General features: G+C 41.5%; 1 protein-coding gene across 1 annotated transcript; it reads right to left on the reverse strand.

Annotated features, from left to right (window-relative positions):
* Positions 1–10,274: 10,274 nt before the first annotated feature.
* LOC132378687 (deleted in malignant brain tumors 1 protein-like) lies at positions 10,275–49,960 on the reverse strand. Its single transcript, XM_059946174.1, has 14 exons — positions 49,735–49,960; positions 46,114–46,425; positions 42,852–43,166; positions 33,685–33,999; positions 32,124–32,438; positions 28,450–28,764; positions 23,405–23,722; positions 23,243–23,317; positions 22,843–23,154; positions 17,883–17,987; positions 16,828–16,935; positions 11,775–11,882; positions 11,308–11,424; positions 10,275–10,652 (listed from the first exon to the last, which is right to left on the reverse strand). Exons 1-14 carry the CDS (start codon positions 49,958–49,960, stop codon positions 10,639–10,641), a joined length of 2,955 nt encoding a protein of 984 aa, XP_059802157.1. The 3' UTR covers positions 10,275–10,638.
* Positions 49,961–72,089: the final 22,129 nt, after the last annotated feature.

Genomic DNA, 72,089 nt, shown 5'->3' on the forward strand with positions numbered 1-72,089 from the left:
AAGGACGCCATTGTAACAGGACAGCAGGATCGGGAGCTGCTGTAGACTAGCTCACTCTCTCATTGGCACTAAGTAAAATAAATGTCCCGAAACGAGACGTCGGATGCGAGCATTGTTTTTTTCGGCTGACTAAGTTCAAATTCCACTACAATGGGGAATCAACAAATGAACAATAAATACGTTGCATCGTTCTTTACTGTATAAGACACTAACAGTACGCCACAGGTCTGAGAATGTCAGGGAGCAGGGGTAACTGCCTTCGCTGTTGCAAAGCGAAAGTTGACAGGCAATCTGAAAAAGTATTCAGGTGGATAAGTCACCTGGACCAAATGAACTACATTCAGAAGTTGAGAAAATGATTGGTGAAGATATAGCTGTTGGCTTGGTTATGATCTTTCAAGAATTATTTGATTCTAGAATGATTCTGTCGACTGGAAAATTGCAATTTTCACCCAACGCTTAACACTTTAAGTAGGGAGGATGGGAAAAGAAAGGCAATTTTAGGCCAGTTAGCCCACTATCAGCGGTGGGAAATTGTTCGAATCCATTAATAACGATCATGTTTTTTGGTACTTGGAGAGTAATGATAAAAGTAAACAAATTCAGTATGATATCTGTCAAGAGATTTTTCGCCTGACAAAATGTCCAGAGATTTTCGACGAAGTAACAAGCAGGCAAAGGAGGCAGTGGTTGACATTCACTTGGATTTTCAGAAGGCATTTGGACTGGTGACACGCATCAAGCTGCATAACAAGATAAAATCCCATGGCGTTACAGGAAACACACCAGCCAGAAACTTCGACTATACTTGTTTTTCTCCATGGTGCTGATTAGCCTGCGCAGTTCCTCCACCATTTCCTGTGGGTTGCTTGAATTTCCAGCTACTGCTGATTTTCTCTTGTTTGTGGTGAGAAGAAAATATTTGTTAATGGACAGCGAGATGATTGCCCCCTTGATGCTGGCATACACCCTGTTGGGTGCTGTTTTGCAGATTAATCGTTTTGTGGCTTATTTGCAGCACTGTGACTCAGAAGTACTTGGAAGAGTGCAGCATGCATTCGCAACAGTAATGCTTGAGTAGTTCAGTGATACACTGAGGTTGCAAAGGTAAGCTTGGAAAATACCACGTCAAACTTCCATCGCCCTTCTCTTTGGATGCAATCACAGTTACAAAAACCAGAAGTACACTATGAATGTTAAAGTCCATTTCCAACCTTCAGAGTGAGGAATCGGGTAACAGAAGAATTCTCTCAAATACATAATTATTTTTACTTACACAATTATTCTGCCTTACTTTGAGAATAGGGATCTATTGATTTCAGAAGAATTGGGGCATATTTTAATATAACGTTTATTCAAAAGAGGGAAAACGTAGACCAGACCACGTTGCGAGCTGCTTTCCGAAGTCTTCTACAAGACCCAAAACTGTCTTCTTGTGGTTACCTATGGAACAGCTATATTACCGCATTAACAGACTAGCTACAGATCTTAAAATATATTTTCGGTCATTCTCCAAAACGTGAACATTTGCCAAATGATTGTTTTTAAACTGTGATTGTCTCAGCGTTAGATGTTACAGTGAGTGAGCCTATTACATCAACATGACATGTTTCAGTTAGGCATGCGGGATTTTCGGAAGTCTTACGGAGACTATTGAATTAATTACTCCACTTCTTGGGGTGGTTTATGTTGAGGGTGAATCCGAACATGGTTTACATTCTGAAAAAAAAGTGAATTAAAGATTTGAAACTGCTTGGACAGTTTGTTTGGATAAGAGTTCATAATGGATGTGCACGAATATATGAAACCTCAATGTTAACAGATTTCAAATTCTGCTTTTGGGTTTCATCCACTTACATTTATTCTCTGTTTGGTTATCAAGCCCGTTGCGGAGGGTGGAGGGGTAATTGTCATTATTTTTACCAAATGTTAGAGTTAGTTTTCCCTTTGTTATCCGCACACTTACGCGTATACACTGATTGTCATTGGATCATGTCTGGACAATTTTGTTGAATATCCTCGGGACTCTTTCCAATGTCCCAATAATAACGCAGCAGTAAAATGACATATCTACCGTCGTATAGATGAATAAACACAAAAGATTCTACAATTATTGAAAATCCGGAGCAAATCACACAAACCTCCAGAAGAATTCAGCAGGTCAGACGGAATTTATGGTACTAAGTAAACCGTCAGTAATTCTGTTTTTGACTCTTCTTTAGCAATCAAGAGCAATACGCCAGAATAAGAAGTGTGGGTTTGGGAAGGAAGACCACCTAGACGGTGGCGTGTGAATCCAAGAGATGGGAAAGTTAATAGAGCTAGAGCAGAATCAATCTGAAAAAGGGAAGAAAGAGTGGCACGAAAGAGAGTTTATGGGCAGGTGAGGAGATAGGTCAAGAAGCCAGAGTGAGCAATAGAAGAATAGATAATGGAATAGGAATTAAATACCGTAATACGAAATCGATGATCATGCCATCAGATTCGGGGCAACATAGGCAGAATATGCTCCTCCAACAGAATGTCAATTGATCGTGGCCAAAGAAGAGACAGTTCAATGTATGTAGAGGGAGACGCAGCTAGGACAGCCACTCCGTTGTCCCTATTGCAGAGTGGCGGGGAAACGTGGTCTTGACCTGGACTTCCTGTCAAATGAGCCAGATTTCAGCAACATGGCGAATGACTTAGTCATCACGGATCACTGCACCAGATATGCGTAAGCTTTCCCTGCCAACCATCAGAGGGCATCCATTGCGGCCAAACTGTTAAGGAAGAAGTACTTAATTTGTTATGGCCTCCCAACGTGGGGAGGGGATTTCGAGAGGAGGCTCAGACATGAGTTTCTATCCATGCTTGAGTCCAACATTCGAGGACGACGCCTTATCACCCTTAGGCTGTTCCCCTGCTGGAGAGTTTTAACTGGAACTTGCTGGACATGCTCGGAACTTTGGAAATCAGCAAAAAGAACACGTGGAGTCGACATATAGGACTTCTGGTTCATTGCTACAACGGTACACGAAATGTAGCTACAGCGTATTCGCCATATTTTCTGATAGTGGGCGCGAGGCGACGCTGCCTATTGACATTTTATCTGGATTTGGTGAGGAAAACCTACCACCGAAGACTTATCTGACTTACTTATCTGATGTAGGAAGGTAATTGAAAGAGGGTGATGAAACAGTGGATATCGCGGCTGGCAAGCATTTCAAGGAAATCCGAGAAGGTATGATCAAAATGTTAAGTTCTCCAACTCATGGTGGGAGACCAAGTCCTCCAAAAGAATTTGGGGCTCCCTGGGCAGCATACGTTGGCTGACCGCTGGAGAGTCTGATACAAAGGTACCAGTTTTCTGTGTTAAACCAGAGGATGGGAATGGCTTAACCAGATTGTCCTTCAGAACCATCTTCTGCATCTGGGACAAGAGTTGCTGGTTGGCATGGAGCCCAATCTGGAGGCAGCAGCTACTATGGTAACTCTGTGGCAATGTGGAATGACCGAAGGACAAACGGTCGTTGAATATAGACCGAAGGTGTGTCTGCACCTGAAGAAATAGATGACGGAGTAAAGGTATCTCAAGAAATCAAGAGTGCCCACCTCAAACTTGGCATAATAGATGTAGACATTCAACGTATACACCACAGCCTATTTCAATGCCAGGAACTCCAGCTTGTGCGTGGGATATTTTTTTTTTCCAAGGGCGGCAGACGCAGGCTAACAAACGCAAAAAGCTATCAGCCAGGTGCCCAGGCATCCGTAGGGACTGTATGCAGCACTCGGGGACAGCAAAAGCCAGTATAGGCGCCTGTGGCAACAAATCTTTCGTCGAATACTCTGTTTCTTTATATTTCTCATCCCATCTCGTTCCAAATTGCTCCGGAGGGCTAAGGTACCCTTTGCCCCTCTCTTATTTTTTACAGCTACCTTTCTTTCTGAAATGACGGTAACCACACGGGAGCCCATTTAAAGGGTAGCTCTCCATCACGTAGCCGTTCACGCCCCAACAGAACCAATAAAACCCAAGGAATTATCGCAAAGCGCTCACAGTCTGGGCCCTTGGCCATGTGGTCTCCGCTTCTGTCTTACACGGAATAGTTGCTATCTCATCCCCTAAAACTACGTTCCGAACATCGCTGACAAACGTTTTAGATACATAGAAACATAGGAAACCTACAGCACCATACAGGCACTTCGGCCCACAAAATTGTGCCGATCATCTTCCTACTTCAGAAATTATTAGTATTTCCTATACCCTTTATTTTCCTAACCTCCGTGTATTTATTCCAAAATCTCTTAAAAGAGCCTATCGTATCCGCCTCAACCACCGCTGCCGGCAGCCCATTCCACGCACTAACCACGCTCTGAGTAAAAAACTTATCCCTGCCATCTCCTCTGTACCTACTCCCCAGCACCTCAAACCTGTGTCCTCTTGTGGCAACTATTTCAGCCCCGGGTAAAAGCTTCTGACTAACCACACGATCAATGCCTCTCATCGTCTTATACACCTTTATCAGGTCGCCTCTCATCCTCCGTCGCTCGAAAGAGAAAAAACCGAGTTCACTTAACCAGTTTTCATAAGGCATGCTCCCCATTCAGTCAATCTCCTTGTAAATCTCCTCTGCACCCTTTCTGTGGCTTCCACATCCTTCCTGCAGTGAGGCGACCAGAAATGAGCACAGTACTCCGGGTAGAGTCTGACCAGCGTCCTATAAGTCTGTAACATTACCTCTCGAGTCCTAAATTGAAGTCCATGATTAATGAAGGCCAATACACAATATGCCATCTTAAACGCAGAATCAACTTGGGCAGCTGCTTTGAGCGTCCTGTGGACTCGGACCCCAAGATCCCTCTGATGTCCGCACTGCTAAGAATCTTACCATTAATAAAATATTTTGCCATCATAGTTCAAGAAATAATTCTTGTCCCTGAGATCCGTTGTAGTAGTGTTCCTGATTATCACTGCCATCCTGTTCGCATGTGCAACTGTGGGTTCTGCAGTTCAGTCCTCACCAGAAACGCAGCAACACACCTGACTCCTCCTCGTGGTCGCAGGTGCTTCCACCAAGAGGACCTCGGCCTCAGGTATTCCGAGATATTTCATTTTCCATCACACTCTCTAATTCCCCGGGCGGTAACACGATAGACTTTGACTGCGTGAACCACACAGTCGCTCGTCCAAACTCACGATCCGTTAGAGTGCGGCCACGAATTTCCTCGAAAGCAGTTCGAAACACCGGGTGAACGTGTCATGTCTTCAGAAAGATCTCTCCAACTCTCTCCTTGCAGTCTCCCAGAAGCCTCCTCACAATAGGAGTATTGGTCACCACAAGAAATAAAACTTCGCCACTCTCAACGGATTCCGGACAAAACAGCGCTCATGTATCAAGGACCTCAGTTGCTCCCACAGCTGCCTTCAAAAAGTTGAGCTTCACTGACAAATTACAGTAATACGGACAATCGCACCAACTTGGTCCCCGGCTCTCTACTGCACAGAATGCCGACAATTGTAAATACGTCGAATACTGGTTGTAAAAATAACCTTCCAGGAAAGTGACCTGCGACTTTCTTTCAAGAATGGTTCTGATATAAATACCCTCTACCGATAGCGATACACTAGATCTTGGCCCCACTAAGCCTTCAGGAATAGCGTTTTTTCGCTTTAAGGTGTTCCTTGAAATATGGCTGGGATTGTGTCCAGCACCACTTCCCCCGCCCCCCACCCCAGAGACACTTCACTGCGTATTTTTTTTAAGTTTCCCCAAAGTCTCATCCCTGCTTAGGTACTCGGGGGATCATTCACTGGCGTATTTCCTGCCGTTCACACTGCTGCTCGCAGAGTCCCCCTTTAGCGCAGTATTGTCAGAAAAGATCGGCCGCTCCTCTTCTCGCGGGGCGCCGGCTGTTAGCAGCCGTCTGCATTGTCCGTCCCCTATCAGTTCCATCAGTCAGTGTGTGACCACACCCGCAGTTAACTACCGGGACAAATCATTTCTCAACTCTACTACGATCTTTTTTTTCTTCTCCAAAGGGTCGGCTATCCGTAATCACTTTAACGCAGTCACTGCCGAAGACTGTACCCTGCTGACTGAGACCTGGCGCGCCTCCGACGAATTCTGCTCTTTTCATACTTCTCTGCTCCGCACAGCAAACAAGGAAGCGGGGTGCGAATTACGAAGCATTCGGAGACTCCAAGCGTTCAGGTTCTGGGACTGGGCGCCTTTCACTATTTGGTTCTTTCTTAGTGGAACGACCTCAGCTGACTGAATGCCCTCTCTACGCCGCAAGCAAATTAGCTGCCTCTCCAGCTGAAAAATGTCGGCAGAAAGCTTTTTCCACAGATCCTGAATCATGTTCTGAAACCCCGTCAGGAGGTCTATTGGGCTTCCCGTCGCACCAAACACCTTGCCTGGCGCTTGCATGTTGGCCGCAGTAGTGGCAGGAATCTTCAGTGCCTTTACTATTCTCACTACGTCATGCAGTCCGCGCTCTCAACCTTTCAACCCATCACTGTCGTTATACATCATTAGAACACTGCCACTCATCTAACACCTCAGCGGTCTCGTCCTATTCTTCTACTTTCGTGGTCGGCTTCATTCCTTAGAACAGGCGGAGTACAATAAATGGCTCTCTGAACAGAGCATTCTTCTACTTATTCGCTATGGAGGTAAGGGCCGCCTACAACTCAGATTTTTCATTCCTCGCGGGCGGGCTAATTAGATATTCCAAATCGGACCTCTCTTTCCCTGCCCTTGGCAGAAACCTGAGCATTCCGCCTTTGTAGTCTCAGTCCCCAGATGCGGGAGACTCAACTTGCATTTCGGACCGGTCCCTGCAGTTTCTTCCTCACGGAAAATATTCGCACCCCGCCGACCCATTCTCCTGGATCCCAATAGTTACATCCATTTTCATTACCGTTAATTTAGCGCTAGTCTGTACTAAATCAACGTTAAAGTTTTCCATACTGTTCAACTGAAAGTGCAAATCCATAGACACCAGACAGCTCTGCACTGGATATCGCAGAAAAGGATTACAGATAAATTTTACGAAGTAACAAGATGTTCTTTTGTCAGTGGTCTTGGAATTTGCTCACCTCTGTGGCAGTTTTAATTAAATCGTCATAAGTTAGACATGTCTGTACCAGTGGGAAGTCGTTGAAGCTGAGAGTCGATAGGTTGTGCGATGGTATGCGATTGTGGGTTTTTTATTCATAGATCCGTGGATGACTGGAATGCGCAGTCTGTTATGGTGGTAGGGGCAAATGCATCGGAAGTTTCAATGAGACGTTTGGATAAGTAAGTGAACATAAGGACGATTGAACATATGGACGTTTTGTAGGGTGGGGGTATTACTATTTGATTTCCCTTTTAGCTGGCTCCACAGAATCTTGAACTGTTCCGGTGTTGCACTATCGTATGTTTTATGTTATACTGGACTAGTAACAGTTGCTTTTACATGTAAAGGAAACGTAATTTCCAAGAAATATTTGCTGTTCTAAAACCACAGTGATGAGTATCGGCTTGCCTGGCAATATAATAGGGAACTTCAGTGAGAGAAATGAGCTGAATATTGTTATGTCTTAGATTTAAATGCAGCAGATCATTCATTGGAGATTTGGATGTCATCTCCTCATCTCCATAGGTTTATCCTATGCACACAATGATCCCCCAGTCATTTATTTAAGGACGAGCCAGATAATGAGTCTGCTGGCTTCCGGGCCGCCTTTGGCAGTCCCATGTGTCAACTGAATTCTCAATGATTCAGCCTGATACAGCTAAAAGGCACAGTAGCTTCAACGTCAGTACAGACAACAAAGATGCATTAATGCTTTTAAAAGAACTATTACTGTATAAAACTGGTTGAAACAGTGCTGATTCTGGACTGATTCCTCGGCGGATTCCAATTGGGAAACGTGGATGCAAGTCAAGGATACAAAGGCTTTTAAGGGATGCGGTTTTGAACTCTCAATATCGACTATCTTGCTGGTAAACATGTAGTCTCTGCTGAATAAAATCGATGATCTCAGAGCTGGGGTGCTGAATCAGGAACGCGTGTATCTTTATTTCACCGAATCCTCAAATCTATCTGTCCTCGATGCAGATATACGGATCGACGGGTTTACTATAAACAGTCAGGATAGATCTATAGAGTCTTTCAAAAGCAGACATGAAGGAGTATACCCCTTGATCAATTCTGCTGGGAGCACAGGAATATCAGTGCTGTCCCAATTCTGTTCACCAGACCTGGAATATTTCACATTTAAGTGCTGTGCATTTTATCTACAATGGGAGATTTTCGGGATCATTTTGGTAGCGGTACACATTCCAACTCAGATCAATAATAATCAGGCTTTAGATTATCCGAACAAGCGAATCAACATGCACAAAACTGCGCACCCTAACGCCTTAACGGTCTTTTGAAGGTATTTTAACCAAGCCAATCTGAAAAAAAAAAATCACTACGCAATTACGATAAACAGATCGCCTGTAATGTCAGAGAAAACAACACACTGGACCACTGTTACACCACTGTCTGACGTGCTATTCCATGCTCTCACTTCGGAATGTCTGATGATCTGGCTGTATTTCTGCTCACTGGGAATATGCAGATCCTGAAGCCTGAAGCACCAGCAGTGAGGACTAAGTAGGTAAGGACAAAGGAAATCCAGGAGCTCTTACAGGACTGCTTCGAATCAGTGGACTGACTGTATTCCAGGAATCATATTCGAATTTGAATGAGTATGCTGCTGTTGTTACCGACTTCGTTAATAACTGTGCTGATGACTGTGTGCCTGCAAAGATTTACTGTACATTTCCAAACGAAAAGCGGTGGCTGAACCAGCAGGTGAGTCGTCCGATTAATGTTAGATCTCTGGCATTCAAGTCTGGCCACCTAGTTCGGTACCGGAAATCAAAGTGTGATTTGCAGAGGACTATTTCAACGGCGAAAAGACAATTTTGAATGAGTTCGGAGGAGACATGCGACCTACGACAAGTCTGGCATGGTTTGCAAGATTTTATTCCTACAAAAATAAAGCCCAATAACATTAATAACACAGAGGCTTCACTGCCAGATGAACTCTATGCCTTCAATATCCGCTTGAGAGGCACAAAATAACTACAGCTGTGAAGAACCCTGCTGCAACTAATGACCTGGTGATCTTTGTCTCAGAGGCAGATGCGAGGCTCTCTTTAAAGGGAGTGAATCCTCGCAAGGGTGAAGGTCACGATAGAGTCCCTCGTAAGGCTCTGTAAACCTGTGCCGACAAACTGGCGGGAGTATTCAAGGACATTTTCAAACTCTCATTGCCACGGTCAAAAGTTCCTACCCTCTTCAAAAAGGCAAAAATTTTAACAATGTCTAAGAAGAATAATGTGAGCTGTACTGATGGCTATCGTCCGGTAGCACTCACATTTACAGTGATGAAATGCTTTGAGATGTTGCCCATGAATGAACTGAACATCTATTTCAGGAAATATGAGGACCCTGCCTATCGCCGCAAAAAGGTAACGGCAGATGCAATCAGAATCACTCTTCACTCGGCCTCAGAGCACCTGTGCAATGCAATGCAAACACCCGCGTCGGGATGCTGTTCATTGACCATAGCTCAGCATTTAATACCATCATTGGCACAGTCCTGATTGAGAATTTACAAACCCTGGGCCTCTGTACATACTTCCACAATTAGATTCTCGACATCCTAACCCGAAGACCGCAATCTGTACGGATTGGTGATAACATGTCCTCTTCGCTTACGGTAAACACTGGTACACCTCACTGCTCATTCTCCATTGATCCATCTGCTCCACTCACCGTAGCCATGACAGTGTGAATAGGCGTAGCTCAAATACCATCTATGAATTTGCTGATAAATCTCTCTCTATCCACTCTCTCTCCCTCCCTCTCTCTTTCTCTCTCACTCTTTCTCTCGCTTTCGCTCGCTCACTCATGCACCGTCGCCAGCGTTTATCAGATTTCTAACTTTCACTTATATTTGCCTCAAACTGTTGACTAGAACTTTGTTAAGTAAATCACATTGCTCTGCCAGATCCAAAGTAGTCGCGACATTTGAATCGTCAGTAAATGAGTTTTATAATGTTATGCATCTGTTTCTCAGATTAGAAGTAATCAGAAATCAGCATGTTGATGTCCTGGCATTAGTTTAGGGCAAATTTGAAAACATTAAACACAAGTATGGGAATTACATTACCCATAAAATGATATATTTATTTAATTTCTTTGAAACTTTCATTGAACAAATCAAAATAAATTTGCGGCTGGCAACAGCTACAGGAAAATAAAGGACAATAAAGCCGTAAAACCATACTTCAGAACAGCCTGGGATAATTTTAATAAAATATACGAGATCAAGAGTAAAATAAGGCTCAAGAGTAAAATACTGCTCTTTATTTATTACCAGATTTATTTCTATTCAGCTGAATAAACATGATGTCATGCAAGTTATGTGTCAAGTGAGAAAATAAATGCCTCAAGAGAAGTCAGACTTTCTGCCATTGTTATTTCTCTGTGAGAGGCCAATAACCTGACGATCGACATCTTCATCTTTCTGGAGAGATGAAAGGACAGGCTACTCGGAAGGTTTCCATTCTTCAAGACTCGCTTTAGAAGAGGGGATCGTGGACTTTACACTAATTTACCTGTGAAATAAAACAAAGTTCACACTTTAAGTTGGTTAAATTAAGACTGCAATATTAAATACAAAATTGTGTGTAGATATTATTGTCTTTTTAATTTCAGTGATGAAATTCAAAGGCATAGGGTAATTTCACTGAAATTCTTGGTCTCCTCAACCTGAACAGACAGTAATACGACATGATTGGATATCAACTTAATACAGAGAAAATTATATTTCAGCAAAACCATGTCTCTGACAGTTTTCCCCTGATTTGATTATTTAGATTCAAAATTAAAATATATTTTACACAATACTTTTTACTGTGAAAGAAAGACCTTCAGCAATTGAGCAACTCACTGAACCCCAATCTCAACTGAGTTATTAAGATTATAAATTACAGCGGACAGGACACAAAGAGTGAAAAAAAAACAAATAAATTTATTTCTTACCGGTGAAGGTGTAAACATCCCAACGATCTGTCGATGCGTCTTGGTACAGAAATGGTTGGAAGTTTGAATGCTCAGCGGTGAGATTTATAACTACTGTGAACTACATTCCCAACGTATGTATTTTTAAGAAACCAAATATACTCATCACGTTTAATGCGTCAAGAGATAAGGATATCAATGTTTTGTTACCCAGAAATTTGATTCCTACGAATAGGAAGATGAACTTACTTTCATCGGCAACTCTGAGCATCCGAAAATCGTCCGCACCGTCGGCTAACAGGATCATAGCATCAGGAGAATCAATAGTTCTATTTTCTTCGCCGTTATATTCGGTGTTAACCAGATCTAGGGGGAATAATGAGTCAAATCGACATTCCTGTAAACAATGTGGTATACCGCAACATGTTGGATGAGAGATATTCTTTTTGCATCACCTGGGATAGGCATTTTGGTGAAGGACAGATCTTTATCCGTACCCTGGCTTTTTACAAATTACCAAAAGTTAACTAAACTCCGCTCTATTTATCTTTCAACACGAAACGAACAAAGAAATAACATTTAATTTGCTTGGCTGCAGGTGAGCTTTTGGCACACGCATCAAATAACAAAAATCCCTCTGAAAAGTTTCAGATCTCTTACCAGGTCACGTCATAAATAAAGGAAACAGAAACAACAGAAAAAAAACGTATACCAACCTTGAAAACTAGAGTTTTCTTCAATGCATTCTGGTTTAATTTCGGTGTTGTTGAAAGCGTTACTGGTGTAATATGCGATTTGATTGATGGAATCAATGGAACCAAATTCTAAAAGTCAACGAAAAGAGATAGCTGATTAGTTGATGGAGAGATTTATTTAATCTAACAGACTGAATTCATAAATCCTTCATCATCTCAGTAAGAATATTGTGGGCACCTCGTGAGGAACTCGCATAGTAGCAGTCAGAAAATTGAGAATCAAGGCTGGTGTAACTGATGCAGAATAGGTGTGCTTGGGGTAAGGACAGCAGAAAAATCATGTCTGGAGCACGACGAGGAACTACAAAGAACAATGACACAAACTCATGGAGTGTACTGAATATAAAAAAACGGGTGAGGGCGCTACTGCTGGCAACATCAATTCCCCACCTCAGCTCAGTTGGGGTCTGTTTTCCCTCCAGCATTCCAGTACACTGCAATTTCAAGATTCTTCAGCAGAGAACAAAGAACATTGTAGACGCTTTTTCCCACGATGGACTCTTAACCTACTCTAAGAACAATCCCTCCAACATAACTGTCCTTTGCATTTCCCCCCATGTTTTCATGAGTCGCCTAAACGTGCCAAGTGTAACTGCTACGACAACTACCCCAGCAGAACTTCCACGAACCGACAAACCTCTGGCATAAAAACATAGCTTTGACATCCATCTCCTCTTTCAATAGACAATAGACAATAGGTACAGAAGTAGACCATTCGGCCCCTCGAGTCTGCACCGCCATTCTGAGATCATGGCTGATCATTCACTATCAATACCCAGTCCCTGCCTTGTCCCCATATCCCTTGATTCCCCTATCCATCAGATAACTATCTAGCTCCTTCTTGAAAGCATCCAGAGAATTGGCCCCCACCGTCTTCCGAGGCAGTGCATTCCACACCTCCACAACTATCTGGGAGAAGAAGTTTTTCCTCAACTCTGTTTTAAATAACTGACCTCTTATTCTCAATCCATGCCCTCTGGTACTGGACTCTCCCAACATCTGGAACATATTTCCTGCCTCAATCCTGTCAAATCCTTTAATTATCTTAAACGTTTCAATCAGATCCCCTCTCAATCTCCTCAATTCCAGTGTGTACAAGCCCACTCTCTCCAATCTCTCCAATCTCTCTGCGTAAGACAGCCCTGCCATCCCAGGAATCAACCTAGTGAATCTACGCTGCACTTCCTCAATTGCCAGAATGTCCTTCCTTAAACCAGGAGACCAAAACTGTACACAATATTCCAGGTGTGGTCTCACCAGGGCCCTGTACAAATGCAAAAGGACATCCTTGCCTTGATCTTCCTCCAAACACTAACAATTATGCACAAGAGAATGTCTGCAAATGTTCGAAATCCAAAGCAACACACTCAAACCGCAGGAGGAACTCAGCAGGTCGGGCATAATTTAAGTTTCAGTTGAAGATTCGAGACTCAGAAGAAAGGGCAATATGGCAGAACTGTATTGTGAAGGGGTGGGGAGGAGTCTAGCTCGGGATGATATACGAAGCCCGGTTAGTGCGAATGGACAAATGCTGGAGAAAAAGAGTATCTGATAGGAAATGAGTGGACCACAGGTGAAGGGGTAAGTACGAAGTGTGAGGAACCAGTGGCAGATGAAAAGAGGTAAAATGTCAGAGAGGGGTATAGAGCAAGTGGGGGAGGTCGGAATCGGTAGTCATATCCCGACGAAACAGGTTCTATCTGATTGGGAAGTCTCTGTACTGATTCAAGGAAACTCGCCTGTCTATATATGACGAACTAGTCCATAGAACCATAGAACCATAGAACACAACAGCACAGTAAAGGCTCGTCAGCCCTCCATGTTGTGCTGACCAATATAATCCTTTAAAAACTTTATAATACCACGCTACTCCATAACCCTCTATTTTTCTTTCATCCATGTGCCTGTTCAAGAGGCCCTTAAACATCCCTAATGTTTTAGCCTCCACCATAATCCCGGCAAGTCATTCCAGGCACTCACCACCTTCTGTGTCAAATAAAAACTTACCCCTGATGTCTCCCCTAAACTTCCCTCCTTTAATTTTGTACGTATGCCCTCTGGTGTTTGCTATTGGTAACCTGGAAAACAGGTACTGACTATCCACCCTATCTATGCCTCTCATAATCATGTAGACCTCCATTAGGTCCCCTCTCATTCTTCTACGCTAGAAAGAGCAAAACCCCAGCTCTGCTAACCTTGCTTCATATGACTTTTTCTCCAATCCAGGCACGATCCTGGTAAATCTCCTCTCCACCCTCCCCACAGCTTACACATCCTTCCCACAAGGAAGTGAACAGAATTGAACACAATACCCTAAGTGCGGTCTCACCAGAGATTTTTGCAGTTGCAACATGACCTATCTACTCTTGAACTCAGTCCACCTGTTAATGAAGCCCAGCATTCCATAGGCATTCTTAACTACGCTATCAAACTCTGCAACGACCTTGAGGGATGTATGGATTTGAACACAACGATCCCTTACTTCATCCACACTCTTAAGTAACTGACCATTAATCCTGTACTCAGTCTTCTGTTCTGTCCTTCCAAAATGCATCACCTCACACTTCTCCGGATTGAACTCCATCTGCCATCTTTCTGCCCAACTCTGCAGCCTGTCTATATCCTCTTGTAACCTTCGACCACCTATAGCTCCATCCACAACTCCTCCAATCTTCGTGTCATCCACAAACTTACTCTCACATCCTTCCATTTCTACATCACTATTCTACATCTTATAAAAATCACAAATAGCAGGGGTCCGAGGACAGATCCCTGCGGCACTCCACTAGTCATCCAACTCCAGGCAGAATACGTTCCTTCCACAACTACCCTCTGCTTTCTTTCTTTAAGCCCATTATTTATCCAAACAACCAAGGTTCCACATATACCATACCTCATGACTTTCTGGATCAGTCTCTCATGAGGGATTATGTCAAATGCTTTGCTAAAGTCCATGTAGACAACATCCACTATCCTACCTTCATCAAATTATTTTGTTACTCGTTCTGATGATTTCGGTTACTCTGTGATTAAAAAAATGCCCCCATTTCGTCCTTTTCGTCCTTTTCTTATTCGATAGTCCTACTTACTTAGCCTCAGCAGACGAGCTCAGCAGGTTTCCCTAGCTGAACACTGCTAAGACATTTTCCCATATAAATAATGTCACCAATCCACCTATAATCACTGTTGTGATATCACGTCTCTTGCAATAAAACATTGGGAAATTGCGCTGCCTCTCCTGTCACTTCTGCAACCAGGTATCAATCACGATAATAATGTCATACCCTCTTGGTTCTAATCCATGTCCGAAGCTCAAAAGCGTTTCCTACCATAATTTGTTCATTTAAGTATACACAACTATTATACATGCTCAGTCTCTCGACTTCTGATTTTGTAGGTTCGTTTCAGCCTGCAATTTAATTTATTCACCACCAGGTCAACACCGTGCAGCAGTATCAAACTGTTCCTTCCGTATAATCTTCATATTTATTGTCTTACTGGCACGTGTCACGGCGAACAATCCTAAGATCACAACTGTCAGGACGCTGGAGCAGCGAACCAATCGCAGACCCAGAACTGTGCACACAGTGATATTAATTGAGCGACAAGTCCCGAGGTGTAACAAAGTCAGCGCCAAAGTTCAGGCAGAGATCGAAACATGCAGAGAAATCCAAAAACCAGAATCGGGAAACAGGAAGAGTCGATATTCAAGATGCACAGAGAACGGATACTAATGCTGGAAGGCTCAGAGAAAAAAAAACACTGGCACAATCTTGCAGCAAATATGTGAACACACAGAACTAAAATACACTGAGCAATCAAGCGAGAGGCTGGTGGTACGTAGAGAACTATCAGAGAGAATTGTCAGCAAAAGAGTTACTAATGAGAAACATGAGAGAAGCGGAGTCCTCCGTAATACAGGTGCCAGAATAGAGCACCAGCGGAGACAAGAGCACATGGAGCATGAAAACAAACACGAGCTCATTGCAATAATAAAAACAAAATCACAGACGGCGACTCGGAAGATATCACACACAAAAAAAAAACAAAGTTGTCCTTGAGGTGCTGACGCACAACTTGGAATTCCTGTCTTTTAACTAATTTCCTAATTCCGTGAGCTCCGTTTGGAGGAAGTGATCACCCTTCTTAACATTACCGACGTGGGCCACAACCTACGGCTCTCCCACTTCCCACTTAATAATTATTCGGAGCTGATCGGAGCTTTCCATGATCCTGTCCTTTGAGAAATGACAATATCTTTCAACTAGACAGAAACATCTGACTGATCACTTAACAAAATGAATCTACTAGCAGTGCAGCACGCATCTTCTTCTCCCTTCCTTTCTAAGCCACAGATCCGCACTAACTGCCTTTCCCTTAAATGATCATTCCCGCCGAACGTGTCCAAAGCAGAATAATTGTTGTTCAGGGGAGCAGCCGCGGGGGCACCCTGCAGTGGCTAACCATCCCATTTACTGTGTCCTGTGTCCTGCCCCATAATTGTAACGACCTACATGTAAGTCCTGTCGATCAGCCACTCAGCCTTCCGAACAATCGGGAATTCATCCAGTTTCAGCTCCAGTTCCTTAACACGGTCTGTGGGATACTGCAGCTTGCTGCACTTCTTACAAGTGCATGATCTGCGGACAATAAAGCTCTCTCTGCCTTGCACCATCCCGGAAGAGGAACATTGCACTAATTTACCCGGCCTCCACACTGCTCTAGTTGTGCAAGAAGAAAGAAAGTAAGACGATTTAATTTCTTTTTGAAAACGTAGAGCCTTCTCTTCTCTTCGCCATTATCACCCTGAGCCAGAGTCCGAATTTCCCACTCTGATATTGACCCACACATATATTGTCATCAGGTCTTTATTTCTATATTTCTCTAATGTCCTTTCCTTTCAACTTTGAAGTATCTTTTGGTATCTTGAACTGACAGTTCTCGACTTCTACTGTCGTAATGGGTAGATACAGTCTTTAGCACCTGAAAAGTAAATGAAAGAAGCAAGGCATACCTGAACCGTGTGCATCGTTCAAATTCTTGCTGAAGGGTGTATTCTCAATTTCTTCATAAATTGCTTGGTAAAAAATATCAGATGAAGCTCTGCCTGCAAACTCTGCGTCTGTTGAAGTGAGAATTCCGAAATTCATGTGCATTTAAAGTTACAAACTGAAGAATTAATCTCGTTATTAAAATTAAAATGGGAAATCAGTCATATATGACAGTTGATGTACGGGAACTTTGAAAATTCTGTCAGTATCATTCATAAAATCTGTTTGTAACGCGCTGTTAGGATTCTCTGCTAATATAATGGCTTCTGTGTTATGTTCACTGCTGAGGTAACCGTTTCTCTGTAACAACAATGCTTGGGTTATGGCTGGATATAACAGGTCTGTGGTATCCATCTTATCCAATCGGACATTGTTGCTCTGTATTGTGATTTATCTTTTTCGAGATCTTTTGTTCGGGAGGGATGAAGAGGGAAGACACGTGTGGAGAGAGCTAGTGGACCACCGGACGGAGTGGTCCGAATGTGGCAGAATGTCTACTGAGTGAACTCCAACGAGAATCTTTGACTTTTCTTTGAATTGGGGCCTTTTTTATTTTCATTACTAAACCAAATTCAAATTAAGATTCATAAGGTTCGATGATTCAGTTGCATATGGTATACTGTCTTATGTTTTGCACTGTGGGTTTGTAACCGGGCGCTGCATTACACAGCATCCAGAGAATAGTGATTTCCCAGTTTGGCGGGGCCAAAGCCTGTTTCCCCGAGACGAACACGAGCTAGGCGAGCCTCAGGGTGGCATGTAAACATAGACTTATTACGGTAACACTAAATACAGGGCTTATTTAGATACATAAAACATATGCCAATTGAAGTTCCACACATTTGGTAAACTACATAGAAACTGATGAGACGCTGATGATTATTGCTATACAGGAGAGGATACCATCCCTATTGTATCGGATAATATCGCGACAGTCTGTAGAAAGACAACAATTACTCAACAAAATTTGAAATATTATTCCGAGCAATAATAATTAAATTTAAAGCTTGAATCTTGCCTCTTCTCCGCTTTATCACTATCATTGTGAATAACTCGCCCACGACAACGATTCCAAACGTCACGCAGACAGCAAAGAAGATGGAGGAGAACCTGTTTTCCAATACTTAAACAGAAATTCAGTAGGTAAATTAAAATTTAATTTTAAGGTTTAGACATTCACAAAGAGAAATGCTTATCTTAATTACGAAGTAAGTCTACATAATACGGAATTACTCATAGAATTAGATTTATATAAAGATGTCAAATACGTCGTGTAAAACAGCAGAAGTAATAATTATGGGTTTTGACGGTAGAGAAGAAAAAGCTTGCAAAAGGACACGATAGAACGGAACAGAGTAAACATTACAAATTACGCCATCGGCGTTGAACATGGAAAAGTCAAAAGAAGCAAATGCTACAATGAGAGAATTATGGAGAAGATTCTTAAAAATAGAATCCATTTGGTGGATATCTTTGAGGTGGAAGACAACAGTTCTGAAATATATACTAGGAGTCGAACAGGATAATCTGTTTAAAGTCAGAATAATCTGCTCAAAACATGACGGCAATGAGCAGTTACATTATGGGTAATAGAGCTATTGCCAAGGGTTACAGAATTGGAGCTTAAATTTCTGCTGTGAAAAGAAACATCATGCACACACGGAGTCCGATGGATGGCATGGACAAATGAATAAAGAGAAAAGTTATATCAGCAAGAATGGTATTAATCTTGACAATCATGTCCATTGCTCTAAGGTTGCTCCTGGTTTTGCATTATTCATGCCTATTCCAACACCGTTCAACCACAAACATCCATGTTCGCAACTCGAGATTCTCAGAAACTGAAGACATCAAAGTATTAGAATTACAGCACTGAATTCACAGTACAAAGCACATTATATGGGCTCGAAGCGTTTCCCCCTTTTCCTCATCTGTTGAAATGTCAGTTGCCTCATTAGTAGGTCATGGGCGGTCGATAACTGCTTGTAAACATGATGTTCTGTTAACTCAATGCAGCGAACAATTTGTGTTGAAGGTACGTCTCAAGCCATTCTATCCTCACGACGCTGCGCGCCATTTGTTTCCCCCATAATATTAAACAGTGGAATGACTCTCAATCAATCCTCCAATTGAAAAATTACCTCTCAAAGTCAGTAACGTCCTTTCTAAACTAAAGGAAATATCATCCTATCAGAAAAATCGATGTTTAATGTTCGTCAATCTTTAGTATCACTGTGTTTTCCTACATTTTGAACTATTTGATGTCAAATAGTTAGGAATATCCCTGAGATCAACAAGTCTTGCAATCAAGTTGAATGACTTGAATGATCACAATCAGCCTCCATAATGTACCCGTGAGTTAGAAATACACATATGTAGGCGGGGGTCGGGGGTGTCTCTAGTTTTCAGAGGAATAAGGATTCTTGGAGTAGCATTCAAACTCAGCTTTCGAAGCATTTAATATCTAGTTCGTTTTCATGTCAGTCTTGATCACTGCACTGCAAATATGCGGGCCAAGGTGCTCGATGAAGCACCGACATCTCTCCGTGCTGGAATGCGATAAATACAGGAGATGACTGCAAGCTGCAGATATGCCATAAATGACACATTTTAACCGACAGCGTAAAGCAGTGCTTAATGCAAAATATGCTTCCACACAAGCCAGACTAACAGCCTACCTCGATGATGGGTCAGTCAGACTATGAGGAGTGATTGATAATTTCGTGGCCTAAGGTAGAATGAGTCAATTTTAGAAAACCCTGCATATTTATTTTTTCAACATAGTCCCCTCCTAGATGTACACACTGAGTCCAGCGGCCGTGGTGAATAAAAATCGCTTCTTTGCAGAAGTGGTCCACGGTAGAGGGTGGGGGGGGGGGGTAGGGGTGTGATTGACACGTTCGTGGCCTAAGGTAGAAGGAGATCAGTTATTAACTTCAAACTGTCTGCATTATCACTAAAAGAGTTGAACTGCACGTGCATGTAACGATAGCAGCTTGGACCCCCAGGTGGTCTGCACAGGTGTGATTGATGTTCGTGGCCTACGTTTGGAGGAATTGATCTATACAGCCCTCGTTACATGCACCTGCAGTTCAACTTTTTGAGTGAAATGCAGATATTTGAATTTAATAACTCACCTCATCTACAGGCCACGAATCTATCAATCACCCATGCTTTTGACCACTTCTGGAGGTCCAAGACGCCGACTTCTACAAGACGCGATCCGTCTGCTCCACGATCGGTTGAGTAAGTGTGCAAATGTAGGAAAAATAAGTGACTATGTTTTCGAAATTTGCCTCTTTCTACCTTAGGCCACGAAATTATCAATCACCCCTCCTATTTCACAGGAAGTGGAAAGGCATGCGCCGATTATTCAATTCATTCGGCACAGGAACTAACTAGCTAAAAGCGAACATTTCGGAATTCGAATGGGAATTTGTTTATTGTTGTCACGTGTACCGAAATATCGTGAAAAGTGTTTATTACATACTGTTCGTGCACTTAACATAATTACGTGGTGAGGGGGAAGATCAAAGAAGAACTGAATGCAGAAAAACAGGTACTGCTGTAGAGAAAATAACGTGCAGTTATACAATAAAGAGCAAGATCATAACGAAGTTAATTGGGAGAACGAAGAGTAGATAGTTTTCTACGAAGCATCAATTTAATAGGCTCATACAAACGTGCTGGAAGCTATTTTGCATTCTGCTTTCAGGCTTTTGCAACTTCTGTCATTTTGAAAGAATGAATCAGAGAATTCCTGAGCTGGTTCGGGGCTTTGATTATGCAGCCTAATTTACTGTGGCAGTCCGAAGTTAAGTCAATAGGTCATAGAGGGAATGCTGGTTTCCCAGATCTGCTGAGCATTTATAGTTTTTCTATGCCATGGTAGGGCGGTGCCATAGCAAACCCTTATGTATCTGGATAGGATACGTTCTATGGTGCTTCATTAACAACTGGTAAAGGCCGATAGAGATGTGTAAATGTTTTTTTTTACTTCCTGCTAAAATAGTGGTTTCTGAGCTTTCTGATCCGTCCTATCTGCATGGTTAGAGCTTGATACACTACAGACACTTCCCACACACTCATAATCAATATTGTTGAATTAAATAAAACTCATCTCTGCAGTCACAAATACCCTTTTTTGTTTTGCTGAACTTGAGGGAACGGTTTTAATGACCCGATATCACTTAGCCTCCTTTCTCCTTCCTGTACACCTACTCCTGGTTATTGTGATATGGCTTTTTACGGTGGCATGTTGTGCAAACATGTAAAGGGATTAGAGCATTATGTGGCCACGCAGCAGTGAACTTGCAAGGAGTACGATAGGGAAAGAGAAGACAGAGTTGTGGAACATTGGTGGTTCGATTACGAGTCTGTTGGTCGGATTCCAACGATATACTTTTCGAGGGAGGTGTTACCTCGCAACGTCCGGAATATGGTGACGGATTTGCTTGGAAGTGCAATGCTGATATGAAATTCACTGGATATGACTCATCTCGATGATTTCAGCACGAACTTAGAAAATAGCAAATGCTTCAGCATTAACATATCAAGGACTTATATGCGCTTATTCTCCAAGTCGCAGATGATATTCATCCAACAAATTATATGTATTATTTGTAACTATCCACACAAACATCAGCTAAGATTTTCCTAATACATAGTGGAAATTCGTCAACGTTTCAGTTAGAACTCATTTGAAGGTACTTTCTGTATACTCAATAATGAGTCAATTCACCCGATATTCAGATAAGGTAATCTCCCCGATATATTTGGCAGGAGTTGGATATATTAGTTTTAAGAATTTTACAACATCCTGATCCAAACAGTTGCTTGGGCATTTAAGATTACAGCAGAAATGTTAACCGCTCCGGATATCATTTGTAATTAACAAAGGATACCCTGTGGGAAACTTCGTCACATGGTGCAACCAGAATCATCTGAAACTTATGTGAAAAAGACTACGGAGCTAGTGGTGGACCTGAGGAGGGCTAAGGCAACAGTAATCCCTGTTTCCATTCAAGGGGTCAGTGTGGACATGGTGGTGGATTAGAAATACCTGAGGATACGAACGGACAATAACTGGACTGGTCAAAGAACGCTGAGGCTGTCTACAAGAAGGGTCAGAGCCGTCTCTACTTCCTGAGGACACTGAGGTCCTTTAACATCTGACGGACTATGCTGAGGATGTTCTACGAGGCTGTGGTGGCCATTGCTATCATGTTTGCTGTTGTGTGCTGGGGCAGCAGGCTAAAGGTAGCAGACACCAACAGAAACAACAGACATATTCAGAAGGCCAGTGATGTTGTGGCAGTGGAACCGGACTCTCTGACGGTGGTGTCTGAAAGGTGGATGCTGTCCAAGTTGCATGCTTTCCTGGACAATGACTCCCATTCAGTCCGTAATGTACTGGTTAGGCACAGGAGTACATTCAGCCAGAGAATCATTCCACCGAGATGTAACACTGAGCGTCATAGGAAGTCATTCCTACCTGTGGCCATCAAACTTAACAACTCCTCCCTCGGAGTGTCAGACATCCTGTGCCAATAGGCTGCTCCTGGATTTAATTCCACATGGCATGATTATCTTATTATTTATTTATCTATGGTTTTATAATGTTATATTTCTTCACTATTCCTGGTTGGTGCCGTTGTAACAGAACCCAATTTCCCTCGGGATCAATAAAGTATCTCTGTCTGTCTGTCTATAAGAACGGAAAATCAGTCCTTTTCAGATCTAAATACCGAATTAAAAATCTAATTAAACAAGATTCGAGATCGAATAAAGGAAAAATGCCATAATATTAAATACCTGAACCGATTGGACCAGTGGGAGGTGCGGACTCTGTTGTGAAAAGAATTTTTGAACAAACATTAACAAATTCGTCTTCTTAAGATTTTCTTTCTCAATTATTTATGATTACGATGTTTACAAATCAGTTGAATATAACGTGGAAATTGTCCAAGGACACCTACCTGAACAAACAACAAAGACATCTTCCTTATGATCACAGTCATGCTGACCGAGTGGAGAGGAAGGACAACTGGACAGGAAAGATTCACTTCCTTTGCATTTCACTTCGTCCAACCAAAGATCGTCGACGTCCTGGATAATTTTATCCGGCACTCCAGTCAAAAGGGCAGAGCCACAACCCAACTGCCTGCACGCCACATTGGCATCGGCCAGATCCCAGGAATCATCACAGATCGTGCCCCAGATATTATTGAACTTTATCTCCAACCTTCCAGAGCAATTGGTGTTGCCGCCAGAAACGCGCAACGTTGGTTCTAATGCAGAAGAAAACACTGATGTTGCATTAATCATAACTTCGAAATGGAATTTAAAAAAGATATTGCAACTTGTAGTTTAGATTACCTGCTGCATAAACAGGTTGAGATATATTGCGTGCTTTGCAAACCTTTACATTGGACCGGTCCGGTTTTTTGGCCTCTGATGAGAAGAGAAAAATATTGTCTATTTATTTTTAACAACGATGTTTAGAATACAAATCGCCATATAATATGTTCCATCTTTTACCTTTACATTCAACACCTGCATGTGAGTTATATTGACAGTCGTGTTTCCCCCAAGGTTTTGCATGACACTGCCAAAGAGTCGACTCGTACGAGAGACATTTTATTCCATCCAGCCATATTGGATCAGATCCTTTTTCGTATTTCTGGGAGTAATAGTCGATAGATTCCAAGGTTCCGCAGTTCATTTGCTTGCAGATCACATTCGCAGCTTTACTATCCAGTTCTTCGGAACAAACTGTTCCCCATCTCCCATGGTACCGCACTTCCACTCTCCCTTCGCAGCTGTGTTTTCCTTTCACAAGGCGCATCTCTTTGTGTTCTGAGAACAAAGTAGTTAATGCAAACGTACTAATAATATTTTCGTACGGTAGAAAACTTAACTTGTTTTTATAAATAAAAAAGGCACGAGATAGATATCTGCGATACCTCAAAACAACTGAAATCGCTAGAAACACTCATAAGGGAACGTAACGTGTGGACAGGTAAGGAAATCAGGGAACAACAGACTACAGGGTGTTAAGAAAGACGTTGAGAAGCAGGACCTGAAAGGTATTAATCTCGGGATTACTGTCTGTGCCACGTGACATTGAGAAAATGAATACAATGAGTTGGAGGACAAATGCGTGGCTGAGGGTTTGGAGCAGGGGGCAGGGATTGTGATTTCTAGTTCACTGGGACCTCTTTTCGGACAGGTATGACCTCTAACAAACAGGACGGGTTGCCCCTAAATCCAAGGAGGACCAATAACCTGGCGGGGAGGTTTGCTAAGGCTTTAGGGGAAAGTTCAAACTAGAAGTGCTAGGGTGAGGGGAACCGAAATGAAGAGACTGAGTAAGAGGAGGTTAGCTCACGAATAGAGAAAGCTTGTAGACAGTGCAAGAGGGAGGATAGGCAGGTGATAGAGAAGGAACGCGCTCAGATCGAAGGTTTGAGATGCGTCTATTTTAACGCAAAGAGTGTTGTGAACAATGCGATGAGCTTAGAGTGTGGATCAGTACTTGCAGATATGATGTGGTGTTAATTACAGAGACTTGGATGGCTCAAGGACAGTAATGGGTACTTCAAGTATCAGGTTTAGATGTTTCAGAAAGGACAGGGAGGGAGGCAAAAGAGGTGGGGGCGTGGCACTGTTGGTCAGTTCAGTGCCTCGGTTGCAGAAAAGATGGACACCCTGGAGGGATAGTCTATGGAGTCTCTGTGGGTGGAGGTTAGGAACGGGAAGTGTAAAATAACTTTACTGGGTGTTTCTTATAGGCCGCCCAATAGTGACAGGAGCATCGTGGATCAGATAGAGAAACAGATCCTGAAAAGGTGTAATAATATCAGAACTGATGTGATGGGAGATTTTAAGTTCCCAGAAATCGATTGGCATCTCCCTGGAGCAAGGGGTTTAGATAGGTTGGAGTTTGTTAGGTGTTTTCAGGAAAGTTTATTGACACAAGATGTAGAAATTCCTGCAAGAGGAGAGGCTGTACTTGATTTGGTATTGGGAAAAGAATCTGCTCAGGTGTTAGATCTCTCAGTGGAAGAGCATTTTAGAGATAGTGATCATAATTCTGTCTCCTTTACAATAGCATTGGAGTGAGATAGGAACAGATAAGTTGGGAAAAATTTTTAATTGGATTTAGGAGAATTACGAGACTATCAAGGAGGAAATTGGTAGCTTAAATTGGAAACAGATATTCTCAAGGAAAAGAATGGAAGAAATGTGGCAAACGTTCAGGGGATACTTGTGTCGAGTTCTGCACAGGTACGTTCCAATGAGACAGGGAAGTTATGGTAGGGTACAGGAACCGTGGTGTACAAAGGTTAAAATAATTCTAGACAAGAAGAAAAGAAAAGCTTACAAAAGTTTCAGAGAGCTAGGTAATGTTAGAGATCTAGAAGATCTCTAACATTACAAGCCAGTTCTCGATCCACAAAGCAATGTCCCTTTGGAACCCATGCCTCCTAACATAAGGCTAATAGGAAGGATCTTAAGAAGAAAATTAGGAGAGCCAGAAGGGGCCATGAGAAGACCTGGATGGGCAGTATTATGGAAAATCCCAAAGCATTCCACCAGTATGTGAAGAGCAAGAGGATAAGACGTGAAAGAATAGGACCTATAAAGTGTGACTGTGGGGAAGTATGTATGGAACCGGAAGATATAGCAGAGGTACTTAATGAATACTTTACTTCAGTTTTCACAAAGGAAAAGGATCTTGGTGATTGTAGTGATGACTTGCAGGAGACTGAAAAGCTTGAGCATGCTGATATTAAGAAAGACGATGTGCTGGAGCTTTCGGAAAGCTTCAAGTTTGATCATTCACCGGGACCGTACGTGATTTACCCCAGGCTTCTGTGGGAAGCGAGGGAGGATATTTCAGAGCCTTTGGCAGTTATCATTGTATCATCAATGAGGAGGGGAGAGGTTGCGGAGGATTGGGAACTGCAGATATTGTCCCTTGATACAAGAATGGGAGTAGGGATAGCCCAGGAAACTATAGGCCAGTAAGTCTTGTTTCAGTATTTGGTAATCTGATGGAGAATATCCTGAGAGGCAGGATTTATGAACATGTCGTTAGGCGTAATATGATTGGGGATTGTCAAAAGCAGCTAGTGCCTTACGAGACTGTTTGAATCTTTTGAGGGTTTGACTAAACACATCGATGAAGTTAAAGCCGTACATGCAGTGTATATGGATTTAAGTAAGCCATTTAGTAAGGTACCTTAGTCAAGGCTTATTGAAAAAGTAAGAAGGCATGGGATCCAAGGGGACATTGTTTTGTGGATCTAGAACTAGCTTGCCCTCTGAAGACAAACTGTGGTTGTACACGGGTCATATACTGCATGGAGGACGGTGACCAATGCTGTGCCTCAGGGATCTGCTCTGGGACCCCTACTCTTTGTGATCTTAATAAATGACCTGGATGAGTAAGTGCTGGGTTCTCTTAGTAAATTTGCTGATGACACAAATGTTGGGGTTGTTATGGGGATGTTATGGATGGCTTTGTGGAGGGCTGTCAGAGAATCTAACGGGACATTGATAGGACGCAAAGCAGGGCTGAGAAGTGACAGATGGAGTTCAGTCCGGATAAGTGTGAGGTGGTTCATTTCGGTAGGTCAAATATGATGGCAGAATGTAGTATCAATGGTAAGACTCTCGGTAGTATGCAGGATCAGAGGGATTCTGGGGTACGACTCCATAGGACACTCAAAACTGTTACACAGCTCTGTGATTAAGAAGGCATACGGTGCATTGGCTTTCCTCAATCGTGGGATTAAATTTAAGAGTCGAGAGGCAATGTTACACCTATATAGGACACTAGTCAGACTCCACTTGGAGTGCTGTGCTCAATTCTGGTCGCAGCACCACAGGAAGGACGTGGAAATCATAGAAAGGCTGCTGTGGAAATTTACAAGTATGTTGCCTTGATTGGGGAGCATGCCTTATGAGAATAGATTGACTGAACTCCGCCTTTTCTCTTTGTAGCGACAGAGGATGAGAGGTGACCTGATAGAGTTACAGTGCATAAGATGATGAGAGGGATTGATCGTCTGGATCGTCAAATGCTTTTTCCCAGGTCTGAAATGGCTACTTGCAGAGGGCACTGTTTTACGTTGCTTGGAAGTAGATACAAAGGAGATATCAGGGGTAAGTTTTTTTTTTACGCAGGGTGGTGAGTGTGTAGAATGGGCTGCCGGTGGAAGTGGTGGAGAGGAAAGGACTGAATATTTTAAGAGACTCCTGTATGGTCACACAGAGCCTAGAAAATTAGAGAGCTATGGGTAAAGCCTCGGCAGTTCTACGGTAGTGACATATTCGGCACAGCGTTGTGGGCCGAATTGTGCTGTAGCTAGTCCATGTTGCTAACAAAAATATATAATCTAGTTAATTACGGAATTTGGAGGAACGGAAACGTGGGACTGGTAGTACACTTCTGCTGGTCTTCAGGCAAGTTCAGGCACTAAATCTGAGAATGTTTTGTTTGAAAATGGGGAAGAGGTTTTTGTTTATTTTTCCCCTGCTCAGGTATGATAGCGAGAATAAGCGGAGCTGCAAGAAATAAATAGTCGGAAATAAACGGTAAAGGTCCATGCAAAATGTCACAATTAGTGAAAACTTTCAGCCTTTGGAACTAATTTCTCCTTCAGTGTCCATTCTGCTGACAGCCCCCATTAGATAATAGGGCGCTTCCTGATGCAATTGCTTGAGAAGCGACCTTGTTGTCTTCTCTATAACCTGTACTCAGTCTTTGCAGTTTACGCAAAGATTATCTTTCACTCTTTCAATTCTAACATCTTGCATGTACTATTGGCGTCGTTAACAATTGTGTCTCCTCTTCACAGCATGATCAGTCTGTTCAACATCTGCGAGCAAATGTGCCGTTCTGGTCCCCCTAATAATCAAAATGGCTGTTCCGCATCAACTTATTTTTTATACCCACTCGCCTCTTACTGCAACAGTATTGTCTGTGTTTTAGTGGCGGACGCGTGGAATTCAGTGCCAGTGTCGGTGGTCGAGATAGGTACATGGAGCTTAGAAAAATATAGGCTATTTGGTAGGGATATTGTTGGCAGTTTCTTGAGTAGTTTACATGGTCGGCACAACAGTGTGGGCCGAAAGGCCTGTAAAGTGCTATTGATTTCATGGACTGTTTGAACTGCTTCCGTCTGGTAGGCGCTTCAGATCCCTCCAGACTAAGACTAATAGGCACTGGAGAAGTTTTTTCCCTACTGCGGTCACTTTGCAGAACAGTTAACTGCCGGTTAACTGTCGGCTAACTATTACTTGGATTGCACTACTTGTATGTATAATCTATATTTTCATTTTTTATTTATCATTATTATTGTTATGAGCAGAGAGGCAACATCTGCCGGAAGTAAATTCCTTGTATGTGCACAAGGTACTTGGCGATTAGAGTCTGATTCTGATTCTGAGATTTCTATGTTTCTGTGTTTACGTTTCAATGACCCGAATGTGTGCTATAAATCGTTTAACACGTCTCCAAAGTGAAGACTCCAATACCACATTGCAGAAAATCGGCATCGTGTAATTACGCTTACCGGAACACTCCACTGTCACATCTTCTTTATGGCTGCAGTCATGATAGCCCCACAGCGCCGAAGGACATGTCCAGAGATACTTTTCATTACCCGAACATCTCACATCATCCAACCAAATTTCTCCAGTGCTTCGTCCACAGTTCAGAGTTTTTTTTTTCTCCAAAGCATAACCACACCTTAGTTGCCTACATACCACGTTAGCATTAACCAGATCCCAGGAGTCATCACAGACTGTTCCCCAGGATCCATTGTAATAAACCTCCAGTCTTCCAGCACATGCATCTTCACTTCCGAATAGCCTTAACTGCATGTGGTCTGTTGAACAGAAACATACAAGGTTACTCATTGCATCACAAACTGAACTCATCACCTCGTTCTCATTTATGAAACTTCTTCTGATATTAAGGTTTGAAAATAATTGTGCAATCATTTCACAGCATGTTGGAAGTTGAAGTTGCTGAAGTATAAATTCAAAACCAAAAGTTTGTAAGAATTTAGTAAGGCTGCAGCGCGGATTTGATCGTTCGACTGAACTGCGCGCACAGTCACTGGTTTATGTCTGAACCAGGTTATGGCACTTCACATTTACGCCCTGCATAGAACGTTGGGCATTCAATGTCCCAGGTGGAGCTTCTCTTTCACCATTGTTCCGCATGTAGTACCATAGATCAATCATGGTGGCAGGCATTTGCCACTTTACTCTGCCGGAGGGGGGTGGGGGGTGGCTGGTGGTATTTCTTCTAATCTGACATTTTCACTGTATGAAGCTTGGTCGATATCAGAGTGGTTCCCTGTAACTTGAAGGATGTATTCCTCTTCCAAAGCAGTGGAAAGAGCTTTGGACCATATCGCTGGGAGGAGAGAATATTACCACTGTACCTCCTGCCCAAGATCTACGGCTGTCCAATCACAATATCAAGTATGGGGTGATCCAATTAGTCACATTCTGCCAGGAATTGATAAGGAACTGATGTTCATGGACTCGTGTCTTACTCGGCATGATGTCTTCACATATACAGGAATTCAATCAGTCTACAACAGAACTACATCATTTTTTAGATTGTGATACATCATTGTTATCTGTATTTTCTGGGATGTTAAGTGAGTGCTTCGTTAATCGTGCAGCTAGGGTTCCGGTGTAAACTCTACTGAATAATGAATGATAGACTTTGCCAATTAATATAATTCATATCAAACAGGAGATCAAAGACCATCGTGGAAATTGAGTGTTGGAAATTATCCGTAGGATAGTCATCAGCCAAACCAGATCCTCATAATTCTGGAGAAAAAAAAAGACAGGGAACTGATTGCTTTTGATGAACAAACATATCGCTAGCTCTTTTGGCTGCCTCTTCCTTTGCTTTTTTTTTTCTTTCCCAACGACGAGTGCACACAACTGCTGTGACTTTCCAGGGACGTTTGTGTCTTGCCAGCCATTTACATCCATACCTCATTAAGATGGAGTTTCAAATATTGTTTAACTTGACCTATATTTCAAATGTTGCAAGTGCTGTTTTAAGTGTAAATATTAACTACTATTCCTTGTGTTCAGACCAGAAAATATCAACTTTTCACAATACATTTGATGATTTTGTTGATGTTGTTGCTGTTGTTGTTGGTTTCCCCAATTAATAATAACGTCTGTGCTCTTACTGCTACTACAGCCATCTCAAAATTTGACCGTTGTCTAGTATCCAAATACTATATATAATTATTTGGGGTGAACATCAATAGCGTTTACATTTTCAGAGTTTAATTAGCAGCTTGTCTGCTTGGTTCTCAATTGATAGCATGCTTTTGTAATGGTATAGTAAGCAACTCTTTCATAGACAAACCCAACCTCCAACATGGAATAAAAACAGTGCTAAGAAAATGTCAAAATAAACCAGAAGAACCTCATCCCTGGTAGAGGAAGGATCTTTGCTAAAGGGACGTATGAAGTCTCACGTAACAGCTCCATTTCATTATATCATCATAATGAAGATGTGCTTTTTGGGTAAGTATGAAAACGGTGGTAACACTTGGTATTCGAAGTAGTTTTGATCTATTTTTTTTTTTCTGAACGGGACATTCACTCACAGATCAACCTCTCCACCAGTACTCCATTTCGGAAATCACTGTACTATATCAGCCCAATTATCGTCGCATGACTGCAAAATCGCATTACATTAAATATTTGAGTACAAAACTTATATCTGTGCAACATAAATACGAAATAATTGAATTCCGTGCAGCACTGTCAATGCACATCTGGCTGGATGAGCAAATTATATCATATTTCATTTTAAAGCAGTAGTGTACACAAACGCATACAAAGAAAATCTCTGAGAATTTCGCTCGACGTGAATATAATGGCAATTATCGGATAAACACTGAAAATTCGTAGCGTCACAATTGACCCATGTTTTGATCCTCTAAACATAAGTCATTTACCGTGAAATAAGTCCAGACATCAGCCGCTTAACTGTTCTGTTTCGTTGCTCTTTTCTTGGCAAATCTTGCACCTGCAGCATCAGGCTGAAATATCCGAAGTTTAATCCGAAAACTGCATTCCCCATGAACGTCAAGGTGATCAAAATTCCGCCCTCCTTAACCCGGAAAAAATACCTGCCACTTCTGGTCATTTCTCCAACAGCTGCTCTCTATTCTCTCTTTCTCCATTCCCCGTTCCCCGTTCTCCGTCCCCTCTGATACCTTCTCATTTGCCAGTCATCATCACCGTCTGATACCCGTCCTACTGTCATTGTTTCCATAGTCCACAGCCACCCACCCACACACACACACACACACACACACACACACACACACACTAGTGAGTATTGGAGAGTATGTATTAGAGGTGTTGTCTACACGATAGGAGAAGTGTTCTGGGATATAATGTTTTTCTTTGATGAATATACAAATAGATGAACCCTCATCGCAGTCCATTCACTGTTGTTTTGTCTGCAGTCAAGCAGACATCTCTTTACGAGGGTAATAAACGCACATCTATTGACTGTGGTAATGCACACGCAAATAAAGACGGATAGTTTCACAACCAAACTAATGCAGTTTCTGCGCGCTACAGTATCACCGCTGCGCTGCCACCTACTGATATTTTTCCATAGATTGCGTTTTAATTGCTGTAACCAGCATCCCTTGAACAAAATGATATTTTCATTGTCAGCGAATGTATAAAATAGAGCACACCATGTTCACTGAAAGACCTCATAATGAGAGTTCAGTCTGAGAGTTTCCTATAGATAAATAGATAGATAGATAGATAGATAGATAGATAGATAGATAGATAGATAGATAGATAGATAGATAGATAAATAGATAGATATAGATATATATATATAGATATATATATATACACACACACATATGAAACTTCATTCTCGTAACTATACAGCCTGCAAAATGGGCTTTCACCCTGTACTTACCCTCTGAAATCTATAAATGCTGTAGAGTATATGGACCGTGGTATTGGGAGGCGCTGTGTGTACGTGGGGTATGCGGTGCTGTGGTCGGGGTTCATTGTAGTATAAAATTGAAATACTTCAATTTGGAAATTTGCACCGATCTGGCTAGATACCGATCCGTATGCCTGAATGATTCCGAATTTCTTGATGCATTATTAATGGCCACACCAGTTTACAAGCTATTATTGGCACGTTTTTGACAATATTCACCTGAACACCGGACACCAACGCCCGTGATGTTAGCAGAAGACCTTTGCAAGAAAGAAGTTTTGCAGTTTCGCAGATACGTCTCATTTCCATCACATCGACCTTCGGTCACCAGAATGGGCCGTGCAGTTTCTCTGTACCTTGAGGAGTTGTAGACGGATGTGGCGAAGCCGCAGCGCAGTTCTCTACAGACAACATTTGCATCATTGAGGTTCCAAATTTTATCCTGCACTCTATGCCAGGTGCCATTATCATAAACTTCCAATCGGCCATCGCAGCGGCCTCCTCCATCGCTCAGTCTCAAAGACCACTTTTCAGCTACGATATCGAAGAAGTTAGATAAAACAGTTAATATCAATCGAGAGTATTCAACATATATTTTTTTCCGATTTTACAGCGGAGTTTGTTTTATACACAAATGTCCCCACGTGTGACTTAGCTTGCGAGCAACATCAGTAAAGTTTTTCAGTCCATTTCAGCTATAAACACGCTTTCTGCACTTCATCTCCGGAACTGGAAATATGAAGTATACTGTTTTAACTTCGAACATATTGATAACTACAGAATGTGTTATGTATTCTGATCCCCCGTCAAAGCTACGCTGTTGGCACTGATTTGTTTCATAAATCTCTTTATTTTGTTCCCGAACATTAAACTCAAGCATCCCAGGAGCGTTTTTCTGCTTCTGTTTAGGAGACGTGAGGGGGAGGACCTCGCACACACAAAACATAATGGGACTGTTTTTCTTTCCCTCTTTGAGTGAAGCAGACCAGGCTGGGAATTCATCGAGGTGTAAAAAATGGTAAGAGCCTTATGTAGTGTGGATAGACAGGGACTTTTCCCGAAGCTCAAAGGGGCGATTGCATACAGGATTAACCTTACGGCGAATCGAGGAAAGAAAAGGGAAGATATCAGAGCTGAGCTTTTCTTACGCAGAGAGCCGAGTAGTGTGCACGGAACGGCCTGCTACTGGTGCAAATAGAGGGAGATACAGTAGGGACATGGACGATAGAAAAATAATGAATGGTTGTACAGTCGCGAAAGATTGGACTGATAGTACAGTAGGTTAATGTGGTCGGCAAAACATGATGCTCCGAAGGAATAGTGTTTTGCTGTAATATTCTATGTTCTAAGTAACAATGCCAGACTCTGTTCATCCAGAGCGAATTGTAATGGGGTCCTTTATTTCTTATTGTCCTTTGTCTACTCATTTTTAAAATCTATATCCCAGGTAGTCTCTGCATAGATAATATATTCCTATATTTGTGTAATTTTACATTGTGCCAAAAACTACTATACTAATAAATATATTGTCTTATACACAATTAGACTCTAACTTCAGAATCATTCACTCTATACTAAAGCACTGTCTATTTCTAATAAATCTAAAATGGATTCATGGCCTGTGTTTTTAAAATTAAGGAGCTGTAACAATCGTCTTAATCTTAAACAGACGTGATCACAACTAAAAAACAAAATCGTTAAATGATTTAAAACATCACCTTTGTGAAAATTTCTACACCAATGAGTAGTTACTTTCTGTCCGACATTCTTTGTGACTCACCAGAGCAGATGAGACCAGCGTCATTCCAATGTGAACAGTTAACCTGACCCCAGGCTGAGACTGGACAATCAGTTAATCGGGTCTCGTTCCCTAGACAACGGTAGTCATCCTTCCACAATGGTCCTTTTCCTTCGCTAAAGGTAGCACCTCTAGGAGTTGCATTTACTGCTCCGCACTGTAGATGTTCACAAACCACGGCAGCATCTTCCAGGCTAAAGTATTCATCACAAAGTGTCCCCCACTGGCCTCCGTGCAGGACTTCCACACGGCCAGAGCATCTGCTCTTCCCATCAACCAAGCGTGGTCCATTCTTCCCTGTTTTAGTAATAATTGAAGGCAGTTAATTACTCTCAATAAAAACAGATTAAATAATAAAATTGAGAAACTGGTTGATTTTTCAACTTCTCCACATGGCTACCTGACAGCGGTTTCTCCGCAGGAAAATTCATCGAAATTGAACGCACTGAAGGTACATACTATGCAGATACGTTCATAGCCTCGTTGAACCAGAACATTTTTTCTCCAATACATTATGATGTCTTATCATAAACATGAGAAAATCTATGGATGCTGGAAATCCAAACAATACACGCCAAATACTGGAGAAACCCAGCAGGCCAGGCAGCATCAATGGAAAAGTGTACAGTCCACGTTTCGTGCACACTTAGGGCGGCGTCCTTTCATTGGGACAGGGATAAAAAGATGACGATTCAGGGTAAGAAAGTGTGGGGAGGATAAAGCACAATGAGATAGCAGCCACCAGTAGGGGGAAGCGGTGAAGTAAAGAGCTGGAAAATTGGCTGCATACAGGTCTAGAAAAAGGGGCAAGCTGATTACAGAGGACAACGGAAGAAAGCAAAGCGGGAGGATCATCCGAGAGAGGTGACAGGCAGGCAGGAGGATAAAGTGTGAGAGCGTATTGGAAATGGCGAATGGTAAAGGGGAGGAGAACACATTAGCGAAAGTTCGAAAAATTCAAAGTTCATGCCATCGGGTTAGGTTGGGGCTACCCAGACAAAATATGAGAGAATATTCGTCCATCCAGAGTGTGGCTTCATCGCGGCAGCAGGAAGAGGCTCATGGCAGAATGGGAATGGGAAGCAGAATTGAAATGGATGGCCTCTGGGAGACCCCACTCTTTTTTTTTGAAGAACGGAGTGTACCTTCTCGCTGAAAAGGACTCCCGATCTACGCCGGGTCTTACTGATAAACAGCAGGACACATCGGAAGCACTGAATACAGTAGATGAAGCCAGCATACTCACAGCTGAAGTATTGAAGGACTGTTTGGGACCCTGAATGGGATGTGGTAGATGTAGGGACAGGTGCTGCACTTCCTCCACTTACAAGGATAATTGCCAGGAGGGAGATCAGTGGGGAGGGAACAATGGACAAGGGAATCTTTCAAACCAGGCTGCCATGTGGAACCTCATCAATGCCTTTGCTGAAATCTCATGTACAACATCACCTACCTTCATTTACACATTTTGTTAAATCTTTTTTTAAAAACCTTACAAAGTTCTGTTGAACACAATTTCCCATTCACAGCACCATTCTGCCTTCTAATCAGATTCTGTTGATAAATAAACGGTAGATAATAGACAATAGACAATAGGTGCAGGATTAGGGCATTCGACACTTCGAGCCAGCGCCGCCATTCACTGTCATTATGGCTGATCATACACAATCAACACCCCTTTCCTGCCTTCTCCCCATATCCTTGACTCCGCTACCTTTAAGAGCTCTATCTAACTCTTTCTTGAAAGAAACCAGAGAATTGGCCTCCACTGCCTTCTGAGGCAGAGCATTCCACAGATCCACAACTCTCTGAGTGAAAATGTTTTCCCTCAACTCTGTTCTGAATGCCCTACCCCCTTATTCTTAAACTGTAGCTTCTGGTTCTGTACTCGCCCAACATCGGGAACATGTTTCCTGCCTATAGCGTGTCCAATCCGTTAATAATCTTATATGTGTCAATTAGATAACATCTCATCCTTCTAAATTCCAGTGTATACAAGCCCAATCGCTCCAGTGTTTCAACATATTACAGTCCCGCTATCCCGGGAATTAACCTCGTGAACCTAAGCTGCCCTCTCTCAATAGCAAGAATTTCCTTCCTGAAATTTGGAGACCAAAACTGCACACAATAGTCAAGAAGGACCTCTTTGCTCCTATACTGAACTCATCTTGTTCTGAAGGCCAACATGCCATTAGCTTTCCTCACTGCCTGCTGTACCTGCATGCTTACTTTCTGTGCCTGATGTACGAGGACACCTAGATACTTCCCATTTTCCTAACTTGACACCATCAAGATAGTAATCTCCCTTCCTGTTCCTGCCTCTAAAGTGGATAACCTCACATTTATCCACATTAATCTGCATCTGCTAAGCATCTGCCCACTCACCTGTCCAAGTCACCCTGCATTATCCACTGCCACTCAGCTTAGTGTCATCTGCAAATTTGCTAATGTTACTTTTAATCCCTTCATCTAAATCATTAATGTATATTATAAATAGCTGCGGTCCCCGAACCAAGCATTGCGGTATCCCACTAGTCACTGCATTTCATTCTCAAAATGACCTGTTAATGCCTACACTTTGTTTCCTATCTGCCAACCAATTTTCTACCCATGTCAGTATCCTACCCCCAGTACCATTTGCTCTAATTTGGCCCACTAATCTCCCATGTGGGACCTTATCAAAGGTCCTCTGAAAGTCCAGGTACATTGTATCCACTGGTTTTCCCTCGTCCATTTTCATAGTTACATCCTCAAAAACTTCCAGAAGATTAGTCAAGCGGGATTTCCTCTTCGTTAGTCCATGCTGACTCGGACCGATCCTGTTACTGCTATCCAAATGTGCCGCTATTTCAACTTTTATAATTGACTCCAGCATCTTCCGAACCACTGATGTGAGGATAACTGGTCTATAATTCCGTTTTCTCTCTCGTGCCTTTCTTAAAAAGTGGGATAACATTACCTAAACTGCAATCCACAGTAATTGATCCTGAATCTATAGATCATTGGAAAATTATTACCAATGCGTCCACGATTTCTAGAGTCACCTCCTTAAGTACCCTGGGATGCAGACGATCCGGCCGTGGGGATTTATCAGCCTTCAGTCCATCAGTCTACCCAACACCATTTTCTGCCTAATGTGAATTCCCTTCAGTTCCTCCGTTACCCTAGGTCCTCTAGCCATTGATACATCTGGGAGATTGTTTGTGTCTTCCCTAGTGAAGACAGATCCAACGTACCTGTTCAATCCGCCTGCCATTTCCTTGTTCTCCAATAATAAATTCATCCGTTTCTGACTTCAAGGGCCCAATTTTGATCTTAACTGTTTGTTTTTCGTCTTCACATACCTAAAGAAGCTTTGACTATCTTGCTTTATATTCTTGATACCTTACCTTCGTTCTCATCTTTTCTCCCCATATTGCCTTTTTAGTTATCTTCTGTTGCTCTTTAAAAGTTTCCCAATCCCCTGGCTTCCAATTCATCTTTGTTATTTTATTCTTCTTTTCTTTTATTTTTATACTGTCCTTGATTTTCCTTGTCAGCCACGGTTGCCCCTTACTCCCCATAGAATCTATCTTCCTCTTTGGAATGAACTGATCCTACACCTTCTGTATTGTTTCCAGAAATATCAGCCATTGTTGCTCCACTGTCATCCCTGCTAGGGGATCTTTTCAGTCAACTTTGGCCACCTCTTTCCGCATGGCTCCATAGTCCCCTTTGCTCAACTGTAATACTGACACTTCCGATTTTCCCTTCTCCTTCTCAAATGTAGATTAAAACTTATCATATTATGGTCACTACCACGAGTTCCCTTATCAAATCCTGTTTATTACACATAAATTCAGAATTGCCTTCTCCCTGGTAGGTTCCGGTACAAGCTGCTCTAGAATCCATCTCGGAGGCACTCCACAAACTCCCTTTCATGGGCTCCAATACCAACCCGATTTTCCCATCTACCTGTATGCTGAAATCCCCCATTAACAACCGCAGCATTACCTTTGCGACATGCCAATTTTAACTCTTGATTCAACCTGCACCCTATATCCAGGCTACTGATTGGTGGCCTATATATAACTCCCATTATGGTCTTTTAGCCCTTACAATTTCTCAGCTTTATCCATACTGACTCTACATCTCTATGTCACCCCTCGCAAGGGACTGAATTTCATTCCTCACCCACAGAGCAGCCCCAACCCCTTTGCCCACATGTTTGTCCTTTCGATAGGACGCATACCCTTGAATATTTTTTCCCAGTCCTGGTCGTCTTGCAGCCATGTCTCTGTTATTCCTACAAAATCATACTTGCCAAGTACCAACTGAGCCTCAAGCTCATCCACAGTTTTTTTTTCTTACACTTCCTGTATTCACGTAGAATACTTTTAATCCAGTACTCCCCTCAACTTTCACGTCGAATCCTATTGCACTTGGTCATACTCTCCAATCCCTTCCTGAGCGTTCTGCCCCGTTAATACTGTTGTGTTCCTTAATTTTTCTTGTTCTGTCATTCCCTTTAACTCCATCCTTATATTTCCCGTTCGTCTCCCCCCCCCCCACTACTTAGTTTAAACACCCCCGAGTAGCAGTGGCAAATCTGCCTGCCAGAATGCTGGTCTCTCGCCTGCAGATCCTGGCCATTAAAGTATCTTCCAGTAACTTCGCCACCTCTGAACTTCTCCACCTCTAGCTCTGAGGCTTAATGGCCTGTTCTAGGAAAATAATTCCGAGATTTAAAGGCTTATTATATGAAGAGCTTTTGATGGTTCCAGGCCTGTGCTCACTGGAATTCTGAAGAATAAGAGTTGACCCAAATGAAACCGATATTGAACATTCACGATAGAGTCGATGTCCAGAGGTGTGGTAGTCTAAGACCAGAAGACAATGCGTTGGCATAGAGGGTTGTCCTGTTAGAACGAAGATGAAAGAGAATTTATTTAGCTAGCGAGTGGACTTCGTTGCTTCAGGCTGCTGTAGAGTTCAAATCTTAGGGTATAATTAAAGTAAAGCTTGACATATTCTTCACGAGTCAGAGCATGAAGGGATATGGGGAGAAAGAAGGGGTTTGGGGCGAAAAAGGAAAATGGATCAGACATGATGAAATGGGAAAACAGATTCGATGGACTGAATGGTCTATTTCTGTTCCTATATCTACTAGTTTCGACTTATGGTTTCGCAAAGACGTTATCAATATTCCCCGGCCTGATCGTAATTTGCACGGAATTCATAAGGCATTTTGTGTTCCATTAACGGCTATGTTATTGGCTTCTCATTTTTTGCCTCTATGCATGATCAATGCGGACATGTGTTCTGCTCGGTTCTGCAGCGGGAAACTCCGATCGTGATGGTACAGAGGGTTTCGACCTAATTGCATTCCTCACTAATGCAGTAGATTGATGCTTGGAAATGACGTGACATAAACAACGTCTTCAGTTTTTGACACATTTCTCAATAACCTATCTTTCGCGGTTCTTTTTCCAAGAAAGGGGTAATGTCTTCAACATTTTCCAAGCATCTAGATATTAACTATTAACTAGTAAATCATTTTTACTCGATTGTCGCAGTAGTGATGAAAGGCTTTGGTTGTTAAATGGCTTTGGTACAAAAGAGTGACACAAATTGCTGGAGGAACTCTGCCCTCCAGCCAGCATCTATGGAAAAACAGTAAACATGGGACGTTTCCGGTCATGACCCTACGTGTATTTTGAGTGCATTCGCTTGATTTCCAGAATCTGCAGATGATATCTTCTTTGGACTTCAGCGTTTAATCTGTTTCATGTTATTTGTCAGCATTTTGTTAGCGTTTAGAATATATAGTTTTATTTGAACTATTTTATTGTTTTCTTTCATTCTAATTTGAATTCAATAGCCGTGAGTTAATGTTAAATCAATACAAGACAGTTAGGCCCCACTTAGAGAACTGTGTTCAGTTCAGGTCACATCATTGAACATAGCAAGTCGAAAGCCTACAGCACAATACAGGCACTTCAGCCCACTGAGCTGTGCCGAGCATGTCCATACTTTAAAAATTACCTACAGCAACCATAGCCCTCTATTTTTCTAATCTCCATATACCTATCCAGGAGTCTCTTAAAAGACCCTATTGTATCCGCCTCCACCACTGTCGCCAGCAGTCCAATCCATGCACTCACGACTTTCTGCGTAAAATCCTGAGCCCTGACATCTCTGTACCAAACTCAAAGCACCTGAACACTGTGCCATCTCGTGTGAGCCATTTCAGCCACGGGAAAAAGCCACTCACTATCCATATGATCAATGCCTCTCATCATTTTATACACACTATATTACTGCAGGGAGTATGTGGCTGCAATAGAGGGAGTGCGGAGGAGATTTGCAAGAATGCTTCCTGGATTGGAGACTTATGAGATTAGGTTGAGTGAACTTATCGGTTTCCCATTGGAGCGACCGAGGATAAGAGGTGACCTGACAGAGGTGAATAAGACGATGAAAGGCATTGATCGTGTGGATAGCCAGGCTTTTTCTCCCAGGGCTGAAATGGGTAGTAGTAAGGGACATAGATTTAAGCTGCTTGGAAGTGGTCCTAGAGCAGTTGTTCCCAACGTGGGGCGTACGCCTCACAGGGGGATAATTTGATTTTTAAGGGGGGCAATCCGAGAATGAGTTATTAACAGTGAATTTTTTCTAGTAAGTCTGTGTGAGTATGAGTGAGTGTGCGTTAATACATATGTGTATATACAGTATGCATACATAAAAATACTTGTGTGTATGTACATGTGTAATTGCGTATGTACTGTATATATAGTGAATCACCATCATTACAACCATCAAATGGCATTCATAATTAAATTACTGAATTGACTGATGTAGGAAGGGACGAATGAACAAGTCCAAACGCGTAAGAAACTCGTACGAGGTCGCTCCAATGCTGCTTTTTGCATTAGGTTTCGGTTCTTGGTGGTGTGAAGGTGTCATTGCGTCATCTCTTTTAAACGGTGTATCTGTCTTTGTATGCTGTAGAAACGAATCGGCATTGTTTTATAATAATAATAATAATTATTATTATTATTACACTTAATGTTCTTTTTTTTACAATTTCTTAATAATTTCTTCCCCAGAATTTTAACAGTCCTTTGGTTCTTTTATTTTTCTCTTTCATGAATGCCATATTCTTTGAAAGCTTGTTTAAACCAAGTTAATGGTATTTTAGGCTTCCACCAGGTGAATAGGAGTGCACTTTTTGAATAATATTATATATCGCCACAGGGGTCATCAGGATTTTAGAGGTGATTAGGTGGGGCATGGCCAAAAAATGTTGGGAACCACTGTCCTGGAGGATGTCAGAAGTAGTACTTTCACACACAGCGTACCGGGTGAAGTGGAATGCATTATCTGCGATGGTGGTAGAAGGGGATACAAATAAGATATTTTAAGAGATTCTCAGATGGATCCAAAGAGGTTAGAGAAAGAGAGGGTCATGCGTTAGGAACATTCTATGCAGCTTCTCGAGTCGGTTACATGGTCGGTATAACATTGCGGGTCGAAGGGTATGCAATTGCCGTAGATTATTATGTTTATCTTCTATTACGATATCGTTTCTGATTTCATTTGAATGATGTTTTCTGAAAATATCGCCATTTGCCTCCCGTTCAATTTCAGAGTTCTTCTTGAACAACCTACTTGTCGTAGAGGGAATTTGTATCAGAACCCAAATACAGGACGCAGACTCTGCAGTGCTAGGAAAGGAGCAGGACGAGGGACCGAACAAGGAGCCTGGGGTCGACTCCGAGCACTAGACTGGACAAGGATCCAGAACCTGTGTCTTGCCTCCGGCTCGGACCCACAAACCCAGGCGAAGACATGACGATGCTTGGCGAGAGACTTGGTGTTCTTGAGGCTTGGCTAGAGACTTGAGGCCGGAGTCGAGGCTTGGCTTGAGGCTTGAAGAAGTAACGGCAGAATGGCCGGATTGACCCGACGGAGGCAAAGACAAGACAGAAACCCCCGCAGGGCAATGGCAGAACGGCCTGTCTTACCCCACGGAGGCGAGGACAAGGCAAGACAAATTTCCCCCGCAGGGTGACAGCAGAGCGGCCTGACTTACCACACCGGGCGAGGACAGGAAGTGACAAACAGTCTCATTTGGACGACAGACAGTTCCATCTCTGCATCGGGTCTGCTGCTAGTAGCCGTTACGCCCAGCAACCTTGGCTGGCTACGGAAACAAGCGGATCTCTACCTACATCGGAGTGGCCCAGCTGGCTCGGGAAACGGCCGACTCCATACCGCAACGACAGCGCCGACTACTGACAGCAAGGCGCCAAGAAGCAATGGTTCTCCAACGCAGCCTAAATATGGCAGGTGGCCGTACCATCCTTCGACAAGACATTTGCTCCATCAGAATCTTGCCAGGGAAGCTTCACAAGACGACTCCCCAACTACGCTCAATCCCAGGGCCACTAACATTCCCAGCCAACCAGATGAGCATCAGGTGTTTGCGGTTTAGTCCAACCGAGACAAGGGACAGTCGGAGGACTGGGAGCCCAGAGCCAAAGGACTGCGAACCAAAACGCGGACCCAGGACCAGACCACGACTCTACTTCCTTACAAACCTATAAAATCACATCATATTTTTGAGTACTTATCTTCATGTATTTTATTTGCATTCTTTTCTAAACATCATACTGCCTGTAGTAGGTTCTACCATGTCGTCCGTCCGTAAGATCTGCTAGTCAATTTCCCTCCTCCGTGGTCCAATATTCCTTTTTTGTGCAGTTACATAACTAAGTAAATCGGTGAATAATGCCCAAGTACTTTGTTAATATGCTAACTTATTGATCAATGCCATCGTAATTTATCAGCCTATTACTTAAGTTTTGATAGAAGATTCTTTTCTTCATCCCTTCGAAAGTCTCCAATTATAGGTATTCTAAATTTCCTCCTTCAGAACCCCACATTGAACTCAGTCATTAATGTTGCTTTCTTGTAAATCTTCAATGATCTCACCCCCACCCCTCCTTTACTGTCGGTCAATTTTACATCAAAATAATATCGAATGATACTGCAGCAATGCAATTTATGAAACACTATTTGGAAGAGTTATTGATAAGCGAACTTTGCCTTCAAAATACCATCAAGGCTTAATATAGATTTATTTTTTTCTGAAACCCGACACTCACCAGAGCAGGTCAGACTGATATCATTCTTGTGGTTGCACTGATGATGAGTCCTTAAATAATATGGACAGTCGTACAGGCTCGACTCATTACCTTGACATGCAAGGGTTTTGCTCCATACAGGTTCTTTCCCTTCTCCGAAATAAGCTCCCCTCAGCACCGAAACAGCGGCTCCGCATTGAAGTTGATTGCACACCACGTTGGCGTTATTCATATCCCAGTGCAGGTCACACACGGTTCCCCAGGATTCACCAAACTGCAACTCTAGTCTTCCCGAACATTCGTCATTTCCGGACACCAACCTTGCAGTTCTGTGACCTGATAAAGATGTGAACAGCAAACATGGCAAAGAAAATTATAGCAATGTACAGGTAAAACATATTAAGTTCAGCATATATCAGGGTCTGATATCGTTGGGTTACAATCTGTTCTCCGAGGGATCACCGTATTTCAGAATGCACCGTATTTATTCATCTCTGGTGAATTAATTTTTACTGAAGCTTTTGCACACCCATGTTGGAAGTTAATTGTATGTGCGAACAAAACATCTGGTAATAATAATGGATCAGGAATATTCTAAAGTCAGTAACAAACAAACTTTTGATCGCCAGGTGCATACTCTATATTCGTCATTTGGTCCACATAATGCAAATTCGATAAATATTCCGTTTTCTCTGTTTCCATATAACCATATAATAATTACAGCACGGAAACAGGACATCTCGGCCATTCTAGTCCGTGCCGAACGCTTACTCTCACCTCGTCCCACTGACCCGCACCCAGCCCATAACCCTCCAATCATTTCCTGTCCATATACCAATCCAGTTTTACTTTAAATGACAATACCGAACCTTCCTCTACCACTTCGACTGGAAGCTCGTTCCACACAGCTACCACTCTCTGAGTAAAGAAATTCCCCCTCCTGCAACCCCTAAATTTTTGCCGCCTAATTCTCAACTCATGTCCCCTTGTTTGAATCTCCCCAACTCTCAATGGAAAAAGCCTATCCACGTCAACTCTATCCATCTCCCTCATAATTTTAAATACCTCTATCAAGTCCCCCATCAACCTACTACACTCCAAAGAATAAAGTCCTAACTTGTTCAACCCTTCCCTGTAACTTAGGTGCTGAAATCCAGGTAACATTCCAGTAAGTCTTGCCTGTACTCTCTCCATTTTGTTGACATCTTTCCTATAATTCGGTGACCAGAACTGTTCACAATACTCCAAATTCGGCCTTAACAATGTCTTGTACAATTTTACCATTGCATCCCAACTCCTATACTCAATGCTCTGATTTATAAAAGCCAGCATACCAAAAGCTTTTTTCACCACCCTATCCACATGGGAGTCCACTTTCAGGAAACTATGAACCATTATTCTTAGATCACTCTGTTCTACTGCATTCTTCAATGCCCTACCATGTATTTGCGAGCAGGGTTTCCTCATTAGTTAAGGCCAAATACTCGATCGTTCACTAAACAGGGTTCTTTGCATTCGACAATCCCATCTGCTGCTCGACGTGCGTGTGTGTGTGCGTGTGTGTGTCACGAAAACAAAATTCCCAGCAATAATGTCTGTGGCACACCGCTGGTCAGGTTTGCTCACAAGAAAACCTTTCCTCTATTTGTCTCCTTTATCGTGCAGGACATTATGTCATTATGTTTCCGCCCGAACTTTCTGAGATATTGGCATGCGAAGACATGGAAAAACGTTCTCAAAGTTTACTTGTATGTCTTCATTGATATTCTCAGCTGCTCTTCAAACACTCAACTGAATTAGTGGGACACGTTGACCCCACACAAAAGTATGACCAATAATCTAATCTGCATCTGTTTTTCCTGTTTTTCTTCTTCTGGATGTGTACAAGTACAAATGTTTCGAATTCCACCCCTTTGCGCACTTTGTGAGAAGTCAACATTAAGGTCAGACGAAGGTGACCTCCAAATTCAATAATTTCAGCAATTTCCTTAATAGATGTTTTCCTATTTAAGCAACGCTGAATTAAATACATTACCTATTTTTTTTTTTTTTTTTTTTTTTTTTTTTTTTTTTGCAATCACAGACGCTAACAAACCTGATGTTCCGGAAGTATCCTAAAACATACTTGAGCTTTTGGATGCAAATTACGAGAAGACCTTACCCCGTCAAACGCTAAGAATTCACAGCTCTACGGACTGTCCTATTGAATCCAGCATGCAATTGAGAAATGAAAGCTGTTGAGCTGTAAAACTGGGTTGCTGCCATGGGAACTGCATCGTTTGTAAAGGATGAGTGTTATAAATATGGTGGATACAAGCGTCCTTTACTTTCAGAAATAATTTATCAAATCCTGAAAGCATAGGTTTAGCGGAGATAGCAGATGTTTCACAAGGACCTGAGGGGCAAACTCGTCATCTACATGACGGTCTGTAGACAGAGAGCAGCATGCGGAAGTGGTTGAGGCAGGTAAAGTGTTAATATTTGAAAGCTATTTAGATTGGTAAAGGATAGGCATTGTTTTGAAGGATATAGGGACTCGTGAGGACAAACAAACGAAGATTGTCATGGCCGATTATTGCCTGTTTTCTTTTGGTGGGGGTGGGGGTGGGAGAACTGTTTCCGTGCTGTATCACACTACTAATGAACAGCTGGAAATGCTGGAACCGGGAACATTTCGGCGGCATGAACATCATCTGTCAGGGAAGATAAATTTTCGGCATTAAGAGAAGAGCATTAAAAACTGAAAACATAGGCTTAACGTGAGGGACTAAATAATTCAAAAGACCGGAGAGGGAACATTTACCGTGGTACTTGTATAGAAAGTGTTTGGCGGGCGATAGGACAGGACTGATTCAGTGACATATTGCACTATTAATCAAAGGCTGCAAATGCTGGTTGCTGGAACAAATAAAAACAAACTATAGTAGTAAAGAGGGTGACAATCATCATCTGTGGGGAAAGAAAATTCTCGGCGTTTCTGGTCCTGATCTGTACAGTCCTGACGATATCTTTTTCTCTCACGCCACAAATGTTACTCGACTCTTTCGAGTAGTTGAGCTGACACCGGACTATATATGCACTTGTTGGTAGTATTTAATTAACATCACAGCAGAAGTACATAACAGGAAATGCAATTCCAACATGACGGGTATATTCCCGACGTGAATTGGATTTAGTTCGACATCACAAGCGAAGAGTGGTCCGCCCCGCTTATTTGCTATCGGAGTCATACCGGACGACATCAAAATGGCGGGACCACAGGTATAAAAAACCTGATATTTACCTTCGCAAATAACGCCGACATCGTATGAATGTGAACCATAGTCAGTCCATTCATAGATTATACACTCTTGCAGACTGGCCTCTCTCCCGCTGCACCCAACACGGTAATATAAAACGGGTCCGGATCCTTGCCCAAAGTGAGCATTGCCTAGGGTTTTCTCCGCGGCGCCGCAGCCCAGCTCCCGACACGCCACAGCCGTCGCCTGCTCGTTCCAGCTATAGTGTATCACAGTCCACCAGTATCCATCGTGGAGAATCTCTACTCTCCCGGCGCATCGACTGCCACCATTCACCAATCTTACCTTTGAACTTTCTGAAAAATAACAGAAAATAAAATATCATAGACAGCGACGAGTTAAGACGCCTCAAACATTAAAACTATTCATGAACAACGTGATGATCAACGGGGAGATCAGGCTGTGGCAAACCCCCAATAAGCTGCTTAATATAACGAAATTAATCAAAGGGTCAGATAACGTCCAGAGAACAGAGAGTCAACCAGTCATTCTACGGAAAGACATGGGTGTCTCCGAGGTAAACAAGATGATCTGCTTCAATGTTCCCTCTAATTTGTTTTACGGCTTTGCGGACCTAGCATGCTCTAATAAGAAAAGATTTAGACACCCCTTAAAACTGTACACCATTTAAAATGTTTAAATGTAAAAAAAAAATCCAGCTCCGTGGCAACGAAGTCTAGGTGCGCGGCCGCGCACTCACAGAACTTATAGGGAACATTGACTCCTGTTTACTCTTCGGAGAGCTGATGATGAACTGTTCTTTCCGTGCCTCCACTGTAGTTAGTCCTCATCAATCAGGTACTCGAACACAAACATTAATGGAGGTGTGGAAATTTCCTGGAGAAAGAGTCGAACTGATCCTCCATGTGTCTTCAGCTCAGTACTAAAAGGATGGAATGAAAAACTGGGAGTTTTCTTTTCACTTTCGGGAATTAATAAAGTCAGCTGAAAATACTTTCTCTGCTGACTGCTCTGCATGAAGTTTGGTGCTTGTCGTTCCATGAAAAGATCAGACACTTCTAAGCCAGATACTCCGTAACAATTAGTTTCAACAACACAGACCATCACTCAGGGAAAATTAAGCGAGCTTACCTGACTGTTCGGTCTGACAATCCACTGGACGGCCTGAAATGAGAAATGTACAATTAGATTTCTCTTTGGAGTTACAGGGGTGGTACATTTATGGATTAGGAATTCATGGTAAGAGGGATATGAAATTAATACGTGCACAATGGTGAAAACATCCGCAACTCCCACCTTCCCGCCACCACCACATCCGCCTCCATCCCACACTCAGTACCGCCCAGCGAGCTCTTTGTTCCGCTGCATTGCTTGACTCTGTGGCCCTAAAGACGCCGCTGCGATTCTCACAATAAATTTAAATTCAAAAGCAAAACAACATGATATGTTCCAGTTGGCAGAGTAATCCTTGCAATCACATGTATTTGCCGCTCATGTATTTCCGGATATTACAAATGATGAGTTGTTATTGCTTGCACTAAACTTGCGAACACTCTCATTGCTTAACATTGCCTTCTGCCCAGAAGGCAACTTGAACGCAGACTAAAGGGGTTACTCTGCCCAAAAAATAAACTTGTTCTCCACTCTCTCTATTTACCCACGACAAAGCTCATTTGTCTCTTCATATTCGTCTGTGATATTGTTGGAATGATAGTCTAATGTTTATAAGTACATTCGTTGATACACCGGGTTACGCACCTAAAACGGAAGGCGATTTGCTCCCAGTCCGACTGCTCCGAACAAGTCTGCTCCTGTGACAGGAACCTTCTGACACATTGCTATGTTCATGTGACCGATTTTGAACAGGTGGAAAATGCATGGTTATGTTCATGAATACAAGGCCACTGTTATAATTTGTGAACGGTTTTCACGCCTTTTCCTCTGGTCCAGTTCGACCACACACATCAACTTATATCAGAATCAGGTTTATTATCACCGGCATATGTCGTGAAATTTGTTAACTTAGCAGCAGCGGTTCCATGCAATTCTCAATGCAGAAGAAAAAGAAATACAATAATATTAATAGCAATAGTAATAAAATAAAAAATCAATTACAGTATACGTATATTGAATAAATTAAAAATGGAATGGAACCTCACCTTCACGGCTAGGTTAGACCTACCAGAGAATGAATCTAGACTAGATCTAGTAGTAGGATCGTGACTAGCTACGTCAAGGAGGTAAGCATGCCTTTGCTGCTTTGCAGGTTATGCCTCTTCAGGCAAAGGCAGCACCTAACGTGGACGCCGGCAGCAGAGCGTCTGATGGTGTCTGTGGGAGATGAATCCAAAAGAGTCAATGTTACAGTCACCTTGGTGACATGTGGATGAAGCAGAGTGTTGGTCAACGGATGGCATCACTAGTCTAATTAGTTGTCACTGCGGGGCAGCTTCTTTATGCGCTAAGTCTGTTGCGCTCCTGTGTACCACTTAACATCAGATTTGGAAGCCCAGAGAGACTGTATGGTGGGGGCACGACACTGTCTGTCTTAGTACTGTACAAGGGGTTTTGGAATAGAAATCGATGGACAGTCGAAGAAGAAGAAGATTAAAAATCATGGGGAAAAACAGAATATATATATTTAAAAATTGAGGTGTTGTTCAAGGAGGCCAATGTCCACGAAGGAATCAGATGGCAGAGGGGAAGACGCTGTTCCTGAATCACTGAGATTGTGCCTTCAGGCGTTCGTACCTCTTAGCTAATGATAACGGTGAGAAAATAGCATGCCTTGTGTGCAGGAGATCCTTAATAATAAAGCTGCCTTTCTTGAAGATGTCGTGGATATTTTGTAGGCCAGTACCCAAGATTAAGCCGACTAAATTTACAACCATCTGTAGATTCTTCTGATCCTGTCCAATAGCCACTCCCCACCCGCTCCAAGTCCCATACTAGACAGTAATGCAGCCTCTCAGCATGCTCTCCACAGTACATCTATAGAAGTGTTTGAGTGTTTTTGTCGACATAGCAAGTCTCGTCAAACTCGGAATGATGTATAGTCGCTGTCCTGCCTTGCTTATAACTCATCAATATGTTCGGACCAGGTTAGGTCCTCATAGATCTTGCTACCCAGGAATTTGAAACTGCTCCCTCTCTCCACTTATGATCCCTTTATAAGGATTGATATGTCTTCCTTCATCTTATCTTCCTGAAGGTCACAGTCGGCTCTTTTGTCCTACTGACGTTGAATGCCAGTTTGTTGCTACGACGCTACTAGACTAGTTGATATATCTCGCTCCTGTAGGCACTCTCGTTAACATCTGTGATTCTACCAACAATGGTCGTATCATCAGCACATTTATAGACAATATTTGAGCTATGCCTAGCAAAACATTCATAGGTGTAGAGAGAGCCGAGCAGTGGGCCAAGCGCACATCCCTGAGGAGCACCAGTGTTGATCATCAGCGAGAAGAAGATGTCTTCCGGTTAGGAAGTCGAGGATCCAATTTTCTTATGTTGTCAATTGGCAATGTTGACGCTCATTATATTAGGTTTAATACTCATAAACAATAATACGAATAAATTAACTCAGCCTCAGAACTGGATAAAATAACGAGTGCTTTTTTTTTCAATCAGCGGCAGCTTACCCCCTTGCGCATCGATGTAGAGTGCCAGCTTCGGAACACTTCCCTCCTCAAAGGAGTTTTTACATTCGCTCTGTGGTTGTGTGGGCTTCCTCCTGTTTCCTACCGCATTCCAAATACGCATGCTTATGGCAGGTGAGTTGTTGGCGTGCAATGTTGCCGCCATGAGCGTAGCGATATTTTTGCGCAGAGCAGCGCAAGCCTCGGTGATTGGATTTGACTCAAACATCATAGCTCACTGTATGTTTCGAGCTACATAGGACAAATAGGTAAAGGTAATCATTTCTTTATTTTTCGTAACTGTTGAAACATTATCAATTTGCTGTTGTTTAAACCCATTCGCTGTGTATTGAGAACTTTATTAAATTTTTTTTCTAATCGGATGATAAAAAGGAAACCCACCAAAGTCTGTAATCGACGAACTTTTCCGAAAACAAATCAGTTTATTCCTTCTACTCATTATTCTCCTTCATTCTGCACTTATTAAATCTCACGGAATCCCATGAGCTGCCCTTTCCTTCATCGCTAGGGTTCCACCAAGCAATAGTTCATGGTATCCAATTAAACTACCAACTTACAAGCCATTCTATGTGCAAGGGATCAGAGTACCGGGAGTAACAGGCTAGATCACAGGGAAACATACACTGCAGATCTCTCAAGACAGCACCTTCGAGTAGACAAAAGTGTGCGTTTCTGCAACTACACAGTTGCAGACGCTTTATTACGACGCATATTACGTAAAGGATACTTCTAGTATGTTGCATTAATAGAGACATCGCTCAGGCACAGGTGATCAGCGTTCAGTTGTAAACTCAATTTCTCCCTGTGTGGAGTAGCACGTACTCCATCGGAAACTCGGGCTTTGCCCACTTCCAAGATAGAGTTTAATTTTAAGTTAACTGGGAATTTTAAAATATTCCTGGAGTATGTCCACAAGCCAATAAGACATAGGAGCAGAATTAGGACCTTTGGCCCATCGAGTGTGTTCCTCCATTTCATCACATTCCTCTTAGCCGCAGTCTCTTGCCATTTCCCTGTATCCCTTCATCCCCTGACGAATGAAGAATATAACAAGCTCTGCCTTTAATATACGTAACGACTCTGCTTCCACAGCTACATCGATTCCCCATTCTCTGTGGAAGAAGGAAATAAATTACCCTCCATATGCGTTTTAAAATGACGCCCTTATATATTGAGGCTCTATCGTCTGGTCTTTACGACTTTACCACGACTGGAAACATTCTCTACTCATCCGCTTTGTCAGGTCCTTTCTGTATCTGACAATTTTCGATTACATAAGATCACTATCTTCTGAATTATAGTGAATATTGTTTTGAATCTCCATTAACCCTTTGCAACTTCAGCATATTCTTTCGAATATAAGGGGCCCAAAAATACTCACAATACTCCAAGTAAGGCATCCCCTTTGCTTTTTACATTCTCACCATTGGATTGTTGTTTTTATGTTCTAATCCTCTTGAAATAAAAGCTGATATTGCAGTTGCCTTCGTCACCACCTATTCAGCCTGCAAATTCACCTTTTGCGCCTCTGTTATTTTTTCGTATTTTCTTTTCATTTGGAAAGTAGTCAGCCTTTTCATCTCTTCCAGCAAATCTCACGAATCATTTACTTTCTGTTACATAAATCCCTTTGCCATATCTTTGCCCATTCTTCTCATCTGCCGAAGACCTTCTGTAGCCTCTCTACTTTCTCGAAACTACCTGCCCCACAAACTATATTCATATCATCTGCAAGCTGCAATAACACTATCAATACCATCATCCAAATCATTGGCATTAAACGCAAAAATAAACGGTCCCAACACAATCTCCTGTAAAATACCAAAGTCACCGGCAGCCAGACGTAAAACGTTGCCTTTATTCTTACACTTTGCCTCCTGCCGATCAGCCATTTCTTTCTCCATGCTAAATTATTTCCTGTAAATCCATCGGCTCCTAACTTGTTATGCAGCCTCATCTGTGGCACCTCGCCAAAGGCCTTTTACAAATCCAAGTACACATCATCAACGATTCTGCTTCACTTATCCTGCTAGTTATTTCTACAAAGAGCTCCAATAGATTTGTCGGGCAGGATTTTCTCTTGATGAACTATGCTGAGTGCCGCCTATTTTATTATGTGCTTTCAGTTACCTTGAAATCTCAATCTTAATAATCGACACGAACACCTTCCCAACCACTGAGGCCAGCTCACTGTCCTATAGTTTCATTTCTTCTGCTTCTCTCCCTTTTTGATGCGTGGAGTGACTTTTGCAAAGTATCGGCCTTCCAGGATCTTGCCAGAATCTGGAGATCGTTGAATGATCATTACTAATGTCGGCACAAACCCCTTCAACCACCTCTTTCAGGAGGTTTGGTGCCCATTTCAATATTATTAGTCGGCTTACTTTCATATTCCCTCTTTACCTTTTACCGACTTTATAGTTGCCTTTTGTTGTTTTGAATTGCTTCTCAATCAGTTCACTTCCCTCCAGGTTTTGCCTTTTACATGCCCTCCCTTTGGTTTTATGCTGGCTTTGGATTCTCGTGCTAGCCAAGGTTGTATCATCTTTCCTTAAGAACACTTTTTTTTCCTTTCTTCCTCTGCAGGATGTATTTATCCTGTGTCTTCCGAATTGCTTTCAGATCATTATACTCTGTCGGCAGCCCTGCCAGTATTATTTTCCAATTAATTCTGGCTAACTACTATCATGCTTCTCTAATTCCTTTACTCCGCTATAATAATGATTCATCTGAGCTGACCTCCTTCTTCTCAAATTTCAGGTTAATTCGATTATATTATGATCACTTCTCCACTGAGGATTATTTTCTTCAAGCTCTCTGATAAACTCCAGTTTATCGCACAAAAGACAATCCTGAATAGCTGATCACCAAGTGGGCTCAGCTATGACCGGCTGTAAAAGCCCTCTCGTAGACACTAGATAAATCTCCCCTACTGGATTCCAACACAAACATAACTTTCTTAACCTACCTGCATATTGAAATCACCCATGACTATTGTAACCTTACCCTGTTGTCATGAATTTGCTACCTTACCTTGAAATTTTTAGGTTACATCCTTCATAACATAACAGCTCTGATGGACAGAAGGATGAAGAGTTGCCGATGTCCACCCCCGCCCCGGGAGAATCACAAACAGTTACTGCTGCTATACTGCTCATGAGAGAGAGATGTAAAAGAAAACATGCAAGAACATCTGCTACAGATAAGAGAGAGATAAGAAAGGAGAGAGAGACTTGTTGATTCACCGTATTTTGACTTCATAGAGACTTATGACTTCTTCCAGGGTACTGAACTTAGTATTGAAACTCAGGAAAAGTCTGAGGTATCTGACTTAGTTCAGAAGGAATGCAGTCCTTCTGGGTCAGATGGACTTGGTTCAGTGAAGAAAGGGTTAACCTTGGTACCAGTGGAAAGTGAGAATTCTCAGTTGTTTGTGTTAGAAGGTGTGTTAAAAGTTAGTGAGTAGATGAAAGCTGGAGATGTGAATATTATTGAAGGAGAAGAGAAAGGTGTTGTTCCTAAATTGAATAAAGAAAATTTAAAGACTGAATTGGTTTTAGAAGGATTGACAAAAGGGAAGGTACCGTTAACTGAACAACGGCTTGTTAACAAGGTGCCTGTGAATCAATTACAGTTTGTTTTGGAATTTAAAGGTAAACAACTCGCTGATGTTATTCAAGGAGGTGATTTGGAGAGACAGAACCAAAACTGTTGTTTTGATAAAGAGGAATCACTTGCAGATGTTGAACTGAAAACAAATGGAATGAAAGATCCTGAAGATAAAATTAATGACTTGCTTAAAAATAAAGAATTGTGTGGAAGTTCAGAAAATGGGCTTAGTTTGGAAAACATTGGTGATAAGATAACTCCTGTGAAAGGAGTATGTGAAGGCCTATTCCACACTGGTGAGCAAGTTAACCACGTGAGAGTTAAGTGGAAAAGGGACAAAGGTTGACCAAATGCCACTTTGAATAACAGGATCTGGTTTTGAGGGAATTTGACAAAGCATGTGAATAATAAAGATAAAAAAACACCATGGAAGATTGACAGTTTGAATGTTAAATTTTAAAGTAAAATAAAGATCAGTATTTGCACAAACTTTTGTATTGTACTATATAATAATCACACATGTATTGGTTCACATTTTGTAACGTTTAAGCTAAGATCACAAACTTTTGGTATTTTTGGCTAATATGAAAAATAAAAATAGGAGGTTACTAAGTTGGAGTCTGATGCTATAGGAATTTGATATTAAGATACAACATATTAAAGGGAGTGACAATGTAATCGCTGACTGCTTATCGAGATGTTAATTTGAATGTGTAACTGTATTACTTTTGTAGTTAAGACCACTTCTGTATTTTGTTAGATTCCTTAATTCTGTAAGATGCTGTATTAGTTAATTTTCATCTTGGTGAAAATTCCCAGAAGGATGGGGGTGATATGAAGGATGAACAGCTCTGATGGGCAGAAGGTTGCAGAGTTGCCCATGTCCCCCACCCCCGGGAGAATCATACACCGTTACTGTTGCTATGCTGCTCATAAGAGAGAGAGATGTAAAAGAAAACATGCAAGAACATCGGCTACAGATAACCCACCGAAAGGTGTGGGGCATCTGAGACCAAACAAAGAGATCGGTCAGGTAAACTCACAGCAGGGCCGGTGGGGACTTGTGTGTGTGTCCACTCATGCCAGAGTGACGAGTCCACCACAGCAGAACGGTCTAGCTGAAAGACAGAGGGGTCATTAACTGAATGGCCACAACAACGACATGACGGATCAAGAACGAAGAGGAGGGTTTGCCTGACTCTAGCTGTTACTGCTCGCTCGCTCGCTCTCTCTCCAACGATTACAACACAACAACCACTATCTACCTCAGCACGTATGAACTGAACTGAACGTTATACTTTTATATGATAAGTCATTATCCCCTAAACATCGATAGAGCTTGTTTATTATTTCTTATTATTATTCCCACACTTTTAGGTTTATTATTGCTAACGTGTATTATCTATATATTTGCATTATTGATATTGATTTGCTTATTTTATTAATAAACACTTTTGAATATAGTACCAACAGACTCCAACGGTTTCTTCTTTCTCTGCTGGTCAGACACCCAGTTACAGGGTACGTAGCACAACTGTTTGAAAAGCTCAATGCAAATCCCATCAGGGTCATTTTTCCCTTCCAGTTCTTTAACTCTATCCACAATAAGTTTACATCTTCGGATCTGATTTCAGGTCATTATAATGCTTGTTTTTCTATTATATCATCAGAACCGTGACGCCGTCTCTGCCCTCCTGCCTATCTTTTCGATACAATATGTACCCTTGGGCATTTAACTCGCAGCTATAATCTTCATTCATCCATGATTTTGTGATGCCTACAATATCAGAATTGCCAATCTGAAATTGTGTTGCAAGTCCATTTAGTTCATTCCATGCTGCTGACCGCATTCAAATAATACACATTCAATGCTGTATTTACTCTTTCCGATTTTGTCCGTTCTTTTTCGTTCCAACTCATCCTGTTGTCTGAAACTTTGCCCTATCAATAGCCTCTTCTCACTACACATTGCCACTATTTGTAAACCATCATCAGCACTATCATCGGATTTTCCTATTAATTTCCATGCATTGAAATACGCGTGACTCAGGACACCAGTGGCACCACGTTCAACTTTTTGATTGCTAATTTTCTCTGAGATCATAACGACATCTCGCACCATATCAACTCCACTAACTGTCCTAATACTCAAGTTCACAACCCAATGCAATTCTAGTTTTAAGGCCCACCATGCATCATCAACAATTGTTCCCGCTAGGTGATTAAACACTCCCTTGTTCATGGCAAATCGTCCCTTCTGTATAGGTCCCATCTTCTCTGGAAGAGATCCTAATGATCCAAGTATTGTATGCTCTCCTTCCAATACGAACATTAGCCATGTAATAAATTGTTTAATATTCCCAGTTCTGGCTTCACTTACACGTGGTACGGATAACAGTCCTGAGATTACAAACCAAAAGGTCCTGCCCATTAACTGAGCACCTCGCTCGCTAAAATCCCTATGTAGAATCGCGTAACTTGTTCTACCTATGTCCATGGTACATATATGAACCACCACTTGTGGTTGTTCGGCCTCCCACTTAAGAATGCTAAGGACTCAGTCAGAGATATTCCCGGATTCTGGCACCCGGGAGGCAATTTACGATCCGGTATGTTAGTGATTAGGAAAATCTATGGTTGGAGATTTAGAAAGAAGGAACATTTTAAATAGCATTCAATTGTAAGTTGATGTTTGCCGCTCGGCACAGACTCGAAGGCCGGAAGGAGCGAATGAGCGTTTCTGTGTGTGTGAGTGACTATATGCGTGGCTCTCCTTTCCGAGAGAGAAATCAATTCATTTCCATCCAGAAATAACAGGAAATAGTTTGCTTTCATTTAAGGGGTCGCAGAGATAGTATATTTAAGCGTAAATGAATATTGAACTTTATGAAAATCTATCGATATTCAGTTCGCATAGTTATTAGCTTAATCAGAATTTCTGAACTAAATTTGTATTTTTTTAACTGGAATCTAATTTTCACCACAGATTCATGCCTGATTGTCTCATGTTATTATGACCTGATTTGTAAAACGTATCTATAAATAAATGATCTCGTACCCGATGGCAATTAGGATCCCATGAACCAAGTACTCAGGGAAACATACGGTCAAATATTTTAACTTTCTCCATGCTCTACACCATTTCCCTGAGTTTAAAACATATGCGAATAAAAATTGATATATGATATCCATTCATTTTTAAATAAATAGCAAACAAGTATTCAACAAACGAGATAAAAGTCAAGAACACGCGGCAGATAAGAATGTATCTGCGTAAAGAGAAACAGACAGTTTACTTCGTTGAGCATTCCACGAATACTGTGTACTCTGCTTTAATGTTAATTTATTTTGTCCGTCAATGCATCTTGATGTTCTCCTAGGTTTTTTTTTTCCGTTATACGGCAGTAACGCACTAAACATTTTACATGACTTAAAAGACTTAATAAAAGAAAACATTTACCACTAAAATTTGCACTATTGGTTTGACTTGGGAAAGAAATGGAATGCAGAGTTCAAAATATTAGGAACGGCAAATTCTCTCATACTTGAAATGGAACACGGAAACACGCACTGCAAGAAAGATGTCTGGTTCTTTTCTCCGGCCGCTCAAAAATACAAAATACAAAATATCGTATAACTGAAGATTCCAATTAAACTCATACACAATGATTTCAATAATGTAAAATATGAAAATAATTTCCAGAAGCTGAGACTAAATCCACTAGAAAAACTTGTTCACTTAACTGTGCAACAGAGTGTTTTGAAAGAACTGATAATTACCAGCGATAGGAATGAGTACGAGCGTCAAACAAGAGCAGCAGCTGTAACTTTGGTTGTTGCTCGCATTCACTGAATTATATACTGTGAAATCAGATTGGCTGTTTCCCAAGTGTGCCCACTATCCAACATCGATTAATAATTTGTTTAGAATATAAAATGACAACAGCCGCGTGTTTTCTAAAGCGAGAATTTTCGAGCTAAAACAATCAATCTACCCTTCGCTGCAACTTTACAGTGAAGTATTTGACAGAAACTCAATGGGCACTCCATGTAAATAACAGAAGCACTTATACTGCAAATGATAGAAATGGAAATTTGCTTACAGAACGAAAACACAAAATGCAAATTCAATGCCAAATTCCAACGGAGCATTTCCGTCATCGTTTCTTGGAAACAAATCGGCCGATTCCTGACCTATTCAACCAGTACGCTCCAAATGTTGAAGCACATGAAATATTGATTTCGTCGGAAATTCGCAGGGCGACAGATATGTTCCTCTGCTTTTTGTTTACCACATCAACATTGATTTATCAGAAAGTTAGAAGGGGAAACGGAACATTTGTTTTTACTGTTTTCTTTCCATTTCACTCAATTTTCTGTAACAGTGTTGTAAAATTACGCGAGATTGGACATTACTGATAATGTCCATGTCAATAAATGATCTAATATTTTCAATATTCTTAATGAACTCACAATTCCATATTTTCAACACCGTCAGTGCCAAGATAGTCAACAGCAATCCCTCGGTCGTCATTTTGAGCGATCAGACCTGTATGTTCAACGAGCAGTCACAACAATATCTGAATAATTGATCTGAAGGCAAATTCTTCGAGAATTTTTTGAGTATTCAATATTTCTCTCTCAACACCCAATAGCTTTCCCCTCAATTGACGCATTTATTTTATTTTGCTGAAACGCACCAATGGGAAAGGTCTTGTCCATTAAAGGTATTGATGCGTTCTGCATTCTGAGGAAGCAATGAGCTGAGATAATGTGAAAAAACAATGATGCAACGACGCGGTATCTACAACTTAAAAAAAAAAATATTCAGTCATAGAAGATAACTGCGAAGGAGTAGGTTATTCAGATTATTGCAAAGGCTGTTTCTTATTCGGTTGGCTTTCGCTGAGACCACATTTCATATCTCCCCCTTTCCCAATATCAGGCAGTAGGACACTTTAGCGATTTGGTCAGCGATCTTTCCCGGACTCCCATTTTCATTAAAAAGAGCAAATCAATTTTATTTTCTTGTCTATATTACCAATCAATACTGTTCGTCGTCACAACAAATCTGTTAGGTTATTTCCATCCGAAAAGTCAAAACATTTAAACCAAAATGATGTTTTATCTCTCGGTGCTTCTCCAGTATTCACTACCATTTTTTTTTTTTGCATGAAATGTATGATTGTTCCATTATCGTATTATTATAGTACCTCTCCTCTTCTTTTGATGATTTTGTAATTTCTCAGAAATATTTATTTCAATGATATTCCCACTGGCTCATCCTGGCACTCAACCTAGTGAAGGTTTATCATCATCCCCACCACACCACGCAACACACACACACCCACACACACACACACACACACACAAACACCGTTCACGGAGTTCTCGTTCTTCCTATTTTCGTGTCAGATTAGAGAACCTGATACGTATAAGCACATTTTCCAATATTGTTGCAGTGCAGGGAAATAAACGTGCTTGCAATGTGATGTACAATGGCGACTAGGAGACAACATGCAGCAAGCACTTGTTTGAAGTGAAAATATGGAAGATCCGCAACATCGCGGCAACCATTTTCATTGTGAAGACTTGGGGGTGAAAATGCGGTATCTGTGTTAAGCAGTGGACTATGACTATATCAGACTTCTGGAAAAGGACGAAGAACAACAGAACAAATCGAAGTTAAGTTACTTGTTTTCTTCTGCTTAATGAATACTTTGCTTCAGTATTCACTGCGGAAAGGGATCCTGGCGATTGCAGGGATAACTTACAGTGGACCGAAAACCTTCAGCATGTATATATTAAGGAAGAGGATGTGCTGGAGATTTTGGAAAGCATCAAGTTGGATAAGACACCGGGACTAGACGGGAGGTATTCCAGGCTACTGATGGAAGCGAGGGAGGAGGTTGCTGAGCAACTGGCGAAGATCTTTGCATCATCAATGTGGACGGATGAGGTTCCGGAAGATTTGAGTGTCGGGGAAGTTGTTCCCTTATTCCTGGAAGGGAGTAGAGATAGCCCAGTGAGTCTTACTTGAGTGGTTGGTAAGTTGATGCAGAAGATCCTTAGAGGCAGGAGTTATGAACATTTGGAGGGGCATTATATGATTAGGAATAGCTAGCATAGCTTTGTCAAAGGCAGATGGTGCCTTGCGAGCTTAACTGAAACTTTTGAGGATGTGATTAAACATTGATGAAAGTAGAGCCGTAGATGTCGTGTATATGGATTTTAGCAAGGCATTTGATAAGGTACACCATGCCAGTCTCATTGAGAAAGAAAGGAGGCATTGGGATCAAAGGGGACATTGCTTTGTGGCTCCAGAACTGACTTGCTCACAGAAGGAAAAGTGTTGTTATACACGGGTAATTTTCTGCATGGAGGTCGGTGACAGGTGGTGTGTCTTGGTGATCTGTTCTGGAACGCTTAATCTTGGTGATTTTTATGATAATGACCTAGATGAAGAAGTAGAGGGCTAAGTTAGTAAATTTGCCGATGACACAAAGATTGAGGGTGTTGTGCATAGTGCGGAGAGCTGTCAGAGAGGCATTAACAGGGTGCAAAGCTGAGCTGAGAAGAGGCAGATGGATTTCAACCCAGTTAAGTGTGAAGTGGTTCATTTTGGTAAGTCAAATATGACGACAGAATATAGCATTGTGGAGGATCAGGGGAATCATGGGGTCCTAGTCCATACGACACTCAAAGCTGCTGCACAGGTTAACTCTGTGGTTAAGAAGGCATACAGTGCTTTGACCTTCATCAATCGTCGCACTGGGTTTAGGAGCCGAGAGGTAATGTTGCAGCTACAAAGGACCCTGGTCAGACTCCTCTTGTGCTCAATTACTGTCGCCTCACTATAGGATTGATGTGGAAACCATAGAAAGGGTGCAGAGGAGATTTACAAGTTTGTTGCGTGGATTGGGGAGTATGACTTACGAGAATAGACTGAGTTAGCTCGGCCTTTTGTCCTTGGAACGATGGGGGAGGCGAGGTGACCTGCGAGGATGTAGAAGATGATAAGAGAAATCCATCATGTGGACAGTCAGAGACATTTTTTTTTTCCCAGGGCTGAAATGTCCAGCACTTGAGGGCATAATTTTAAGGTGCTTGGAAGTAGATACAGAGAAGATGTCAGGGGTTATTATTTTACGCAGAGAGTGGTGAGTGCGTGGAATGGGCTGCCGGCGGCGCTGGTGGACGCGGAAACGGTAGGGTCTTTTAAGAGACTCCTGGATAGGTGCGTGGAGCTTAGAAAAATATAGGGATATGGCTCCCCTAGGTAATTTCAGAGGCAGCTACATGTTCGGTACAGTGTTGCGGGACTAAAGGCCTGTACGTATTACAGGTTTTCTTTTTTTCCGTGTTAACTTCCAGCCTTATTTTATTATTGGGTGAGCAGCAATACCATTCAATAGAGTGTGGTTCTCCTGCCAGTTATGGAAAATCAGGGGACAGTCCATGGTCCCCACGACTCTGTCGGCAAGAGATGTGTACAGTTGCTGTTCCTGTGAGGAAGAATGATTTGTTTGGAGTAACACTGAGCCCATTGATCGTTATACAGGAATTAGATATTTTTGTAGAAGACAGTCAGCCATCTAGATAAGTAACCGAAAGGGAAGCATTGAGTGAATCCCCAGGGCTAACCAGATATGAAAGCACCATTTAAGAGATGAGTTGGGGTGTCCCCTCAGGAAAATATAGTAGCAGCAGCCTGAAAGATCAATACAGTCTACCGCTGTTCAATCGTGGAGTACTGAGGCGATAGGAAGTTGTTAACGCAAAGGTACAGGAAGCCGTTTCTGTGGTTCCAAAACAGAATCCATAATGCTATTTTTCCTCACTGGTCCCAAGGTCAAGTACTTCTCTGAGCGGGCACAGTTCAATCTGATGGAGAGACTGTGTAGCGATTAGTCGTGCATCATTTGGCACCAAATAATTTGTAGATCTTCAAACAGAATTTTGTGACTCAGGCAGGAGCTAAAAAAATATCAACGCTTGGTTTGTCGTTGGAAGCTTACTGCTTGAGGCATATAATGCTGAGGTATATAATTGAAAGGGAGTGCAGTTCATTGCATGTGTCAGCAGTTGGTGGAGTCTGCAGGCTTTAGAGATGTTTTTTATTAGGAGTTACTCTGGGGCAGCTGCAACCCATGTAGAAAGATGCAATGCTGCAGGACACATAAGGCACCGAATCCCTTATAGTAAGGTTTACAATTTGTACACGGGTGGGATTAAACCAGATTAACAGACGATGCGAACCTAAATTGTACCTGAGATAGAGAAAGTGATAGAAGTGTAAAGTTCTGATCAGTATGTCTGAAAAGAAAACAGGCAGGGAGAGTTCAGGGAAATGATAGGACAAAAATTGTGTTTGTTCCAACTCAGTGAGATTTAGAAAAACGGACGATGGACTTGGAGTCTCGATTACTGCATTAAACTATGATGGTGTTTCATTGGGAGAGAAGTGGTTGCAATTGGGCAGGACTGACTGCTCACCGGGATTTCAACAAGCCAAGAATAATATAAATGGAAGTAAAATGATGGGTGAGTTCTGTGTCAAATCAAGGTAATCTCACAGCTCTACTCAGAGCAGACAAACAGTCAGCAATGCAAAAATGGGTAAGGATGAAAATATGAAGTCATACTGGACGGATTCTGTTAATGGCTCTCGGCAGAAAGTAAAACCATGCGCAGATAAAATTACAGAAAATGCAATTGGAGAGGCCCATTTTGGGATATATTGAAAAACCTAAACTGAGGAATAGAAATGCCAATAGCGTATAAACATGAACTTTGCAAGTTAGGTTAAAAGAACGACAATCTATTAAGAGGTTGAATAGAGTGATGGATTGACTGTTCAAGTATGAGAGAATTAGTGCGTGGAACTAGACGATATGGGAAAGTACCAAATAAGTAGACAAGATTGTAATTTGTAACCAAGACGATTGATGGTGGTTATGCTTGGATGTTGTGCATTTATAAATGTACTTGAAAATATCCATTTTGCTGGATTGATCAGGAAGACGAACGTGCATAGAAAGCACAGTTACATGATAGTTTGGAGTCTGAAACGGGTTGCACATAAATGGCATATTGTAGTGCTGAAAGGGATTATCTAGCTGGATATAAGTATCATGGTGTCTGCAGAATGTCTGTTGATTTAGATATATCTGTTTTTACATTTTACTTGGAGGATGATATAAAGAAGGTGGATGTGTGCAGGTGGGACAATATCATCGCTGATGCAACAGGATATGGATCATTAACAGTTGCTGGCGGAAAATGGCAAATCGTGTTCCACTTGGACATGAGGCAAGACGATGGGAAGGCAGTCCGTCAATGATAGATGGTTAGGTGAACTTTTATACCGAGAGATCTTGGGGTTCAAGTCCATCCCTTCCTGAAAGTGAAAATGTAAATTCAGTGGATGGAAAGGATGAAACCCTGCACCATAACAACATTGCAGAGGCCACCGAGGATAAGAGTCAGGATTACATGGTGTAGCTGTATAAAGTATATGTTTGGCTGCACTTGGATACAACTTTCCATTTTCATCAACGATTTCTGAAACATGTGGAAGTTTTGTACACGGTGCAGAAGGCTCTTAACCGGATGCTACTGGGATTATGGAGCTTTACTTGTAAGGATAGGCTAGATAACCTAGGATTATTTCAAGGAGGGACAAGATAAAAATTCATCAACTTATATGAGACAGGTGATAAGTGAGACAGATAGCCAGAATTTCGTCCCCATGTTAGAAAGTCAAATACTACGCTGCATAGCTTTAAGCAGAGGGGAGTGAATGTTTAAAGGCAGTCTGTCGGGCATGTTCATGACACAACGAAGATGAGTACTTATAAACGTTGCCAGGGCTGCCACTGGAAGCAGATGTGGTAGTTGCATTTAGGAGACATTCATCTGGGCACCTGAACAGATAAGGGGCGGAGAAACTGGAAATGGGCAAGCAAAATGCATGAGTAGTACTTGATGTGGTGTTCCGCACAGATATTATGGGAACAAGGGTTGTTCCACTTCTGTACCATTTTATATTCGATGCACCTGCAATTCTCTTCAATGTTTAAGGTACATTTACTTTCAAAGTGTTTCTCTTTCAGCATATTGAACGCTAAGATTTTTTTTTTCAGGGACACAAACATTAATCCAAAAATCACAATACTAGACAGAAAAAAAACTAGCGTGCAAAAGACAACCAATTGTGCAAATGCAAAAGATAATAATAATAATGACTACAAACAATAAGCGATACATTTTAATAACATCAAATTAAAAGCCCTTGATTAGTCATTGTTAAAATGAGTTCATAGGCTGTGAGAGCAGTTCAGCGATTGGACGAATGAAGTTGAGTGATGTTATCCTCTCTGATTCAACAGCATGATGGATAATGGAAAACAACCATTCCTGAAACTGATGGTATGTGTCCTGATGCTCCTGCAGTGCAGTTCCTAATGGCAGCAATGTGAGAAGAGCATGACTTGGACCGTGGATGTCCTTGATGATGGAATAAAGTGCTCAGTAATGGTTAGGGCTTTAGCATTATTGGTACCAATACGGACTGGGCTGTTTCGAGTATTGGATGCAGGATATTCCATTCAAGAGCATTGGTAATAACATACCAGGCCGCGATGCAAATAGTCAATATACACCTCTCTGATCATCTGTGGAAGATCGTCAAAGTTTTCAATATCATGCCAAATCTTTAGGAACAGAGATGCTGCTGTGCTTCATCACAATGGCCCTTATATCCTAGGCCCAGGACAGATCCTCTGAAATTATGACACCGAGGAATTTAAAATTGCTAATCCTCTCAGCCTCAGAATACCCGATGTGGACTAGCTCATGGACCACTGGTTTCCTCCTCCTGAAATCAGTAATTCTGCTGACATTGAAAGGAGATTGTTGTGCCACCACTCAAGCAGAATTGTAATCTTCCCTCTATATTCACTGACATATCCCACTTACAGTGTGTTTGTATGCGCTCGATGTGTTCTTTGTCATCATCATTGTGTTCCTTTTTACGGACTTATTTACAGACATGTATCTCAAGAGTGTTTTCTATGCCTGTTTAGGAGCCTTCTCCTCGCTGTGCGTTAAAGGACTGTCCTGAAGATAGTGGGAATTCCATCTCTCGAAGGTGGCTGGCAATCAACTTTTCTCTGGAAATTAGAACTGAATAATACATACTCACGTACCTAGAAGTAATCACAACACAAACTGAAAGGAGAATATAGAGTTTAAGTGAAAGACACTGCAAGTTAAAAGAAGAACAAATCACATATAAAATTCTAGTAACACTCAACAGACCACTTAAAGACTCTTTCAACTGACACAAATGTCATGAATATGAAAGGTTACTTGTAAGTGCTCTAATGAAAAACCAAAGTGTAAAGAGAAGAACAAAGAGACTTACTGGAATGTGGAGCACAACTCTGAACCTACAAACAGAATAACATAATCCTTTATCTTTTTTTTTTTGAAGTTGATCGTTGTTTACAACATAAACTTCCTGAACTCAATGCTGATTTAATAAAAAAAAGTCTGACATACTCCCATTGAAAGGATGGAAATATACAGATGCAAAATGAAGACAGAAGAGCGATGAAGAACAGGAAAGAAATTACTTGTTACGAAATTCAGTGTGCCAACTTTCAATAAAATCAGCTAGGTCTCAAAATTTTGCCTACTCTCTTTTTTGTATCAGTTTTCACATCACCATCTTGCATGCCATCTTGGACAATGACTCCCATCCACTCCATAATGTACTGGTTAGGCACAGAAGTACATTCAGGCAGAGACTCATTCCACCGAGATGTAACGCTGAACGTCATAGGAAATCATCCCTAGCTGTGGCCATCAAATTTTACAACTCCTCCCTCGGAGAGTCAGACACCCTGAGCCAATAGGCTGGTCCTGAAATTATTTCCACTTGGCTTGATTAACTTAATATGTTTTAATTATTTATGGCTTTATATTGCTATATTTCTTCACTATTTTTGGTTGGTGCGGCTGTAACAAAACCCAGTTTCCCCTCGGGATCAATAAAGTATGTCTGTCTGTCAATGTGAATCAGATATTTTCTATTAATTTAGTATAACAATTTGGACTATGTTGTAGAAGTTGTCCATTTGGAGTGAACTAATTGTTTCTTTGTAAGATTTTATACGCGAGTTTGCTCTGCTCTGCTGTGAGCAGAGATTGTTGTGGTTCTAAATCTTCCCACACTTATTGATTTTGCCAGACAGTTGACACTCAGAACATCTTCGAAACAAGACAGATGTACATATTTTGTGTACTTGTGATCATTCCCAAGTATTTTAGGAAATGCAATCACCCACACACTTGCTTTACAGTATTGAAAGTTTTTCAATATAAGATAACTGAGTATTGTTTTCCTTACCAACTATATGCAAGGAATTATTGTGGCATTAATAACTGAACATTGTGCCTAATACTTATTTTCATTTCATTCACTGTATACAGAGACTGCTGCAGCATTCTGCAGCAGCACAGCAATGTCTCTACAAAACTGTTATCGGTAGCTCTTAAGCTAACAAGAAACACCTGCTATGGCAGATTTTATTTTTCTTCTAATCTGAAATATTGAAATGCCAACTCTATATTTGGTAGCATGTTGTATTCTGACTCAAAAAGGTTTTTGGATCCATTTTCTGATCCAGATACTTAACACATGAAGCCATTGCTAAAATGTATATTTTTGTGAACAGAATAGTAGGATGTAAATACTGACAAACTTCAAATCATGAACTGAATAATAACCCTTATCATCCCAACTCTGTGGTCCTTAACACTAATACAAACATCCTCTCATATGATTTCACAGAAGAGGGGAATAGGTAGACACATGGCAGGACTAAAATTGACATTTGATCAATATTATAAACCCATACTGAGTTTTTCCAGTCTTTCCTATGTAGAAATACTGAGCTGGTAGTGCTCCTTCGTAATTAGTAGAGTCAGTCTGGAACCTGAAATGTTACTATCCATTCTTTTTAATTAATCTATTTTATTCCTTTGCTCAGCATAACAAAACTTCCAATTTCCAGATACAGTTGCATTTATATTTCTTTCTCTCACAGATATCAGTTATCAGAACACATCCATCAAAATATATATATATATATATATCACCACAACATCCTATACAAAAGCCCTTATTAGTATAGCAGACAGGTTTACATTTATATACTGCAGAAAAGCTTGCCATGTTTTATGAAAACTATTTGTTTTTGAGTGTACCATACATGTCAAAAAGTCCAAAGGAATGTATTCTGTGATTAATTTTTGCCAACCAAAAAGTCAAGGGGCCTTATCAGATATCCAACAAAATAAAATGTTCTTCCTCGCACAAAAGGTCAGGATGTTTACAAGTTTCTTCTGATGTGCATAAATAATACACCTGCTGGGTAAGCCTAAGAGAAAAGACACTGGGTCCAGTTCAAGCTCCATCTTCAGAATCTTTTCCATTTCACCCAGATTATCACTCAAGTATGCCTGAAGTTCGGGACATGTCCAAAAACACTGGGTGAAACTTCCAGTATTTATTTTATATTTAAAACACTTTGGAGAAACCCCCATCTTAAATGTTGAGAGCCGATCTGAAGTCAGATGGGTTCTATGCAGAATTTTGAGTTGCAATGCTTTAGTTCTATTGAAAACTGAAATCTTCTTTGCATTATCACAGTTGTCTTCCAAGCGTTCAGCTGCAATTTCTACTCCCAACTCTTCCTCACAGAACCTTCCCAGCAGCTGAGCCTCTCCACAAGAACATTCCCTCAGGATGCTGTAAAAGGTACTAATGGATACTTCACTCTTAGAATGAAACACTCTCTTTTCTATGTCAGAACTATAGAAATCAGTTACCGATGATTTTTTTTTTTCAGTTTATAGTCTCTTATCTGAAAGAAACAAAAAAAAGATACTTGTTGGTATGTTAAATTTCTGTACTATTTGACTAAAAGACACCATCGTTCCTTCATCAAACAAATCCCCTAGATGGAAAATACCCTTAGAAATCCAAAGCTAAATCCAGACTCCATTATGCCAGGCTAAAAATCTGGACTGCCTGTTAGTGGAGTGAAAGGTGATATTTTCGCTGCGGTGCCCACAGTATGTCACACCACCCTCCAAGCCCTGACTGTATTAATTGTTACTGGATTGCGACAATATTCCTAAAATAGTTCAATCTTATTCAGGAAAAGCACATTAATAAGAGGGCATTTTGCTAGTGAAGCTTCAATGTCTACCCAAATTGGGGAGGGGCCCCTGCAATCCCAGTCAACCACATAAAATAAAAAGGAACTTAATTGACACTTTTTGATGTCTGGAAAATCCAGACCCCCTGGACTACTAGGAAGATGTAACTTAGACTTTTTAATATAGGGTTTTATTTTTGCTCTAGATGAAAGAAAAAAAAGTCATTTTTAAGCATTTGTTGGGTAAAAATGACTGGAATCATTTGTATAGGGTAAAGTAGATGAGGAAGACTGTTCATTTGAGCAAGGATATTCGGCCAAGCCAAGAAATGGGAAGAGTGCTCCATTGTTCAAGGTCCTGTTTGATTTTGTCAAATAACTGTGGAAAGTTAGCTTTGAACAATTGATCAAATGTAGGTGTGATAAATATACCTAAGTAAACAACACAACTCTGCGACCAGTGGCAGGCAGGCAAATCCAGGGCAAAAAGCAAAAAGACTTTTCAACATAATTGTATAAGTGCTAAGAGTGTGGTGAAAACAAGCCTGAAGGCTTTGTGTGTCAATGCGAGGAGCATTCGTAACAAGGTGGATGAATTGAATGTGCAGATAGTTATTAATGAATATGATATAGTTGGGATCACAGAGACATGGCTCCATTGGTGACCAAGGATGGGAGCTCAACATCCAGGGGTATACAATATTCAGGAGGAATAGACAGGAAAGAAAAGGGGGTGGGGTAGCATTGCTTGTTAGAGAGAAGATTAACGCAATAGAAAGGAAGGACATTAGCCTGGAGGATGTGGAATCGATATGGGTAGAGCTGCATAACACTAAGGGGCAGGAAATGCTGGTGGGAGTTGTGTACAGGCCACCTAACAGTAGTAGCGAGGTTGGGGATGGCATTAAACAGGAAATTGGAAATGCGTGCAATAAAGCAACAGTAGTTGTAATGATTGACTTCAATCTACATATACAATGGGTGAACCAAATTCGTAAGGGTGCTGAGGAAGAGGATTTCTTGGAATGTATGCTGGATGGTTTTCTGAATCGACATGTCGAGGAACCAACCAGAGAGCAGGCCATTCTAGATTGGGTATTGAGCAATGAGGAAAGGTTAGTTAGCAATCTTGTCGTGCGGGACCCCTTTGGTAAGAGTGACTATAATATGGTGGAATTCTTCATTAAGATGGAGAGTGACATAGTTAATTAATAGATAATAGTGACATAGTTAACAAAGGTTCTAAACTTAAAGAAGGGTAACTTGAAGGCATGAGACGTGAATTAGTTAAGATAGACTGGCAAATGATACTTAAAGGGTTGACGGTGGATATGCAAAGGCAAGCATTTAAAGATCACATGGATGAACTACAACAATTGTTCATCCCAGTTTGGCAAAAGAATAAACCAGGGAAGGTAGTGCACACGTGGCTGACAAGGGAAATTAGGGTTAGTATCAAGTCCAAAGATGAAACATAGAAATTAGCAAAAAAAAAAAAAGTGGCAGACCTGAGGACTGGGACAAATTCAGAGACCAGCAGAGGAGGACAAAGGGCTTAATTAGGAAAGGGAAAAAAGATTATGAGAGAAAGCTGGCAAGGAACAAAAAAACTGACTGTAAAAGCTTTTATAGATCTGTGAAAAGAAAAAGATTGGTCACTGGTCCTTTACAGTCAGAAACAGGTGAAGTGACCATTGGGAACAAAGACACGGCAGACCAATTGAATAACTACTTTGGTTCTGTCTTCCCTAAGGAGGACATAAATAATCTTCCGGAAATAGTAAGGGACCGAGGGTCCTGTGAGATGGAGGAACTGAGGGAAATACATGTTAGTAGGGAAGTGGTGTTAGGTAAATTGAAGGGATTAAAGGCAGATAAAACCCAAGGGCCTGATGGTCTGCATCCCAGAGTGCTTAAGAAAGCAGCCCAAGAAATAGTGGAAGCATTAGTGATAAGTTTTCAAAATTCCTTAGGTTCTGGATTAGTTACTGAAGATTGGAGGGTGGCTAATGTAACCCCACATTTTAAAAAAGGAGGGCGAAAGAAACAGGGGAATTATAGACCGGTTAGTCTCATAATGGTGGTGGGGAAAATGCTAGAGTCGGTTATCAAAGAGGTGATAACAGCACATTTGGAAAGAGGTGAAATCATCGGACAAAGTCAGCATATATTTGTGAAAGGAAAATCATGTCTGACGAATTCTTTGAAGATATATCTAGTAGAGTGGATAGGGGAGAGCCAGTGGATGTGGTATATTTAGATTTTCAAAAGGATTTTGCCAAGGTCCCACACAAGAGATTAGTGGCAAACTTAAAGCACACGGTATTGGGTGTATGGTCTTGATGTGGATAGAGAATTGGTTGGCAGACAGGAAGCAAAGAGTGGGAGTAAACGGGACCTTTTCAGAATGGCAGGCAGTGACAAGTGGGGTACCGCAAGGCTCAGTGCTGGGACCCCAGATGTTTACAATATATATTAATGATTTAGACAAGGGAATTAAATGCAGAATCTCCAAGTTTGCGGATGATACGAAGCTGGGTGGCGGTGTTAGCTGTGAGGAGGATGCTAAGAGGATGCAGGATGACTTGGATAGGTTAGGTCAGTGGGCAAATTCATGGCAGATGCAATTCAATGTGAGTAAATGTGAGGTCATCCACTTTGGTTGCAAGAACAGGAAAACGGATTATTATCAATGGTAAAATACTAAAATTATCCGACCTAATAGCATTAGTGAGAATCGCAGCCAAAGGGTCTTTGTAAAGAACCTTCACTCACTTATAAAATTATTGCCCAAACCAAATCGTTCTAAAGTAAAAAAAAATGATACGGCTATTCGACACAATCAAAGGCCTTTTCTGCATCTGAGGAAACCATGAAGCCTTCCACTGCCTGTTGCTGACATGCCTGAATCACATTAAGTAATCTTCTGATATTGTTAGATGACCTACGGCGTTTTACAAGACCCATTTGATCCTCTTTTATGATCAAAGGTAACATAGATTTTAATCATAACACTAAGGTTTTAGATAAGTTTTTAAAGTCAACATTTAACAATGAAATAGGCCTGCAGGAAGCTCTGTCTTCAGGGGTCTTTCCTTTCTTAAGAATTAGGGAGATATAAGCTTCTCTCAATGATGGTGAGAAGAGAACACAATTAAATGAATGGTTGACAATATTTAGCATAGGCTCTGATAATAACCCTGTGAACTCTTTATAGAATTCACTCATTAGTCCATCAGGACCAGGTAAGGACTACATCCTAGATTGTCCATCAATACATTGCTCAGATTGATACAGTTTAGAATAGAAATTCTTAAACACAACATTAATCATTTTAGAATTACTAGTGAGGAATCCAGTCCCATCCCTAATTGAAGCAATAGTATGGGAGGTATTTTTCTTTCTAGATAAATAAAGCCAAATATCTACCTGGTTTTTCACCACGTTCAACCATTGTATAGCAAAACTCAATATTCTTTTGGCTGCTTGTGTGTTTAGTGTACAGTGTAGGGTTGTGATATTCTGTAACTTGGCTGCAGAAGGCTTATTAATATAATCCTTTTCAGCTGCCACAAGCCTTGATTCCACAAGACGCTGCTGTTCCACAGCTTGTCGTTTCTTACAAGCAGAGTAAGAATTATTAATATTCATCACTAGGCCTTAGTGTTTTCCCAGTGCATCGATGGACTGCTAGCTTATTTGGAATTAAGAGAGAGGGAAGTTTTGAATTTGGAAGTAAAGTAGTCTATAAATTTATTATATTTTAAAATAAAAGTATTCAGCCTCCATTGTCTAGATCGTGCTGAATTATCTTTGGGCTTAATATTTCAACATACTGCTGCATGGTGATAAATAGCGATATTTCCAATTTTGCAGGGTACGTCTAAATCTAGGAGCATTTTAGCGGTTAGAAAAAAAGTCTATTCTTGTGTGGATTAGACAAACAATGTGAAGTCTTTGTCCGAGGGATGGAACAACCACCAGTCATCCACAAGTCCTAATTTTCCACATAAGCCCATGATTTGTTTGGACTGTGATGACAGCAATAGGGACGATTAGACATTCTGTCCATCAATGGGTCTATGAGACAATTAAAATCCCCCCTTACAATAGTGTTTTGTATTGAAAAGCTTGTAAGTTTGGAAAAAAATATCTGTTAGGAATTTGAGAAGATGAGCTAGAGAGCAGCAAGGATTGAGAATACCATATTCCTCTCCATATATTGAAGCCTTTACAATCACAAATCTTCCATATATATCCTTAATGCAGTCTAATAACTTAAAAGGTAAGTTATTCCTAATTGAAATGACCATCCCCTGGTATTAAAAGATGAAAAATAGACTTGATCAAACCCACTGTGTTGTAGTCTTAGATGTTCTTTATCATTTAAACGTGTCTCCTGCAATAAGGCTACAACCACCCTTTCTTTCTTCAGGTTTAGTAGGATTTTCTTTCTCTTGATTGGTGAATGACTCCCCTTAATGTTCCAAGTGCACA

Source organism: Hypanus sabinus, chromosome 1 (assembly GCF_030144855.1).
Source record: "Hypanus sabinus isolate sHypSab1 chromosome 1, sHypSab1.hap1, whole genome shotgun sequence".
Taxonomy (NCBI): domain Eukaryota; kingdom Metazoa; phylum Chordata; class Chondrichthyes; order Myliobatiformes; family Dasyatidae; genus Hypanus; species Hypanus sabinus.

Coding starts and splice junctions, on each gene's coding strand:
- LOC132378687 (XM_059946174.1), bottom strand. CDS start 49,960: ATGTTTGAGTCAAATCCAATCACCGAGGCTTGCGCTGCTCTGCGCAAA. Junction 23,155..23,242: donor TCAACCTGTTTATGCAGCAG/GTAATCTAAACT, acceptor CTTCTGCATTAG/AACCAACGTTGCGCGTTTCT. Junction 11,425..11,774: donor AGAAAACTCTAGTTTTCAAG/GTTGGTATACGT, acceptor TATTCCCCCTAG/ATCTGGTTAACACCGAATAT.